This window comes from Apodemus sylvaticus, chromosome 20 (assembly GCF_947179515.1).
Source record: "Apodemus sylvaticus chromosome 20, mApoSyl1.1, whole genome shotgun sequence".
Taxonomy (NCBI): domain Eukaryota; kingdom Metazoa; phylum Chordata; class Mammalia; order Rodentia; family Muridae; genus Apodemus; species Apodemus sylvaticus.
The window spans coordinates 55,658,370-55,730,458 of NC_067491.1; the positions used below are offsets into that span (position 1 = coordinate 55,658,370).

Here is a 72,089-nt window from a genome sequence, read left to right on the forward strand (position 1 = left end):
CCTGTATTTCTTTAAGTGTTTTTCACGTTTCCTCATTATTGGCTTTTGTATTCTCCTAGATTTCTTTTAATGATTTTTGTGTTTCCCTTGCAAGGGCTTCTAACTTTTGATCCATTTTCTCCTGAATTTAAGTATGTCCTTCATGTGTTCCTGTACCAGCATCATGACCAGTGATTTTAAGTCCAAATCTTGTTTTACTGGTGTGATGGGGTATCCAGGACATGCTGGTAAAGGAGAATTGGGTTCAGATGTTGCCATATTGCCTTGATTTCTGTTAGTGACGTTCCTGCGTTTGCCTTTTGTGATCTAGTTCTCACTGGTGTTAGTTGGTCTTGTCCATGCTGGACTCACCAGTGCAAGCTGCCCCTTCCCAGGTGGCCTCTGGTGCACAGCTTAGCTCCTGCACTGCCTGGAGACAGGGTGCTGTTGCCCAGGCTGTTCAGATCCCACTGGGGCCTGCTGGATTCACTGGAGCACACAGACTTCTCCCCGCTGGCCGCCCAGAAGCCTCTCTTGCCTCTTGCAGGACATGGAGATGTGGTGTTGCCGCCCAGGCTGATCTGGATCCGGAAGCGGAGAGATCTGAGGGCTACTGCCAGAGGTCTCAGGGCTGGAACCTAAGCTCTGTGCCACAGGAGCAAGCTGTGCTGTGAGCTCCCAGACTGCCTCTGGGTGCACACCAGGTCTCCCGCACTTCCTGGAGACCGAGTGCTGTGGCCCAGGCTGTTCAGATCCCAAAACAGGCACCTGAAGGCGCCTGCTGGGGCCCGCTGGATTCACCGGAGCACACCGACTTCCGAAACAATTTTGTGCATATGTGTTATGGCATTTTGGTTCATGCCTGTCACATTTATTATTTCTGTGTTTAGTTTTATCTTGGTGAACAAGACAATTAGGGAGGGTGGGATAGTGAAGCCTCACACTATCAGGGTGTGTGTTACTGTGTGATTTAAGCACTAGTAATGTTTCCTTTCAAATATGGGTGTCCTTGAAATTGAGGCATAGAATTTGAAAATGTAAATATAATATTGGTAGATGTTTTACTTTGATTAATATGAAGAATCATTTCCCATTTCATTTGAGTTAACTTCATGTTGAAATCTGTTTTGTTAAATATTAGAGGAGGTATGTTAGCTAACTTCTTGTGATCATTTGTATATTTGTGTGTGTGCGTGTGTGTGTGTGTGTGTGTGAGAGAGAGAGAGAGAGAGAGAGAGAGAGAGTTTCTAAATCTGAGTCATAGTTCCAATGTGTGTTTTATAAAAAAAGAAAAAAATAAATAAAATAAAATAAAAAAGAAAGAAGGGCAGGAATATGATTGATAGAGACATTGTGTGGTGATTTGAAACACTGTGCCTCTGCAGGCCCATGATGAGGGAGGGAACACTTCCCCTTCAGGTACCAACCATACAATGGACATAGTATGGAATGGAGATTATAGGGCATTGTGAGGAAAGTTGAAAGAGTAGAGACAGAGAAATTCAGACACACACACATACACACACACACACACACACACACACACACACACATACACACACACGTTGTGACATTTGATATCGTTTTGGATTTACTGAAACCAACCATTCACTACAGCTAATCTAGCCTTCAATATTGTTTTACATTAGGGGTTATAAAGATGTATAGAGCAGATTTTATGCACTTTTAAGACTTACATATAACCTAGAAAAATAAACCCATGAAGAATGATAAGGGCATAATGAATAACCAAACAGAAATTTCTACTCTTTTTCAGTTATGAATAAGTTTTTTTCACTTATATGAGCATACATATTCTATTTATAATTGAGTGGCAATAATGTGAAAAGTTTGATTAGAGCATTTCAGTAACTATCTGCACCCAGGAGTTGGGGCTGTTCCATGGCCCTCTGTGCACAGGTCCCAACAGGAGAGAGTTGGATTCCCTGGCTTGGAGGTGAGCTTTCATTTTCTCTCCAATAACTGTCCAGAGAAGTATCTTCTAGCAGCACACAGGCCACAGGAACAGTGAAGCAGCTGGAGCAGAATACTTCCGATCACCATCTACACCATGGAGTGCTATACCAAAGCCCTCTGTACACAGGTCGTGACAGAATAGAGCCAGTATCCAAAGAGTGCTGACAGACTTACTGGCCCACAGGAGGTTATGAACTCTAGCCAGAGACAGCAAGACCAACTAAAACCAGAGATAAACAGATGGTAAAAGGAAAGTGCAAGAACCATACCAAAAGAAACCAAGGCTACTTGGCAACATCAGAACCCAGTTCTCCACACAACACATCCTGGATACCCCAACAAACCATAAAAGCAAGATTTGGATTTAAAAATCACATCTCATGATGGTGATAGAGGTCTTAAAGAAGGACATAAATAACTCCCTTAAAGAAATACAGGAGAACACAGATAAACAGATAGAAGCCCTTAAAGAGGAAACACAAAAATCCCTTAAAGAATTATACGAAAATAAAACCAAACAGGTGAAGGAATTGAGCAAAACCATCCAGGATCTAAAAATGGAAGTGGAAACAATTTTTTAAAAAGCACAAAGGGGAACAACTATGGCAATAAAAAAAACTTAGGAAAGAGATCTGTTACATCTGTGCATGGGGTGGGCGTGGGGACTGAGTCTAGCCTGTATATGCTCTTTGTTTGGTGCCTCGGTCTCTAAAGGCCACAAAGAGTCCAAGTTAGTTTACTATTGGTCATCCTATAAAGTTTATATCTTCTTGGGACCCAAAATCCTAACTCTTCAATAAGAGTCTTGAAGCTCCATCCACTGTTTGGATGTAGGTCTCTCCATCCCTCTGAGTCAGATGGTGGGTGAAGCCTCTCAGAGGACAGCCATGCTAACTCCTGTCTGCAAGCCTAATAGACTATCATGAGTAGTATATAGGATTGGTACTTGACCATGGGACGGCCTCAAGTTGGGACATTTATGGATTGACCATTTACTCAGTCTCTCCTCCATCCCACTTCCCTGAATTTCTTATAGACAGTATAAATTTTGGGTCAAAAGTTTGTGGATGGCTTGGTGTCCCTATTTCTCTACTTGGATTCCCACCTGGATATAGGAAGTGGCCTTTTTAAGTTCCATATCTCTACAAATAAGAGTCTCAGCTAGGGTCACCTCCATTGATACTTTGGAGCGTCCTCTGCCCCAGGTCTCTGTCATGTCTTCTAGGTGCCTCCACATTCATATCCATGTCAGTTGTAGGTTTCATTCATTCTCATGGTCATCTGGCTATCTCTCCTGACCCTTCCCACACCTTGTCCTAAACTCCCTCATTACCCTTCTCATACCCTCATTCAGTAGTGAGTGTTTCAGTTTATATTTTAAGCTTTGTGTTATTTCTGTTTCCCTCATTACTATGTGAAGAATAATATGGGATTTTTAACTGCAGTGCTTTTTCTTTTATGAACTCGGGTCCCACTGCTGGTGGGATTGCAAACTTGTACAACCACTCTGCAAATCACTTTGGCAGTTCCTCAGAAAATTTGGTATAATACTACCAGAGGACCCTGCTATACCAACCATAGGCATATACCCAGAAGATTCTCCAGCATGTAATAAGGACACATGTTCCACTATGCTCATGTCAGCCCTATTTATAATAACCATAACTTATTTATTATAACCTATTTATAATAAAGAACCCCAGCAGAGAAATGGATAGAGAAAATGTGGTATATTCACACAATGGAATACTACCCAGCTATTAAAAACAATGAATTCATGAAATTCTTAGACAAATGGGTGGAAACAGAAAATATCATCCTGAGTGAGGTAAACAAATCACAAAAGAACACACATGGTATGCACTCACAGATAAGTGAATACCCAAGGCACAATTAACCCCTGGGTTCTTGTGTCCCAAACATTGTTTCTTAATTCTCTTTAACTGCAGCTGAAACAGTACTACAGTTACTGGTTTGAAGGAGGAGTATCTAGGATACTATGCATCTTTACAATGACTTATAGAGAGCAATTAGGATGAATAGAGTTAGAGAAAAGAAAGAGCTTCTTAAAGAAGGAATACAGACAAATTTGGTGGTATGCAAACCCTGCACTCCAGATTCCCTCCCACACTCAGAGACAGCTTGACTCACAGGGCCTCTGTCACAACTAGGCACACAGGAGGGACAGGATCCAGTCAGAGACAACAAGGGCACTTTATACTTGAGTTAACCAGATGGCATAGGGCAAGTGCAAAAAGATAACCAGCAGAAACTGATGCCACTTTACACAATCAGAACCCATTTCCCACACCACAGAAAATCCTGGATATTCCAACACACCTGAAAATCAAATCTCCAACCTAAAATCCCATAACATGAAGATGATAGAGGACTTAAGGACGACATAAATAACTACATAAATAACTACCTTAAAGAAATACAGGAGAACACAGGTAAACAGGGAGAAGTACGTAAAGAGGAGACACATAAATCCCTTAAAGATATACAAGAAAACACAAACCAAAAGGTGAAGGAATTTAACAAAACCATCCAGCATATAAAATTAGAAAAAGAAACAAAAAGAAATCACAAACAAAGGCAACCATGGAGATGGAAAACTTAGGAAAGAGATCAGAAGATACAGATGCAAGCATCATGAAAAGAATACAAGAAATAGAGAATCTCAGTCATAGAAGATGCCATAGGAGATATTGATACAACAGTCAAAGAAAATACAAAGCATGAATAGCTTCTAACACAAAGCATCCGGGAAATCAAGCAAAAAATAAATAGACCAAGCCTAAAAATAATAGGAATAGATGAGAGCAAAGATTCCCAGCTCTAAGGACAAGAAACATCTTTAACAAAATAATGCGAGAAAACTTTCCCGACCTAAACAAGGAGATGGCCATAAAAGTAGAAGAACTGTACAGAACACCAAACAGATTGAACCAGAAAAGAAAGTCATCCTGTTACATTATAATCAAAACACTAAACGCACAGAACAAAGAAAGAATATTAAAAGTGTAAGAGGGATAGGCCAAGTAGCATATAAAGGCATGCCTATCAGAATTATACCAGACTTCTCAACAGAGACTCTAAAAGCCCCGGGACATATGTCATGAAGACTCAAAGAGAATACAAATTTCAGCTGAGGCTACTATATCCAGCAAAACTATCCATCATCATTGATGGAGAAACTAAGATATTGCATAACAAAACCAAATTTAAGCAATATTTATCTACCAATTCAGCACTACAGAATATGTTACAAGGAAAATTCCAACACAAAGAGGGTATCTATACCCAAGAAAACAGAACAAATTAATCATCTCACAACAAACCCAAAGGAAGAGAAACAGACACACACACACATACACACACACACACACACACACACACACACACACACACATGCAATACCACTTCTAACAACAAAAAGATCAGGAACCAACAATCACTGGTCTTTAACATCCTTCAGGATTAATGGACTCAAGTGCCCCAATAAAAAGACAGGCTAAGAGACTGAATATGTAAGCAGAATCCAGCATTTTGCTGCATATAGGAAGCACACCTCAACAACAAAGACAGACACTACCTCAGAGTAAAAGATTGGAAAAAGTTTTCCAAGCAAATGGTCACAAGAAACAAGCTGGATTGGATTTCCTCATATCCAATAAAATAGACTTTCAACCAAAAGTTATCAATAGAGATGGGAAGGACACTTCTTACTCACCAAAGGGAAAATATACTAGGATAAAGTCTGAGTTCTGAAGGCCTATGCTAAAGGTACAAGAATAACCATATTCATAAAAGAAACTTTACTAAAGCTCAAAACACACACTGAACCTCACATAATAATAGTGGGGGACTTCAACACCCCACTCTCACTAATGGACAGGTCATTAGCAGTAACTACCAGAGACACTGTGAATATAAAAGAAGTTATGAACCAAGTAAATGTATTTAAAGAAACACACAAAAACATTTCACCCTAAAACGAAACAATACATCTTCTTATCAGCACCTCATGGCACTGTCTCTGAAATTGCCTATATAATCAATCAAAATAACTAGCTTCAACAAATATGAGAAGATTGAAATATTCCCATGCATCCTATCAGATCACCATACACTAAAGGTAGTCTTCAATAACAACTAAAACAATAGAAAGACCACATAGTTGTAGAAATTGAACAACTCTCTACTAAATAATAACTTGGTCAGAGAATAAATACAGAAAGAAATTAAAGACTTTCTAGATTTTAATGAAAATGACACAGCATACCCAAATATATAACATACAATGAAAGCAGTGCTAAGAGACAAATTCATAGCATGAAGGCCCCTGTAGATAGTTTCCACACTAGGAAATTATCAGCACACCTGATATCTCTAGAACAAAACAAAGCAAGCATGTTTCCCCTTCCGTAATTACTCCATAATTCTCCACACCTCCCAGTCAAACGAAAACCACATCTTCGCCCCCACCTCTAGAAAATAAGCAGGCATTCAAATACAAAACATTGTATTAGCATACCAAGAACTAAAAAAAGCATAAGACACACATCTTTATATTTAGGTGTACACCTATAGGCATGCACAGAAAATCACTTAAAGGAAAAAGCCAAAAGTCCTGTTATAAGAGGAAAATTACTACTGTGTTTGCTTTGTGTTGACTATCATCTACTGCTTGTCAGAAGACCTGACCTTCTCAGTAGTTTGCATACCTAATAGAAATCAGAAAAACAAGCTGATTTTTATTTTTTGTTTCTTCTCCCTCTCCCTCTCCCTCTCCCTCTCCCTCTCCCTCTCCCTCTCCCTCTCCCTCTCCCTCTCCCTCTCCCTCTCCCTCTCCCTCTCTTCCTCCCTCTCTCCCTCCCTTCCTCCCCCTCCCTCTCTCTGTACCTGTCACTTTATTTTTCATTTGAACATAGCTTCTTGATTAGGATTGAGGTTTTACAATGACTTACATACTTAACATTAGAAAGCCATCAACGTCAAATCTATCCATGCTGACAAACTGTCTATAAATTCATACATGTAATTGTCCTACTATGTTTAGAAGGATGTGTTTCCTTGGTGTTCTCTATCCTCGCTGAAACTTACATCTTCCTAACAATTCTCTGCAGGGTTCCCTGTGCTATGCAGAAAAGGAAATGATGGAATCATGCAATTCATTACTGAGCATTCCAAGGTCTCTCAATATGTGCACATGGAGAGTCACTGTAATTACATTCAGGCATTTACTGCAGAAGGCAATTTCTCTTATTACGTCTGAGCTTGAGAATGATCTATGACTATAGTAGAATGTTGTTAGGAGTTATTTTATGGCTACATTCCATAACAGTATTTAATTGCCCACTATGTATATGGCCAATCTAGTATCAAAACAATATCCACGCCAATTGTATATATAACAGGTCCATCTCTGAGGGTAGACCTTAAATCAAATCCCATGGGATTTGCTCCAGTTTTTCACTAGTGTATCTTGCAGACAGGGCACTATGGAAGATTAAAGGGTTTTTACCTAATTTGGGGTTTATCTTTTTCCTCTGGAAACATGCAAAGTACCATTGAGTACCATGAGGAATACTCAATAAGAGTGAAGTTTTTAGGTAAGCACTTGCTCAGTAAATCCAGGTTTCAGTGTTTAGTGTACCTGTTGTCTTCAGCAAAACAGCAATACACCATTACCATAAGCTTGTGTAAAGTAAAAATGACACTGGGCTCTGTAGTGCAGTTTGAAATCAGGATTGGTAAACTCCAAAATTTCTTTTGATAATCAGGATTGTTTTGGCCATCTTGAATATTTTTTCCACATGAAATTAATCATTTACATTTTGAGGTACTCAAATAAATTGGGGAGGGAATTTTGATGGGGATTTCACTGAATCATGGTTTTGGAAGCTTGGCCACTTTACTATGTTAATTGACAAGGGAAATTTTTACAAATTCTGATACCTTTTTCAACTTCTCCCTTGAAAGACTTGAAGTTTTTGTCAAGCAAAGCTTTCACTTTTTTGGTTAGGAGTAGTTCAAGACATTTTATGCTGTTTGTGGCTATTGTAAATCTTTTTTTTTCTGACTTTGTATGATTTACATGTGAATATGACGGATTTGTTTCTCTCAGAAGTTTTATGGAACCTTTAGATACTCTGAATTCTATTCTTTAGGGAGGAGGCTTCCTTGTAATTTTCATCACAATTCATTCATATCCTATATCTGAAAGGTGTGGTGTCTTAAGGAACATGGGATAATTTCAAATCCTGGGAAGCAACAAATTGAATATTCACATTTATAATTTGAGAGCCTTGAGGATTACCATGGAAAATATATCATGTTTGATACTGAGGCTCTTGTAACATCTCTGTGGATGTTGGAGAATTGTAATGACATACAGATGTCTTTAATGATTGTATATGAATGTGCACCCATTTAGATATACTATATATGTACATATGTCTAATTTAATTTTACTAGATTTTTTGCATATATATTTGATCCTATTTCCCCACCCACTTTCAAATGGCATGCCAATCGTTTCCACCTATCTATGAATCCAATTTTGTGTTAAATCTTTTCCATCTCTTAAAAACACCAACGTTTAAAATGGAAATTGTAACAAACAAACAAAAAAGAATAAGATGAAACAAAACCTAAAGAAACAAACAAAAGTGCCCCACAACATACACAAAAGAAAATCACATGAAATTTGTATTGTGTTTTTCTTTTATTTTTATTTGATATATTCTTTATTTCATTTCAAATGATATCCCCTTTCAAGGATCCCCTCTCCCCGAAAGCCGCACAAGCCCTTTTTCCTCCTCCTGTTCCCCAATCCATCCCTTCCCACTTCCCTGTGCTGGTATTCCCCTACACTGCTGCCCTGAACCTTTCCAGGACCTGGGGCCACTCCTTCCTTCTTCTTGGGCATCATTTGATATGTGAATTGTGTCTTGGGTATTCCAAGCTTCAAGGCTGATATCCACTTACCAGTGAGTGCACACCATGCGTGCTCTTTTGTTATTGGGTTACCTCACTCAGGATAATATTCTCCAGTTCCATCCATTTGTCTAAGAATTTCAAGAATTCATTGTTTTTTAATGGCTGAATAGTACACCATTGTATATATATACCACATTTTCTGTATCCATTCCTCCACTGAGGGACATCTCGGTTCTTTCCAGATTCTGGCTATTATAAATAGGGCTGCTATAAACATAGTGGAGCATGTATCCTTATTACATACTGGGGAATCCTCTGGGTATATGCTCAGGAGTGGTATGGTGGGGTCCTCCAGTAGTATCATGACTAGTTTTCTGAGGAACAGCCAGACTGATTTCCAGACTGGTTGTGCCATCTTGTAACCCCACCAACACTGGAGGAATGTTCCTCCTCCACATCCTCACCAGCATGTATTTTCTCCTGAATTTTTGTTCTTAGTCTTTCTGAATATGTATTATGCTTTTAAACTACAACATAAGACATGACCCTTCTCTGAAATGTGGATGACATGACCTCTACAACTACACTGTAGAAAACTGATTTTCTCTTGTCCACAGATATGAAAAGAAAAATATTTGTTCAGGGATAGGACTTGGAGTCCATGTCCACTTGCACTACTAGGATATTTTATGGCTTGTACCTGTGCATATATTATTCATGCTTCCAAAATCTATGTGTTCGTACAATCATCAGTTCCTTTGCTTCTGGATAACAATGCCTCTGTGAAGTAACCCATTACCTCTGTCTCTTGCAATCAATCATTCCACCTCCTTTTCACATCCATCACTTAGGCTTCACTGGTGTGTTGATCTAGAAATTTTGGTGCTAAAACAATATCCCAGGTCTTAACATTTACTTATGTTACCAAATATGGAAAGTCAGACTGATACTCAAATCATTCTGGTAATAGGAACCTAGAAGTGATCACCCATTAAATGCAACTTCTCACTCTTGAGTGTTTTCACATTGTTCTGTTTAAAAACAATCCAGAAGGCCTTCTGAGCATTCAGCTTCCAATGTGTTAGTGACACAGTTCTCTGACACACTGCAACCAATCCTCCACAGCAAAGCTCTAGCACTATTCTGTTTGCCCAAGAGGAAGCTGTTTTGTTGTCTCAAGTTCTAAGAGCTAACTTGGCAAAGAGACACTATTTCCACTTCGTGTAATGGCCATTGACTTACAGTACAGGGGAGCAAGCTCAGCTGAATCTGCCTCCTATCCAGCTGAGGATCTCCTCATCCAGGAGATTGAATGCTTTCTCTAGAAAGCAAATATCTTGAGGGTCAATGAATTATAGAGCTTGTGGTGAGGATATGTTTTCTGGAAATAGAAGCTATAACATATATTCTCACCCACATGTCTCCAAAATGTGAGCTAAACAAGAAAGACATAAAAGAACATGCTAAACTGGATGAAGAAAATATCAAAAGGCCTCAACCCTACAAAAAGTGCAACAGGCAACTGATTAAATCTGAAAATGGATAAGGTGCTTATTCCCAGGAAAATGAACACAGATATTTTAAGTATAATCTAAAAATGTAATACTATGCAAGTTTTAATAAAGTAATTTATTCCTATAATTTTGAAGACAGTTTGAATCAGGTCTTATCAAAATAACATAACACTTTGGAACAAAAATGCAGACTAAAAGCCCTGCACTGGAAGCCAAAATGGAGAAGACCTCCACAGCCACCATGTCCTTCCCTTTGGTGCTGTGGTAGACAGGAAGGAAGGTGACCCACACACTGCAGAACACCAGCATGCTGAAGGTTAGAAATTTGGCTTCATTGAATCTATCAGGCAGATTCCGGGCTAAGAAAGCCACAGTGAAGCTACCCACAGCCAAGGATCCCAAATATCCCAGAACAAAGTGGAATGCAATGACTGAGCCTTTGTTGCACACAATGGTGATCTGCCCATGTTCAGATTGTGTATCTGTATCAATAAAAGGAGGTGATACTGCTAGCCAAATTCCACAGAGAACAAGTTGGAGCAGGGTACAGAGGGGAATGACAAAGTTAGGTGCCCCTGATATCAACATTGATCTCATTCTTCTTCTTGGAGTAGTAATCTTGAAAGCCAGAACCACAGTAATTGTCTTGGCCAAGACACTAGATAAAGCCACTGTGAAAAAGATACCAAATGTGGTCTGCTGCAGGATGCAGGTACCCATGTTCGGATGCCCAATAAAAAGCAAAGCACAGAGGAAACAGAGTGTGATGGAGATTAGTAGGATGTAACTGAGATTGCGGTTGTTGGCCTTCACAATGGGAGTATCACTGTATTTCACAAAAATACCAAATACAAGACTTGTGAGTACAGAGAAACACAGGGACATGCAAGCAAGAGACATTCCCAATGGGTCTTCATAGGCCAGATAGGAGAGATGTCTTTTCAGGCAGTGTGTGTGTTCTGTGTTGGCATACTCATCAGGTAGACAGCTCACACACTGTTCCAGATCTGCTGGAGAACATTAACAAGAAACCTTAATAAATTTCCTCATTATACACTTGATCATTTAGTATCTGTATTAATCAGAGGATATCACAATAAACATTTTGTTGTTCAGCAACAATTCTTTTCTTTGATGTTGTAGGAAGCGGTAATATCATGCTGCTCTGGAACAGTACATCCCTGGTAGTGTAACATACCACTTTCAAGATAAAGAGAGAAGACACTTACTTATAAGCATTATCTCTGATATTGATAAAAGTTTTTAAAAATCATAATGTAAAAGATTTCAAATCAGTGAATCTCTAGGACATTAAATGTTTAAGTATATAATTTGCTTTCTGATTTTGACTTTAAAAGTTTTGAAACTGATAAATAATAAGTACTTATGAAAATAGAATAACTTTATTTTATTATGAATTTCATCGTTATTATTATGACAAAAACTGTAAGTAACCAAAAGGGGGTTGCATGTGGTTGTTTGGATGAAAATGGCACACATAGTGTCAGATTTGTCTGCTTAGCCACTATTGAGTTCCACATTTTGAAAGGACTAGAAGCTATGGCTGAGTTGAAGAAAGTGGGCCAATAAGGGTAGGCTCCAGAATTTTAAAACTTCTAACAATCCAATGTTTTTTGTTTGTTTGTTTTGTTTTATTTTTTGTAATCCTGCTGCCTGAAGATGCAGTATTATATTCTGTCACTTCTCTAGAAACGTGCCTTCTCTAGAAACATCAGCAGACTCAACTCCCCAATAAAAAGACACAGGCTAACAGGCTGGATACTTAAAGAAATCCATCATTCTATTTCATACAAGAAACATACCTCAAAAACAAAGACTTAAAAAAATGGTGATACTGAGTTCTGTTTTAAAATAAATTTCATTAGTTTAATTTTAAAAAAACTAAAAAGTTAGTGAATTGTAGAGAGATGGCTCAGCAGTTAACACCATCCTTTGACAGCTCTGTGAGAGGACCAGGGTTCAAGTACCTGAACCCATGGGGGAGCTCACAGATGTCTTCAACTCCTATTCCATGGGATCTAATATACTCACACAAAATGCATGCAAGCAAAACAGCAATGAGCATGAAATAAAATAATATATTTTTAACTTGAAAAAATAAAAAATAAAAATAAATAAATAAAGTTTTGAAGAGATCAGAAATTCATGACATGTGTGTAAACATAATAAAAAACAGTATACACTGAGCCAATAGGCAACATCAAATTAAATGGAGAGAATGTTGAAGCAATAACATTAAAATCAGGGGCAAGACAAGGATGCTAATTCTCTCCCTATCTTCTAAATATACTATTTGAAATTATTTCTAGAACAATTAGACAACAAATGGGGATCAATGGGATAAAAATTAGAAAGGAAGAAGTCAAGGTATTACTATTTGAAGAAGTAATCATATACATAAGCGATCCCCAAAATTCTACCAGAGAATTTCTAAAGCTAATAAACAACTTCAGCAAAATGGCGTGATATAAAATTACACTAAAACAAGTCAATAGCCATCCTTTGTAGAAATTCATAATTGCTGAGAAAGAAATTAGAGAAACAAAAACAGTCACAATAGCCACAAATATTATAAGATATCATGGTGTAAATACAACTAAGCAAGTGAGAGATATGTATGTCATGAACTTCAAGTCTCTGACAGAGGGCATAGAAGAACTCAGAAGACAGAAAGATCCCCAGTGTTCACAGAGCAATAGGATTAACAGTGAAAATAACCATGTGACCAAAAGCAATCTGCAGGTTCAATATAATTCCTATCAAATTTGCAACGCAATTCTTCAAGGGCATGTAAAGAGCAATTCTCAACCTCATATGGAAAACAAAAATCACAGGATAATCACAATAATTCTAGAAAATAATAGAACTTCTGTGGTGATAACCATGCCTGACTTGCAACCGTACTACAGAGAAATAGTGATGAAGACCACATGATATTAATACAGAGACAGACAGGTGAATCAATAGCCTGACAGGACAGAAAAGGGTCACTAGGTACTGTATCATCCTGAGCTTTAGATCTCTGGTGGTGCAAACTGCCAGGGGTCTGCCTGCACTCAGGAACTTAGCACATAGGCGGTTCATCTGCAAGCCAGTCCATCGCGGCACCTGTGTCCTATGTGAGAATCAACAGAGGGAGTGACCCCTACCACAACATCTTCACTCCATAATAGAGCAGACAGAGAACACCTGGTTGACCTTGACAAGCTAAGTATAACATTGCTTGAGGCAAGACTGAGAAGGGCTCCAAAGGCACAAAAGAGGAAGGCAGCATATCAGTAATCTGTGCCAGAGGAAATCCAGTCATCCAGTGTTGCAGAGACAACCTTAAAGATCCACAGTAGGTCGAAGCACCAGCCAGTGACAATAAGACCATCTAAAGCCTGGGAGAACTAGATGGCTAAAGGCAAACGTAGGAATGTTACTAACAGAAACCAAGGCACTATGGCAGCATCTGAACCCAATTCTCCAACAATAGCAAGTACTGGATACCCCAACACACCAGAAAAACAAGATTTGGATTTAAAATCACTGGTCATGATGCTGGTACAGGAACACATGAAGGACAAACTTAAAGAAATTCAGGAGAAAATGGATAAAAAATTAGAAGCCCTTACAAGGGAAACACAAAAATCATTGAAAGAAATTCAGGGGAATACAAAAGCTAATAAGGAGGAAATGCAAAAATCACTTAAAGAAATACAGGAGAACTTTGATCAACAGGCAGAAGTCATGAAAGAAGAAACACAAAAATCTCTTAAAGAATTAGAGGAAAACACAAACAAGCAAATGATGGAACTGAGCAAAAACTTCCAGGATCCAAAAACAGAAGTAGAAACAACTAAGAAAGCACAAAGGAAGACAACATTGGAGATAGAAAACCTTGGGAAGAAATCAGGGGACATAGATGCAAATATCAACAACAGAATACAAGAGATAGAAGAAAGAATCTCAGATGCTGAAGATACCATAGAAACCATGGACTCAACAGTTAAAGAAAATGAAAAATGCAAACAGTTTGTAACCCAAAACATCCAGGAAATCCAGGACACAATGAGAAAGCCAAAACTAAGGATTATAGGCATTGATGAGAGTGAAGATTTACAACTTAAAGGGCCAGCAAATATCTTCAACAAAATTATGGAAGAAAACTTCCCTAACCTAAAGAGAGAGATGCCCATGAATATACAAGAAGCCTACAGAACTCCACACAGACTGGACCAGAACAGAAATACCTCCAGTCACATAATAATCAAAACTCCAAATGTACTAAACAAAGAAAGAATACTTAGGGCAGTAAGAGAAAAAGTAACATAAAAAGGAAGACCAATCAAAATTGCACGAGACTTCTCACCAGAGACCATGAAAGCTAGAAGATCCTACGCGGAGCTCCTGCAGACTCTAAGAGAACAGAAATGCCAGCCGAGACTACTATACCCAGCGAAACTCTCAATTACTATAGATGGTGAAACCAAGATATTCCATGACAAAACCAAATTTACACAATATCTTTCTACAAACCCAACCCTACAAAGGATAATAGGGGGAAAACACCATTACAATGAGGGAAACTATACCCTGGAAAAAAGCAGGATATTAAGCTTCTTTCAGAAAACCCAAAGAAAATAACCACACAAGTATAAAATTAAAATAAAAAATGATAGGAAGCAATAACCACTACTCCTTGATATCTCTTAACATCAATGGACTGAATTCCCCAATAAAAAGACATAGACTAACAGACTGGTTATGTAAACATGACCCTACATTTTGCTGCATACAGAAAACACACCTCAGTGTCAAAGACAAAAACTACCTTAGAGTAAAAGGATGGAAGACAATTCTATAAGCAGATGGTCCCAGGAAACAAGCCAGAGTTGCCATTCTAATTTGAGGAAAAAAAATGACTTTCAACCTAATGTCATCAAAAGAGACATGGAAGGTCACTACTTGCTGGTCAAAGGAAAAATCCAACAAGAAGAACTCTCAATCCTGAACATCTATGCCCCAAATACAAGGCTGCCCTCATTCATAAAAGAAACTTTACTAAAGCTCAAAGTACACATTGCACCTAACACAATAATAGTGGGTGACTTCAACACTCCACTATCACCAATGGACTCATCAGGAAACAGAAACTAAACAGGGAGACAGTGAAACTAATTGAAGCGTTGAACCAATTGGAGTTAACAGATGTATATAGAACTTTTCATCCCAAAGCAAAAGAATATACCTTTTTCTCAGCACCTCATGGTACCTTCTCCAAAATAGATCATATAGTTGGTCACAAGACAGATCTCAAAAATATAAGAAGATTGAAATAATCTCCCATGCCTCCTATCAGATCACTATGGAGTAAAGGTGGTCATTAATAACAGTAAAAACAACAGAAAGCCCACATACACCTGGAAACTGAACAATACTCTACTCAATGATACCTTGGTCAAGGAAGAAATGAAGAAAGAAATCAAAGATTTCTTAGAATTTAATGAAAATGAAGTCACAACATACACAAATCTATGGGACACAATGAAAGCAGTGCTAAGAGGAAAACTCATAGCTTTGAGTGCCTCCAAAAAGAAATTCGAGAGAGCTTACACTAGAAGATTAACGGAACAACTGAAAGCCCTGGAACAATAAGAAGCGAATTCACCCAGGAGGAGAAGGAGACAGGAAATCATCAAACTCAGGGCTGAAATCAATCAAGTAGAAACCAAGAGAACCATACAAAGAATCAACAAAACCAAAAGCTGGTTCTTTGAAAAAATCAACAAGATAGATAAACCCTTAGCCAGACTAACCAAAGGGCACAGAGAAAATATCCAAATTAGCAAAATTAGAAGTGAAAACGGAGATATTACAACAGAAACCGAGGAAATTCAAAAAATCATCAGATCCTACTAAAAAAAACCTGTACTCAACACAACTGGAGAATCTGGAGGAAATGGACATTTTCTTAGACAGATACCAATTACCAAAATTAAACCAGGATCAAATAGACCATCTAAACAGACCCATAACCCCTAAAGAAATAGAAGGGGTCATAGATAGGCTTCCGACCAAAAAAAGCACAGGACCAGATGGTTTCAGTGCAGAATTCTATCAGACCTTCAAAGAAGACTTAACACCAATACTCTTCAAACTCTTCCACCAAATAGAAACAGAAGGAACACTACCCAACTCCTTCTTCGAAGCCACTATTACGCTAATACCAAAACCACACAAAGATCCAACTAAGAAAGAGAATTTCAGGCCAATTTCCCTTATGAATATTGATGCAAAAATACTAAATAAAATTCTTGCCTACCGAATCCAAGAACATAAAAATGATCATCCACCATGATCAAGTAGGATTCATCCCAGGGATGCAGGGATGGTTCAATATAAGGAAATCCATAAATGCTATCCACTACATAAACAAACTCAAAGAAAAAAACCACATGATCATTTCATTAGATGCTGAAAAAGCATTTGACAAAATTCAGCATCCTTTCATGCTAAAAGTCTTGGAAAGGACAGGAATCCAAGACCCGTATCTAAACATAGTAAAAGTAATATACAGCAAACCGGTAGCCAACATCAAACTAAATGGAGAGAAACTTGAAGCAATCCCACTAAAATCAGGGACTAAACAAGGCTGCCCCCTCTCTCCATATCTTTTCAATATAGTTCTTGAAGTCCTAGCTAGAGCAATTAGACAACATAAGGAAGTCAAAGGGATACAAACTGGAAAGGAAGAAGTCAAACTATCACTATTTTCTGATGATATGATCGTATACTTAAGTGACCCTAAAAACTCTACTAGAGAACTCCTACAGCTGATAAACAACTTCAGCAAAGTGGCTGGCTACAAAATCAACGCAAGCAAATCAGTAGCCTTTATATATTCAAAGGATAAGCAGACTGAGAAGGAAATTGGGGAAATGACTCCCTTCACAATAGCTATAAACAACATAAAGTATCTTGGGGTGACTCTAACCAAACAAGTTAAAGACCTATATGACAAGAACTTCAGATCTCTGAAGAAGGAAATCGAAGAAGATCTCAGAAAATGGAAAAATCTTCCAAGCTCGTGGATTGGCAGGATTAATATACTTTAAATGGCCATCTTGCCAAAGGCAATTTACAGATTCAATGCTATCCCCATAAAAATCCCAACCCAGTTCTTCATAGAGCTAGAAAGAGCAATTCTCAAATTCATCTGGAATAACAAAAAACCCAGGATAGCTAAAACTATTCTCAACAGTAAAAGAACTTCAGGGGGATTCAGTATCCCAGACTTTAAACTTTACTACAGAGCAATACTGATAAAAACTGCATGGTATTGGTACAATATCAGGCAAGCAGATCAATGGAATAGGATTGAAGACCCAGAAATGAACCCACATGCCTATGGTCACTTGATCTTCGACAATGGAGCTGAAAGCATCCAGTGGAAAAAAGATAGTCTTTTCAATAAATGGTGCTGGTTCAATTGGAGGTCAGCATGCAGAAGAATGCGAATTGATCCATTCTTATCTCCTTGTACCAAGCTCAACTCCAAGTTGATCAAGGACCTCCACATAAAACCTGACATCTGAAACTAATCGAAAAGAAACTGGGGAAGACCCTGGAGGACATGGGCATAGGGGAAAAGTTCCTGAATAGAACACCAATAGCTTATGCTCTAAGATCAAGAATTGACAAATGGGACCTCATAAAACTACAAAGTTTCTGTAAGGCAAAGAACACTGTCAAAAGGACAAAACGTCAACCAACAGATTGGGAAAGGATCTTCACCAACCCTAAATCCGACAGAGGGCTAATATCTAATATATACAAAGAACTCAAGAAAGTAGAACCCAGAGAAAAAAATAACCCCATTAAAAAGTGGGGTACGGAGCTAAACAAAGAATTTTCACATGAAGAACTTTGGAGAGCTGAGAAACACCTTAAGAAATGTTCAATATCATTAATCATTAGATAAATGCAAATCAAAATAACCCTGAGATTTCACTTCACACCAGTCAGAATGGCTAAGGTCAAAAACTCAGGAGACAGCAGGTGTTGGCGAGGATGTGGAGAAAGGAGACCACTCCTCCACTGCTAGTGGGATTGCAAGATGGTGCAACCACTTTGGAAATCAGTCTGACGGTTCCTCAGAAAACTGCGCATGACACTTCCGGGGGACCCTGTTATACCACTCCTGGGCATATATCCAGAGGATTCTTCAGGATGCAATAAGGACACATGCTCCACTATGTTCATAGCAGCCTTATCTGTAGTATCCAGAAGCTGGAAAGAACCTAGGTGTTCTTCAATGGAGGAATGGATACAAAAAATGTGGTATATTTACACAATGGAGTACTATTCAGCCATTAGAAACAATGAATTCATGAAATTCTTAGACAAATGGATGAAGCTGGAGAACATTATACTAAGTGAGGTAACCCAGTCTCAAAAGATCAATCATGGTATGCACTCACTGATAAGTGGATATTAGCCTAGAAACTTTGAATGCCCAAGACATAATCCAAAATTAAATGATGTCCAAAAAGAATGGAGGAGTGGCCCCCTGGTTCTGGAAAGACTCAGTGCAAGAGTATAGGAGAATTCTAGAACAGGGAAGAGGGAAGGGGTAGATGGAGGAACAGGGGGAGGGAAGAGGGCTTATGGGACTTGCGGGGAGTGGGGACCCAGAAAAGGGGAAATCATTTGAAATGTAAATAAAAAATATATCAATAAAAAGTAAAATCCTTAAAAAAAAAAAAAAAAGAAATGTGTAACCCAGGAAATGGCACTATTTCAAGGTAAGGCATTGTGGGAATAGTGTGTCATTGTGGGTATGGGCTTTAAAACCCTCATCCTATCTCCCAGGAAGCCAGCCTTCTCCTGTATGCCATCAGAACAGGATGCAAAACTCTTAGCTCTTCCTACATCATGCCTGACTGGATGCTGCCATGCTTCCCCCTTGATAATAATGGGCTGAACCTCCAAACCTGTAAGTCAACCCCAATTAAATGTTTTTCTAATAAGAGTTGCCTTGGTCATGGTATCTGTTCACAGCATCAAAACAATAATTAAGACAGTAAAAATTGTGTGATAATACACTTCTATTTTCTTGCATTATTTGCCAAATTAGGGTATCTGAGCATTTAATTGCATAAACCTGCAATTAAATTAAAGGCCATAAAATATCGTGGAAGTATTTTCACATTCTAAGTGTAAATGTTTGTATGAAGAGATGAAAATTTGTTTCTTCTTAAATTCAAGTGATCCACACAGATTGCTTAGTAGAAAACTTTTGTGTTTGAAAAGTTTAGAAATCAAAAAGGGGGAAAGAACATTTAGTGAATAAAATTGTGATGGAATAGTGAAGGCTTATTCAATAATATACCATGTATATGCTCATAGTAGGTGGCTAGAGACCCTTAGAGACATAATAAAATTAAAGTTACAGTGAAAGACTAAGATACACAAAAATGTTTCACAAAAAAAATTACATGGTGGCTCCATCTTCCTTCTGATCCATACCTCTACTTGCAATCAGGATTTGGACCATTCTCCCCAGCCCACAGCTCTGCCTGTCTCTCAGGAGGTCTGCTCTCACAGGGAACAGCCAGGTGAGATACACATACACCAATCCTCTGCCTGCTAGGACCCCAGCAAACCGAGATCTCTTATGCCTACTCCATCTTTTCAGAGCTCCATCTTTTTGCTGGCCCATACTTCTACCTGCAATCTTGAACTAATACCTTACTGCCTAGGCTAGAGCTCTGCCTGGGAGTCCTACTCCCACGTAAGAAAGCCAACTCCATCTTCTAGTCTACAGTGCTACCTGCAAACTAAGATCTACACTCACAACCAAGCCAACAGCTCTCCTTGTGTTTGGGTGGCTTGCTTCTACACAAGACTATAAATCCCAGCAGGTAACTACTCCCAGTGGGACTACAGGGCCAGCCAACCCCAGTGACAACCAGATGACTAAAGGTAAGAGCAAGAATGAAATTAACACAAACCAGTGCATCAACAGAACCCAGAACTGCTTCTATAGCCAATCGCTTTTTATCCTAATAAATCAGAATCACAAAAAGATAACCTTAAATAAAATATTAGGAAGATTATAGAGGCCTTTAAAAAGGGAATAAATAAACCCCTTACAAAAATAAAGGGAAATAGAATCCAATCTGTGAAAGAAATGAATAAAACTGCTCAAGACCTAAAAACAGAAATAGAAGCAATAGAGACAACAAGAATGGACACAACCCTGGAGATGCAAAACCTAGAAAAGAGAACAATAATTATAGGCCCCAGAGTCAACAACATAATATAAGACCTGGAAGAGAGAATCGCAGGTATAAACAATTCAATAGAAGAAAATGATGCATACAAACAAAACTCCAAAAGTAAAACATTCCTAACTCAAAATATCCAGGAACTCTGGGACACTATGAAAAGACCAAACCTAAGAATAATAGGAATATAATAGGGTAAAAATTCCCAGTTCAAAGGCATATAAAATATTTTCAAAAATCATAAAAGAAAACACCCCTAAACTGAAAAAAGAAAAGGCTATTAACATACAATAAACTTACAGAACACAGAATAGATTGGACCAAAAAAGGAAACTCTTCAACCACATAATAACTAAAACACAAAATGTTCAGAATAAAGAGGGTATATTAAAAGCAGCAAGGAAAAAGGAAATGTAACATATGAAGGTAAAACTATTAGAATTACACCTGACTTCTCAACTGAGATTCTAAAGGTCCTAAACAGATGTCTTGAAGACCTTAAGAGACCACAGATGTCTCAGACTACTATAGCACGTAAAACTTTCAATCACCATGGATGGAGAAATGAAGATATTATTTGACAAAACCAAATGTAAGCAATTATCTTTCTACTAACTCAACTGAACAGAGGATGATAAAAAGAAAACACCAACACAAGAAAGGTAACGACACCAAAGAAACACAAAAAAAAATCATTTTATGGCAAAAAAAAAGAAAGGAAACACATGCACACAATACCACCATAAACAATAAAATAACAGGAACTAACAATCATTGGTCATTAATATCTCTCAACATCAATGGAAGCAATTCACCAATAAAAAAATAGGGTAAACAGAATAGATGTGTAAACAGTATACACAGTGCTGTATACAAGAAATATACTTTAGGAACAAAGATGGAATATAGAAAGCAGTCATCAATAGTCTCCCAACAAAAAAAAAGTCCATGACTAGTCCATTGAACCTATTTGCACTATGGGTTCAATGCAGAGTTCCACCAGACTTTCAAAGAAGACTTAACACCATTACTCTTCAAATTATTCCACAAAATAGAAACATAAGAAACACTACCCAAATCATTTTATGAAGCCACAATTACACTGATATCTAAAACACACAAAGACCCAACAAAGAAGGAGAAATTTAGACCAATTTCCCTTATGAATATTGATGCAAAAATACTCAATAAAATGCTTGCTAGGCATGTCGAAGAATACATCAAAAGGATCATCCACCATGATCAAGTTGGCTTCATCCCAAGGATTCAGAGATGGTTCAATTTACAGAAAACCATCAATGTAATCCACTATATAAACAAACTCAAAGAAAAAAAATGACATGATAATTTCATTAGATGCTGAGAAAGCATTTGACAAAATCCAACACCTCTTCATGATAAAAGTCTTGGAAAGATCAGGAATCCAAGGCCCATATCTAAACATAGTAAAAGCAATATACAGAAATCCAGTAGCCAACATCAAACTAAATGGAGAAAAACTTGAAGCAATCCCACTGAAATCAGGAACTAGACAAGGCTGTCCACTCTCTCCATTCCTGTTCAATGTAGTACTCGGAAGTCTGAGCCAGAGCAATTAGACAACAAACGGAGGTCAAAGGGTTTCAGATTGGAAAGGGAGAAGTCAAAGTATCACTATTTGCAGGTGATAGGATAGTATACGTAAGTGACCCCAAAATTATACCAGAGAACTCCTAAACCTGATAAACAACTTCAGCAAAGTGACTGGATATAAAATTAACTCAAGCAAATCAGTAGCCTTCCTTTATTCAAAGGATGAACAGGCTGAGAAAGAAATTAGGGAAATGATACCCTTCTCAATAGCCACAAACAATATAAAGTATCTTGGTGTGACTCTAACCAAACAAGTGAAAGATCTGTATTACAGGAACTTCAACTCTTTGAAGAAAAAAATTGAAGAAGACATAAGAAGATGGAAAAATCTTCCATGCTCTTGAATTGGCAGGATTAATATAGTAATGATGAGAAGCGTGTACTAAAAGGAGCATGCCATGCCTGTCTCCTGAGGGGCCCTGCCAGAGCCTTACAAATACAGAGGCTACCTGAATATAACAAGCAACCAACTATTGGACTGAGCTTGGGGTCCCCAACAGAGGATCTGGAGGATGGTCCGGAGGAGCTGAAGGGGTATATAGCCCCATGGGAAGAACAATGACTTTGGACACCCAGACACCCCAAGACTCCCAGGGATTGAACCATCAACCAAGGGGTACACATAGTTCCAGCCAAAAAATGTGGCAGAGGAATGCCTTCTTGGGAATTAGTGAGTGTAGTGGTCTTTCGTCTGGTAAAGGCTTAATAGAGACCCCAATAAAGGGAAACTGACAGGGGGGAGTTGGAGGGAGGTAGGAGTGTGTTGAGTAGAGGGGCATGGAGGCAGGGGGTGGGAGGAGGGGTAGGGAATAGGTGGGGAGGGGGGCTTTTGGGAGGGGGAAATTGGGAAAGATGTTACCATTGGCAATGTAAATGAAGATACTCAATTTAAAAAATGATTAAAAAATGAATTGACAAATGGGACTTCATAAAATTACAAAGTTTCTGTAAGGCAAAGGACACTGTCAAGAGAATCAAACAGCAACCAACAAATTGGGAAAAGATCTTTACTAACCCTACGTCCGATAGAGGGCTAATATACAAGATATACAAAAAACTCAAGTTAGACTCCAGAGAGCCAAATAACCATATTAAAATTGGGGTATAGAGCTAAACAAAGAATTTTCACCTGAGAAATATCGAATGGCTGAGAAGGACCTAAAGAAATGTTCAAAATCCTTAGTGATCAGGGAAATTCAAATCGAAACAACCCTGAGATTTCACCTCACACCTCTCAGAATGGCTAAGATCAAAAACTCAGGAGAAAACAGGTGCTGGCAAGGATTTGGAGAAAGAGGAACACTCCTTCACTGCTGGTAGGGTTGCAAGCTGGTACAACCACTCTGGAAATCAGTCTGGTGGTTCCTCAGAAAAAAAGGGCATGGTAGTACCAGAGTACCCTGCTATACAACTACTGGGAATATACCTAGAAGATTCCCCAGCGTGTAATAAGTACACATGCTTCACTGTGTTTATAGCAGACCTATTTATAATAGCCAGAATCTTGAAAGAACCCAGATATTCCTCAACGGAAGAATGGATACAGAAAATGTGGTATATTTACACTGTGGAATACTACTCAGCTATTAAAGACAATGAATTCATAAAATTCTTAGGCAAGTGGGTGGAACTGGAGAATGTCATCCTGAGTGAGGAGACCCAATCACAAAAAAAAGCACACATGGTATGCACTCACTGATGAGCGGATATTATCTCAGAAGCTCAGAATACCCAAGAAGCAATTCACATATCAAATGATTGCCAAGAAGAAGGAAGGACAGGCCCCTGGTCCTCGAAAGGCTCAGTGCAGCAGTGTAAGGGAATACCAAGATTGGGAACTGGGATGGGGGTGATTGGGAAACAGGGGGAAGGGGGTTCCAAGGAAGGGGATCTTATTTGAAATGTAAATGAAGAATATATCGAATAAAAAAATCTCAGAAGATGGAAAGATCTCCCATGCTCATGGATTGGCAGGCTTAATATAGTAAAAAAGGCAATCTTCAGATTCAATGCAATCCCTCTCAAAATTCCAACTCAATTCTTCATAGAGTTAGAAAAATCAATTTCCAAATTTGTTTGAAATAACAAAAAAAAAAAAAAAAAAAAAAAACCTAGGATAGCGAAAACTATTCTCAACAATAAAAGAACTTCTGGCAGAATCACCGTCCCTGACCTGAAGCTCAACTACAGAGCAATAGTGATAAAAAGCTGTATGGTATTGGTACAGAGACAGGCAGGTAGATCAATGGAATAGAAGTGAAGACCCAGAAATGAACCCACACACCTATGCTCACTTGATCTCTGACAAAGCAGCTACAACCATTGAGTGGAAAAAAGACAGCATTTTCAACAAAAACTGGGAGTCAATATGTAGAACAAGGAAAATTTATCCATTATCTCCGTGGACAAAGCTCAAGTGCAAGTGGATCAAGGACCGCCACATAAAGCCAGATACACTGAAACCAATAGAAGAGAAAGTGGGAAAGAGCCTGGAGCACATGGGCACAGAGGAAAAGTTCCTGATTAGAACACCAATAGCTTCTGCTGTAAGATCAAGAACTGACAAATGGGACCTCATAAAATTGCAAAGCTTCTGTAAGGCAACGGACACTGTCAATAGGACAAAACAACAACCAAGAGATTGGGAAAAGATCTTTACCAATCCTACATGAGATAGAGGGCTAATATCCTGTATATACAAAGAACTCAAGAAGTTAGAACCAAATAACCCTACTAAAAGTTAGACTACAGAGAACCAAATAACCCTACTAAAATGGGGTACAAAACTAAACAAAGAATTCTCAATGTAGGAATACTGGATGGCTGAGAAACACCTAAAGAAATGTTCAACATTCTTAATCATGAGGGAAATGCAAAATTTTCCTCAGAAAATTGGAAATAGGTCTTCCTTAAGACCCAGCTATACCACTCTTGAGAATATACCCAAATAAAATTACCCACCATGCCACAGGGGTATGTGTTCCATGATGTCCACAGCAGCCTTATTTGTGATAGCCAGAAGCTGGAAACAACCTAGAAGTCTCATGACAGAAGAATGGATACAGAAAATGTGGTTCATTTACACAATGAAATACTACTCAGCTATTAGGAACAAGGGCTTCCTGAATTTTGCAGGCAAATGGATGGAACTAGAAAATATCATCCTGAGTGAGGTAACTCAGATACAAAATACATGCATGGTTTGTATTCACTAATAAGTGGATTTTTTTCTTAGTCAAAAAAAAAAGAAGAAGAAAAGTACAGAATATCCAAGATACAGTGTACAGAACTCAAAAAGGTCAAAGAGCTGAAGTCCCACTTGGGAGGGAGAACAAAGCAACCATAAGTGAAGAGGGAGGGAGGGAGGGACATTGCAGTGTAAGTGGACAGGGCAGGGGAGAGGGGGGAAGCGAACCTGATCTGACACTGAGGGAGGGAAAAGGACTGAAGTCCTGGGGGCCAGCAGAAAAATGGAAACAGGCAACCTCAGGAGATAGGAGGATGGGGAGACCTCCAGAATGCACCAGAGACCTGGGACATGAGAGACTCACAGGGCTAAAGGGGAATGACCCAGATGAAATGCTTAACAGTAGGGAGAGGGAACTTACACAGATTACCTCCAGAAGAAAGACAGGGCTTCAAATGAGGGAGAGGGAGGTCTTCTCACAGTCATAACTCTGACCCAGAGTGTGGGGGGCACCCAAGGGGTGCCCACCCTCTCAGAGAAGAAGGGGATGGAGAATGGAACGACAGACTACTGTGAGGTGGGGACCAGGTGGGAGGTCAGAGATTGCCATGCAAAAAAGTAAAATAGGGACAGATATATAATTACAGATAATCTTGCTTAACAAGAACAGCAATAGAGTGTGTACAAGAAAAGAGAAACTCAAATCATATGTAGAATATATTAGTTTACTGTGGTCCGTAGAACCATGTAAGGATAGCTGGGAATGTAAATATAGTTACCCATATCTCCATCAGTGTCAAAATAGTTTAAGGTTATGTGGTTTGATGGCATCTTTTCTAGAGCTACAAACTGATAAGAAAAATAACTCTGTGCATAGGAGTATATTTTTCATTTAAGAGACTTTATTCTTTAAATCGATCCTAGTTTACTGAAAACTTAGCAACTAGTTCAAAAATTTCCTGTCAGTACTGTAGTCAGAGTTCTCTAGAGAAACAGAACTGAATATATTTGTTGTAACATATTAGATTATAATCATATGTACTATATTATTAATTGTATAAGACATAGCTAATTTATTTTTTTCTTAATTTTTTTATTCGATATAATTTATTTACATTTCAAATGATTTCCCCTTTTCTTGCCCCCCCCACTCCCCGAAAGTCCCGTAAGCCCCCTTCTCTTCCCCTGTCCTCCCTCCCACCCCTTCCCAGTTCCCCGTTCTGGTTTTCCCGAATACTGTTTCACTGAGAAAAGAAACTGGGGAAGACCCTTGAGGACATTGGTACAGGGAGAAAGTTTCTGAACAGAACACCAATAGCGTATGCTCTAAGAGCAAGAATTGACAAATGGGACCTCATAAGGTTACAGAGTTTCTGTAAGGCAAAGGACACCATCAAGAGGACAGATCGGCAACCAACAAATTGGGGAAAGATCTTCACCAATCCTACATCAGATAGAGGGCTAATATCCAATATATATAAAGAACTCAAGAAGTTAGACTCCAGAAAACCAAACAACCCTATTAAAAAATGGGGTACAGAGTTAAACAAAGAATTCTCACCTGAAGAACTTTGGATGGCGGAGAAGCATCTTAAAAAATGCTCAACTTCATTAGTCATTAGGGAAATGCAAATCAAAACAACCCTAAAATTTCATCTTACACCAGTCAGAATGGCTAAGATTAAAAATTCAGGAGACAGCAGGTGTTGGAGAGGGTGCGGAGAAAGAGGAACACTCCTCCACTGCTGGTGGGGTTGCAAATTGGTACAACCACTCTGGAAAGCAGTCTGGCGGTTCCTCAGAAAACTGGGCACCTCCCTTCCAGAAGATCCTGCTATACCACTCCTGGGCATATACCCAGAGGATTCCCCACCATGTAATAAGGATACATGCTCTACTATGTTCATAGCAGCCCTATTTATAATTGCCAGATGCTGGAAAGAACACAGGTATCCCTCAACAGAAGAATGGATACAAAAAATGTGGTATATCTACACAATGGAGTACTATTCAGCCATTAGAAACAATGAATTCATGAAATTCTTAGGCAAATGGATGGAGCTAGAGAACATCATACTAAGTGAGGTAACTCAGACTCAAAAGGTGAATCATGGTATGCACTCACTAATAAGTGGATATTAACCTAGAAAACTGGAATACCCAAAACATAATCCACACATCAAATGAGGTACAAGAAGAAAGGAGGAGTGGCCCCTGGTTCTGGAAAGACATAGCTAATTTATATTAGTGTAGTATAAATAATGTATATATTATATATAGTTGCATAGTATATAAATATTTATAGTATATTGTTAAATATATTTATAGTATATAAATATATAATATGCTATGTATTATAATATATTGTTAAATACAATTTTATTCATATATATAAATATATATATATATTTATATATATATATATAAATATATATATATATGTCCAAGGTTCATTTACTCTGCTGCTCCTGTATGATATTGATGCAGCCCATCTATTGCAGTTAGTTACCACGCTGAAACACAACCATTAGTTAAACCCAATGTTCAGAAACCTATGAAAGACATTTGTCCTTTCTTCTTCATCTATTTATTTACACAATACAAACAAAAATGATACAAACATAAATATACTGCTCTCCCATAAATGTGTCAGTAATATTGCTAATAAAGAGGTTTCAAAATTACAAAGCCATAATTTTATCATACTTTAAAAAACATTTTTGGCGATTACTTCATAGTATCAAATAACCAGCCCATGCTCTAGTTTCTCCAATCATCTCCAATGTATTTGCACAGCTGATTTGAGTCAGGGTCAGAGCCAAACCTGTACCTTGTACTTCTAATATCAGTATGGACTCAAGGATACTTATTTTAGTTACAGAAATGCCTCTTATTCTCTCCCTCCAAGTTTTCAAGCTTTGGCTGTTAAACATTTTCTTTTGTTTGTAGTTGGGTACTATTTCTTTTTTACATAACCTCACTGTTATTTTATTAAATGTGTTTTACAGGTTTTACTTTCTGCCACCATACGGCACTCCAGGTTCATCTTAAATATTGTGTGCACTGGTCTTAAAATCAGTTCTTTCCCAAGCCAAGCTGGTTGATTCCAAATACTCCGGGCATGTTCATTGTCTCTGAGGTGCCATTGCTTCAAGGTCCCCATGGCTGACAAAGCAAGGAAGTGTTTGGGACACTAGAGAGATGGTTCAGTACTTAAGAGTACTTACTAGTCTTCCAGAGGACCTGAGTTAAGTTCCTCACATCTACATGGTGGCTCACAACCCTATGTAACTCCAACTCCAGAGAACTTAACACCAGTGATCTCTACAGGAGCAGGTACTCACATATATACACACAGAAAGAAAAAAAAGAAAGAAAGAGACAGACAGACAGACAGACAGACAGACAGACAGACAGAGAAACAAAGAAACAAAGTGAAAGAAACATACATTTAAAAACAGAAATAAAATATATTGGTTTATACTCTGATAATGTAATTACCAATAAATATCAAGAGTTACATTGTTGGAAAAATAAAATAAATAAAATTACACAATATTCTTGATTGATTTATAAAGATATACGCACAGAATCACAAAATTTCACAGTCTATAACTAGTTATAAATTTAAATAGGCTAAACATTTTATTATATTTTAATTTTTTATACATATTTTTGCAGTCTGAGGTAAGTTGGAATTAAGTGTCCATGGAAGCCAGAGGCACTGGATCTCCAATATGTAGACTTACAGCAGTTTGTGAACAATCAAAATCAAACATGGGTGCTTGACTCTGAAACAAGACATGAAGTTGTTCTCTACCTCTAGCCCATGACCCAATTCCAAATTTTTTTTAAATAAACATGCAAAAAAGAATAAAAATTACAGTGTACACACCGGTGTTTCTCCCATGGCCCACTTCAAGTCTTCAGATATGTGCAGTTGTTGACTCTTTGGGAAATGGGGGAAGTAACCTCCTATTTTCACCTTTAGTCCAAAGCCTTGAGGGAAATTCCAAATGTTGAAAATCTCATATTCTGCACACAGGTTTTCTCTGAGATTCATGTTCACCAATTCTCCGACGGGATTAGTAAATACCCTCTTCTTCAGCAATGAAGCAATCTAAATGAGATACATCATTAGATGATTACATATGCCAACCCACTAAGGCAAAATGACATAGTGAATGTCCAATAATTCATAATAAATTACAGAAATGCAACAGTATTGAAGGTGTGCTACCTAGTGAAATACAAGATATCTCATGGGTAAAAACATATTTATACTTCATTTGTATTTCATGACAGAAATTGACAGAACAAATGCTTACCAACTATTGAGTAACATAATGACAGAGATGTGAACATTTATTACTTATATGAAAACAGTCAAATAGAAGCCATCAAAGCGAAAAAGAGGGGGAGTTCTGGACATTGTTGAGAGGAAGACAGGTGCTTTTAAAATCATGTAAATACAGGACACATATAAAAAATTTAATAAAATGAAAGTCTGTATAATTGTTTGTATAATTAATTGACATTTCATGAAATAATTATGCATGACATTGACTAAGGTGAGTTCTATTTTTAAGAAAAAATCTACTTGTCACTGAAAGATTTTATGATAAAAAATCCAGTTATTATTTAAAATATTAAATTAATTCGGCAAAAAAATGAGAAATATTCTAACAAAAAATATTCTTCCTATAAAAATGTTGTCATACATTGAATGTTAATGTTGTCCAGTTTATATAGCCACAAAAAATTATGTTAGGGAGTTTTAAGTTATAGAAATCCCAGTAATGAGAGTAGTCTCTGACAAATTTATAGCATCATATGAGCCATTTAAAAATAACAAAGTATGATAGAAAGTAAGATACTTTACCTTCTGACAATCATAGAATACTCCTATGGGTTCTTCTGTTTCCTGAGACTCTACTTGTTGAAGAATGGCTTCATGGTAAGTGTGGGCCACAGCATACACAGCATTGTATAAATTGTAACCTTCTTCACTCAGGACCATATCAAAATTATGCTGGGATAACCATTCCAATGAAGTGTTGAAAGAATAATGATTCATTGAACTATAGTTGGTATTGGAACCTGAACAATTAAAATAATTCCACTTCTGTCTCATTTGAGAAATATCTACTGGATATTTAGAAGTGTTCATTGTTTCCATAAAGCTTCTAAATTTAGAAATCTCAACATGATGCTGTGCAAAAGTGAGAGTCCCATGGAAGGCATCAAGGGTGAAATCTCTTTTACGTGTGATGACATCCCATTGTGAGGTGGTGACCCAGATTCTCTGTACATCTAAATATACCCATCTTCTGAAGCTGGCTTCTAGGGTAGAGTTCATTTCACCATAAATGATAACAACCTTTGCTGAAGATGTTATGATTCGAGTATCATATATTTCAGCCCTTGTCATGTATGTCTGCATGCTATCAGGGATCATATTCACAAAGGCTAAACAGACTCCATTTCTATGCATCTCTTTTCTTAAATCCAAGAGAAACTGAGTTCCCTGGTCATTATCCAAAATGAGCAACCCTATCCAGTTCCATGTAAAATAAACCATTAAAGAGACCATGGCATGAGGTAAACATGTATCCTTGTGTGCTATCTGGTAGACATGGGGAAATCGGACATTGTCACTCAGGATAGGATGAAACGGTCCAAAGAAAATCTGAAGGATGAAGAACAGAGGAACCAATGTGAGTAATATGATTGGCTGGAAGTCCATTCTCAGCTATGAGTTATGTTACTTACCTTCCAGAACTCCTCCAAAGGACGATAAGTTTACCCTGTAAATGTTCTGTATTATTCCTATTGGATTCTATAATATTTATCTGAATATAATATTTATCTGAATGTTCAATAAAACTTTTGCTTATTTTTCCAGTTCATTCATTCTCATGATATAAACTTTACTGTCCTGTCAATATCTGATTCCTTAGTACTTTAGAATATAAAGACAAGTACATCCAGACCCATGCTGCCCATTCGTTCTCTGTGGGAACCTGGGATTGGCACAGACAAACTGTTAACTCTTCTTTTCCCAGAGAGCCTCACCTTTGGAGAACTGGAAAAGAGTTCCAATTTTAAAGATGTAGTCCATGATGGTCCTGTAAGTCCTATGTCACATCCAGGCAAGTTACACACATAATTTGAAATTTTTTTATTTTTTTGTGGTAAATTTATTTCATCAATTATTTCCAATGTATCAAAACACATGTCAACAGGGAAGGTAAATATCAAAGACATGTTGGGTAAAAGGTAGGGGTTCCTGTTAATCTCATCAGTAGCAAAAAGCAGTATAAGAATAAACTCATATTTCCATGTTGGTATTCTAAAAAAAAAAAAAAGCACAGTAGCATTATGGAAGATGTTGCAGACATGAAATATTCAAATCAATTGAAGTAATATTTACACTATATCCCCTAAATATTTCTTCTTAAATTCTATCAGCCATAATATAAAGGCATAGAAGAAGAGATCTTTAAAGCTGAAATTATTTTCAGAATTCATCAAAATAGATGACTCTTATATGAGATATTTTGAGTTAATGAAAATTCATAAACTGCTTGTTTGATCTCTGAATTCCATCCATGAACTAGAACACAACATAAGACATCCAGTTTGCTATATATTATTCTTTCAATTCTCATTCTAGAGAAAAATAAAAAAATGTGACTTGAATCACAACTGTCTTTTCTTCAGAGATTAGTTTGATCATATATTCAAACAGCATGGATTCAAAACTCCATTCATATGAAAAGACTATTTGTAATTAGTTATGAGAATTTTGTAGTCAACAACATTTATTGGCCATATTAGCTGAAGTTCTGGCTGGGTACATATATATTTCAGAGTGGTTTCAAAAGAGGGTTTATTAGCACTATACATTACTAGTGCATTTGGTCCTTTTAATTTTCTCCTGTCTGCAACTGAGATCTTCAGGGAATCTCCATTTATCAAATCTGATCTTTGTTACTTTGGAAAAATTCCAAAGCCTTTTTCTTCTTTCCTGTTAACAAAAACATAGAGCCTCTCTTCCAAACAGCATATCCTTAATTCAGCAATATGATGTCACAAAAAGTATGGATCGATTAAATCCAACAGCCCCCCCCCCAGGCCATTTTTTAAGTCCTGAGCTATTTTATCGTGTTTAAAAGCGAGTACACCATACTATTATAATCATTTCACTTATGAGTACCTTCATTTTGATAATATAAAACAATTAATATTATTTTTTGAGACAGGGTTCCTTTGCATAGGCCAGACTGACTTGAATTTGTTCTGTAGGTTAGGCAAGCCTCGAACTCTCAAGGAACCTACCTGTCCCTGCCTTTGTCTCCCAAGTATTCAGATCGAAGGCCTGGATTTATTTCCTTATTTATTTATTTATTTATTTATTTATTTATTTATTTATTTATTTATTTATTCATTTATTATCTATGTATGCTTTAAAATATTTATATCAATTTCCATTTCTTTCATCTTTTGGAAATTAAAATCTATGTAAATAAATATCCTACATCCTCTGTTCCCTTTCTATAAATTAATTTAATATTTTTCTCTTTATTTGACTTCATTCAAATTGTCTTTCATTTGTTGAGGGTTTTTGACTTGAACCATGTGCCATTTGCTAGACTGAGCTGTCACTAGTTTCCACATGGGAGTCCACGTTCAAGGAAACCAGCTGCTTAAGGTAGCATTGACACCTTAATTCATGTTATTCTCTATAATTCTTTTGACTGCAGGGTGTATGAAGCCCCACTCTCTGCTCTCTGTGCAGAAGGACTTTGCCTGCTTCACTGCACAGCTAGGGCTTTCCACATTTGCAAGATTAGGCTGCATCTCTACAGCAACACACAGCAGCACCCTAGAAGAGCCCAGGCTGGCTTTTGAGTCTGACAATTTGAAGCTTAAGAGTTCTGACATTTGCCAATCGGTTTGGGGTTGGAGACATAGCTGTATTTTAGTCTACTCTTCAACGCCAGTAATCACTTCCTGGAATCATGTGTACGAAACCAGCATACATAATATTCCCGGACTCTCCCTTACCACCTCACAAGATTTAGGAAAAACCCAACCTTTCAAATGAACTATTTCTCCCCATCTTTCTAGTCTTACAGAGACAGCACACATTTTAATTGGAGTATCTGAAAACAATTTTGTTAAATGTGAGTTCTTAATAGCTTCTCGGCCTTTTGGCTAAGATCAAGTGTAAATGTGAATTCTTGCCCCCACAATGTTTTGGGAATTTGCTGTAGTTCATATTTAATATCAAGCTGGGGGGTGGGTTCTATGCAGCCTTTGAACATTCAGTTCCCAGATGAAAGACACACACCTTTAGTTTTACAATAACTGTTTATACCACTAGAGCTGGGAGGATATCTATGCTCTAAACTGTTAGAATTTACTTTCCCATCAATAATCATGTTCGATCTGGGCATATCTTAGATCCAAATGACTGGCACTCATGGTCAATTTCAGTCCTATGCCATGTAACATTGTCCTCTCAACACCTTCTCGCTATTCTTTTCATGATCTCTCTTTATGCCCCCAAACCCAGGCACTCAAATCTGGCCTATCTCTCTTCTGCTATAAGTATCCTTATTCACCAGTCAGGTCTAAATTAGGAGGCAGGGTTACCTAGAATCCCTTGGGTCTACTTTAGAATTATCTCATTCCTGTAGGACAACCAGGCCTTGGGAGCTAGTATTTAGCATCACAAGACACTATTAGAAGACCAAATCTGAACAGAACTCCATGACAAATCAAGCCTCAGCAGATACCAGAAGATCAAAAAAAAAAAAACCTTGCATCTTATCAGAACACCATGAATTAAAGGTGGACAGAAACAGCAGAAAGCACACAAACTCATGGAAATTAAATAACTTTATACTCATTGAAAAATTTATCAAGGAAAAATTAAATGAAAGAGTTTCAAAAATTCAATGAAAATTAAGGCACAAATACCCAAACTTATGGGAAAAATGAAAGCACTGCTAAGAGAAAAGGTCACTAAATGCCTTCACAAAGAAATTAGACAGCTCTCATACTAGCAATTTAATAGAACACCTGAAATCTCTAGAAAAAAGAAGTGAACACACCATGAAAGAGTAGACAGGGGTTTTCATCAGTCCCTGAGCTGACCCTCTGACACAGGGCCATACCCAAATAGCCCCTGGAGAGAAGGAGTGCAGACAAGCCTGTGAACTGAGGAAAAACTACCACTGCTACTCAGAGGGACCCGCCAAGAACCGTCAGGACACAGGAACCTAGGAGCAGCCTGGGACAGGAGACTTCCAGTTTCTGTTTACACCCAGAGCTGATCCTGTGTCACAGCACTAAACACACAAATACAATCATGGAACACCTGGCCTCCCAGGAGAACTGACACACCAATGAGCACAGGTAAGACCACCACTTCTCTTCAAATTCCTGGCCCAAGAGGCATCCTCCCAGAGCCATCAGTACACAGGTACCAAGAAACAGCTGAGGACAGGATCCTTCTGGTTTCTCTCTGAACCCCAGAGCTGACTCTGTACCACAGCACTTCATACTCAAATTCCTCTCAGAGATATCTGGTCTCCAAGGAGCACTGACACAGAGGCATGCAAGAGGGACAAGCCACAGTCAGAGACAAGAAGAACAGCTAACACCAGAGATAACCAGATGGAGAGAGGGAAGGAGAAGTACCTACAGAATAGAAACCAAGGCTACTCAGCATCATCAGAACCAAGTTCTCACACCACAGTGATCCCTGGATACCCCAACACACCAGAAAAGCAAAACTCTGATTTAAAATCACATCTGATATAGGGGAATACTAGGACAGGGATGCAGAAGTGGGTGGGTTGGTGAGCCTTGGGAGGATGGATTGGATAGAGGTCTTTCAGTGGGGAAACAAGGAAAGGAATTTTTATTTAAAATGTAAATAAATAAAATAGCCAATGAAAAATAAATAAATAAAATCACATCTCATGATGCTGATAGAGGACTTTAAGAAGGACATAAATTATACCCTTAAAGAAATACATGAGAACACGGGTCACAGAAAGAGAAGCTCTTAAAGAGGAATCACAAAAATCCCTTAAAGAATTGAAGGAAAACAAAATGTACCAGGTAAAGGAATTGAACAAAACTATCCACAATCTAAAATTGGAAATAGAAACAATAAAGAAATACAAGCATCACCAACAGAATACAAGAGACAGAAGAGAGAATCTCAGGCACAGAAGATACCATAGAAAACATGGGCAAAGCAGTCAAAGAAAATGCAAAATGCCAAAAGCTCCTAACCCAAAACATCCAGGAGATCCAGGACACAATGAAAAGATCAAACCTAAGGTTAATAGGTATAGAAGAGAATAGCCATTCCCAACTTGAAGGGCCAGTAAATATCTTCAACAAAATTATAGAAGAAAACTTCCCTAACCTAAAGAAAGAGATGCACATGAACATAAAAGAAGCCTATAGAATTCCAAATGGATTGTACTAGGAAAGAACGTCCTCCCATAACATAATATTAAAAGTACCATATGCACAAAAAGCAGAAAGAATATTAAAATCAATAAGGGGAAATATCAAGTAATATATAAAGGCAGTCCTATCAGAATTACACCTGACTTCTGACCAGAGACTATGAAAGCTAGAAGATGCTGGGCAGATTGCATACAGACTTCAGAGAACACAAATGCATACGAAATCTACTATACCTGCAAAACTCTCAATTACCATAGATGATAAAGCCTAGATATTCCATGATAAAATCAAATTTACACAATATCTTTTCCACAAATCCAGCCCTACCAAGGATAATAGATGAAAAACACAAATACAAGGAGAGAAACTACACCCTAGAAAAAGTAAGAAAGTAAGATTCTTTCAACAAACCCAAAAGGAGATAGTAACACAAACTTAAAAATAACATCAAAAATAACAGGAAGCAACAATCACTGTTCCTTATTATCTCTTAACATCAATGGACTCACTTCCCCAATAAAAAGGCATAGACTAACAGACTGGATACTTAAACAGGACCCAGCATTTTGCTGCTTTCAGAAAATGCACCTCAGTGTCAAACACAATCACTAGCTCAGAGTAGAGGGCTAAAAAACAATGTTCCAGGCAAATGGTCCCACGAAACAAGCTGGAGAAGCCATTCTAATATCAGATAAAATTTAATTTCAACCAAAAGTCATCAAAAAAAGATAAGGAAGGACACTTCATATCTATCAAAGGAAAAATCTACCCATTCATCAAGGGAAAATTCTGACCATCTATGCTCCAAATATAAGGGCACCCACATTCATAAAAGAAACTTTACTAAAGTTCAAAGCACACATTTTACCTCAAACAATAATAGTGGGAGATTTCCACACCCTACTTTCATCAAAGGACAGATCATGGAAACAAACACTAAACAGAGACACAGTGAAACTAACAGAAATTATGAACCAATTGGATTTAACAAATATCTATACATTTCATCCTAAATAATAGAATATACCTTCTTTCAGTACCTTTTGGTACCTTCTACAAAATGAACTAAATAATTGGTCACAAAACAGACCTCAACATATATAAGAAGATTGAAATAATCCCATTCAAACTATCAAATCACCACTAACTAAGGCTGGTTGTTAATAGTAACAAAAACAACAGAAAGCCCATATACACATGGAAGCTGAACAATACTCTACTCAATGATAACTTAGTCAAGAGAGAAATAAAAAAGAAATTAAAGGCTTTTTTATAATTTAATCAAAATGAAGGTAAAACATACAAACTTATAGGACAGAATGAAAGCAGTGCTAGGAAGAAAACTCATAGTTCTGAGTGCCTCCAAAAAGAAACTGGAGAGAGCATACACTAGCAACTTTACAGCACATCTGAAAGCCCGAGAAGAAATAGAAGCAAATGCACCCCAGAGGAGATGTCAGGAGATAATCAACCAAGTAGAAACAAAAAACAACTATACAAAGAATCAACAAAACCAGGAGCTGGGTCTGAGAGCAAATCAACAAGATAGATAAACCTCTAGCCAGACTAACCAGAGGGCACAGAGACAATATCCAAATAAATAAAATCAGAAAGCAAAAGAGAGATATAAAAAACAGACACTGAGGAAATCCAAAAAAAAAAAATCATCAGATCCTACTTCAAAAGCCTATACTCAACACAACGGGCAAATCAGGATGAAAGGGGTAATTTTCTAGACAGATACCAAATACCAAAGTTAAATCAGGAACAGAGAAACCATCTAAACAGTCCCATAACCCCTAAATAAACAAAAGTAGTAATTAAAAGTCTCCTAACCAAAAAAGCCCAGCACCAGTTGGGTATAGTTCAGAACTGATCACACACTTGGTACTCACTGATAAGTAGATATTAGCCCCAAAACTCCAAATACCCAGATACAACTTACAGACCACATGAAGCTCAAGTAGAGAGAAGACCAAAGTGTAGGTACTTTGGTCCTTCTTAGAAAGGGGAACAAAATACTCACAGGAGCCAATATGGGGACAAAGTACAGAGCAGATACTGAAGGAAAGGCCATCCAGAGACTGCCCCACCTGGGGTTTCATCCCAGACACAGTCCCAAACACTGACACTATTGTGGATGCTAGAAAGGCTTTCTGAAAGGAGCCTGACACAGATGCCCCTGAGAGGCCCTGCCAGAGCTGTACAAATGCAGACTTGGATGCTCACAACCAACCATTTCCCTGAGGGTGGGGTCCCCAGGGGAGGAGTTAGAGAAAGGACTGTAGGAACCTCATAGGAAGAACAATAGCGTCAACCAACCGGACCCCCCAGAGCTCCCAGGGACTAAGCCACACATGGCTCTGGCTGCATATGTATCAGTGTATGGCCTTGCAGGCATCAATGGGAGGAGAGGTCCTTGGTCCAATGAAGGATCAATAGATGCTCCAGTGTAGGTGAATAGAGGGCAGGGAGGCAGGAGTGGATGGGTGGGTGGGTAGATGAAAACCCTTACAGAAGCAGGGGAAGAGGGAATGGGATAGGGGGTTTCTGGGAGGGGAAACAGGGGTAAGGGGATAACAGTTGAAATGTCAATAAATTTAAAATTAAATTTGATAAAATGGTAGGCAGCAGGAAGTAATCAAAGGACATAAATCAATCAAATAGGAACAAAGAGAACAATACAAAGAATCAACAAAAGGAAGAGTGGGTCCATTGAGAAAATTAAAACAATAGATAAGCCCTTAGCAAAACTAACTCAAAGGCACAGAGACAGTATCCAAATTAAGAAAATTAAAATGAAAAAGGAGAGATAACCACAGAAAGTGTGGAAATTAAAAAACTCATTAGGTCTTACTTCTGAAGCTTGGACTCCACCAAATTGGAAAATCTAAATGAAAGGGGTGATTTGCTACACAGAAACCACTTAACAAAGTTAAATCAAGATCAGGTAAACTATATAAACTGTCCTATAACACCTAAGGAAACAGAATGAGTAATAAAGTCTCCCATCCAAGAAAAGCCCAGGAACAGATAGTTTTAGCCCACAATTCTACCAAACGTTCAAAGAAGTGCTAATGCAAATATTCCTCAAATGATTCCACAAAATAGAAACAGAGATAAAATTTTCAAATTCATTCTATGAGGCCAGGGTCACACTGATACCTTAACAAACAAGCACAAAAAAAGAATCAACAAAGAGAAAATTTCAGACTAATCTCACTTATCAATATTGATGCAAAATTACTCGATAAAATATTTGCAAACAAAATACAAGAACACATACATAACATCATCTACCATGATCAAATAGGCTTCATTTCAGTGATGTGGGGTGGATCAATATATGCAAATCCATCACTGTAACTCACTATAAAACAAATTGAAATAAAATGGACTTCAAAGCAGCAGAAACAGCAGAAAGTTCACATACATATGGGTGATGAACAACGCTGTACTGGATGATCACTTGGTCAAGGAAGAAATAAAGAAACTTAAGACATTTTAGAATTTAAGGAAAATAAAGACACAACATACCCAAACCTAGGGGATACAATGAAATCAGGGATAATAGGAAAACTCATAGTTTTGAATGACCCAAAAAGAAATTGGAGAAAGCATACACTAACAGCTTGGTAGCACAAGAGGCCAATGGACAAAAAAGGAGTAGATGGCAGAAAAAAAAAAAAAAGAAAACTCCAGGCTGAATTCAATCAAATAGAAACAAAAAGAACTATGCAAAGAATCAACTAAACCAGGATCTGGTTCTTTGAGAAAATCAACAAGATAGATAAACCCCTTAGCCAGACTAGACAAGCTGCCATCTTTCCCTATTCATTTAATATAGTATAGAACTTCAAGTTCTATCTAGAGCAATTAGACAACAAAAGGGGGACAAAGGGATAGAAATTTAAAAGTAAGAAGTCAAAATATCACTATTCTCAGATGATATGATAGTCTACTGAAGTGTCCTAAAAAAAAATTGCACGAGAGAACTCTGAAAGCTGATAAATAACTGAACCAAAGTAGCTGAATATAAAATTAACTCAAACAAATCAGAAGTCTTCCTATACTCAAAGGGTAAATGGGCTGAGAAAAAAATTAGAGAAAAAACACCCTTCACAATAGCCACAAACAATACAAAGTATCTTGGTGTGACTCTTACCAAACAAGTGAAAGAAAGGTCTGTACAACAATAACTTCACGTCTCCGAAGAAAGAAATGACAGAAACCTCAGAAGACGGAAAGAAGATGGGTTATTAGGAATAATACAGCAAAAAATGGCTATCTTGTCAAAGTTAATAGAAAGATTCAATGAAATTCCCATCAAAATTCCAACCCAATTCATAGAGTTAGAAAGAGTAATTCTTAAATTCACTTGGAATAACAAAAGAAACCAGGATAGTGAAAACTAAATTCAACAATTAAAAAGCTTCTGGGGGAATCACTATCCCTGATGTCAAGCTGAAATACAGAGAGATAGTGATTAAAAACTGCATAGTATTTATTTTATATAGTTTATTTTGGCTAATATCCAAAATAAACAAAGAACTCAAGAAGTTAGATTCTAGAGAACCATGTAAGCCAATTTTTAAAAATGGGGTACAGAGCTAAACAAATAATTCACAGCTAAAGAATCCCAAATGGCTGAGAAGCACCTAAAGAAATGTCCAACATCTTTAGTCATCTTGGTAATGCAAATCCAAACAACCTTGAGATTGTACAGTGACTACCAGGTAGATCAAGAAAATAGAATTGAAGACCCAGAAATGAACCCACACACCTATGGTCACTTGTTCTTTGACAAAGGTGCTAAAACCATCCAGTGGGGGAAAAAAGACAGCATTTTCAAGAAATGATGTTAGTTCAACTGGCGATCAAAATGTAGAAGAATGCAAACTGATTCATTCTTATCTCCCTGTACAAAGCTCAAGTCCAAGTGGATCAAGGACTTCCACATAAAAACAGATACACCAAATTTAATCAAAAAGAAAGGGAGGAAGAGCCTCCAGCACATGGGACAGGGGAAAAGTTCCTGAACAGAACACCAATCAACAATCTGATCAACAATCAACAAATAGGACCTCATAAATATGTAATGATTCAGTAAGGCAAAGGACACTGTCAATAGGACAAAATGGCAAGCCACAGATTGGAAAAAGATCTCTACCAATCCTACTTCTGATAGAGGGCTAATATCCAAAATAAACAAAGAACTCAAGAAGTTAGATTCCAGAGAACCATGTAACCCAATTTTTAAAAATGGGGTACAAAGCTAAACAGAGAATTCACAGCTAAAGAATCCCAAATGGCTGAGAAGCACCTAAAGAAATGTTCAACATCTTTAGTCATCTGGGTAATGCAAATCCAAACAACCTTGAGATTCCACCCTATACCAGTCAGAATGGCTAAGTTCAAAAACTCAGGTGACAGCAGATGCTGGCAAGGATGTGGAGAAACAGGAATACTCTCCATTGCTAGTGGGACTACAAGCTAGTAAAATCAGTCTGAAAATCAGTCTGGCAGTTCCTGAGAAAATTGGAAATTTTTATTCTGAAGACCCAAATATACATCAATGCAATCCACCATATAAACAAACTAAAAAAACCATAATCAGCTCATGCTAAAAATTATTTTATAAAATTTAACACATTTTCTCATAAATGTTTTAGAGCAATTATGGAAATAAGGGACATATGTAAAAAGTAATAAAGCCAAATTAGACTAAGCCTATAGCCAACATCATGATAAAAGGAATCACAAAGCAATTCCAGTAAAATCAGGAACAAGACAATGCTTCTCACTTCTATCATATTTATGCATCATACTTCTTGAAGTTTTAACTAGAGAAATAAGACAATAAATCAAGGAGAAAAATGATGGAAAGAATGAAGTCAAAGTATCTCTATTTGCAGATGATATGATAGTGCATCTCAGTGACTCAAAAAATACAATTAGGGAATCCTTTCCAGAAACGTGAAGATACTGTGATGCAGCCACTTTATACTAATCTCTTGCTAGTGGTGTGGATTCTGTTTTCATGTCAGATGATCAGACACTGTGCAATGACAACACTCAACATAAGGAGATTCATGAGGAGGCAGGCTCTCTTACCTTATATCTCAGTGAACTGGCGTCTAATATAACAAATACACACTACAATGAAATGCATTTGAAAATATTAAAATAATGATTTTAAAGAGAGAAAATTTTCTGTAGTTTATAATTTCAGAGGAAAGAACATAACAGTTTTCTTATTCATGACATTTAGGCAGGAAGTGGAGAAGGTAATGATTTACCTAAAATCAATGAGAGTGTTATAAAAATCTTCCTCTACAAATTCCCGAGACAGGAAAAGAAAAAAGTAACAGTCAGTTCTCATATCTCCATCATCATCTGCATTGTACTTTATTCTCCAAAAGCAACTGATGTCTGTCAAACCGCACAAGATGTGAGAAATCTTCAGAAGCAATAAGGACACAATGAGAGCACACTGCTCCCTCATGTCTTCCAGTATCTAAGACTGAGCAGAGGTGAAAACAGTTCCTCATGCAGACAAACATAACACACACACACACACCTATGTGCCTCTTTTATGACAGTGAATGACTCGGTGGAGGAGGGCACAATTAAACTCCCTATTTCCCTCATGCAAAGGTTGTGTCATACTCCCTAGATACATCTGAACTATTCTGGCCTCGGGATCTGGATATGAGGTCTGCAGTATTTTTCAAGACTAGTAAGAAAACATGTTATGAAGGCCATGTACTCCAGCCCTGGGTGCCATAATTTCTTCCATGTCCATGACATGAATGCCCCAAGGACAATATTCTCTTGAGCAACATTGGTCCCCAACCTGTGTCAACATCCATTTGCATGAATAACATTTTCAAAGATTCTAGACAAATGGGATCTCGTAAAATTACAAAGATTTTGTAAGGCAAAGGACACTGTCAAAAGGACAAATAGGCAACCAAAAAATTGGGAAAAGATCTTCACCAACCCTACATCTGACAGAGGGCTAATATCCAGTATATACAAAGAACTCAAGAAGTTACACCCCAGAAAACAAAATGACCTTATTAAAAAACGCGGTACCGAGTTAAACAAAGAATTTTCACCTGAAGAATATCAAATGGATTAGGAGCACCTTAATAAATGTTCAACATCATTAGATATTAGGGAAATGCAAATCAAAACAACCCTGAGATTTCACCTCACACCACCCAGAATGGCTAATATTAAAAACTCAGGAGATATCAAGTGTTGGCGAGGATGTGGAGAAAGAGGGACACTCCTCCACTGCTGGTGGGACTGCAAGCTGGAACAACCACTCTGGAAATCAGTCTGGTTCTGGCAGTTCCTCAGAAAACTGGGGATGATGCTTCTAGAGGACCCTGCTTTACCACTCCTGGGCATATACCCAGAGGATTCCACAGCATGTAATAAGGATACAAGCTCCACTATGTTCATAGCAGCCCTATTTAAAATAGCCAGAAGCTGGAAAGAACACATATGTCCCTCAACAGAGGATTGGATACAAAGAATGTGGTATATATACACAATGAAGTACTATTCAGCCATTAAAAAAACAATGAATTCCAAGATTTTAATCATGAAAGGATGTTGAATATTGTCAAATGCTTTTTCTGCATCCAATGAAATGACCATGTGGGTTTTTTCTTTGAGTTTGTTTATGTAGTGGATTGTATTGATGGATTTCCGTATATTGAACCAACCCTGCATTCCCGGGATAAAGCCTACTTGATCATGGTGGATGATCGTTTTGATGTGTTCTTGGATTCGGTTGGCAAGAATTTTATTGAGTATTTTTGCATGGATGTTCATAAGGGCGATTGGTCTGAAGTTTTCTTTCTTTGTTAGATCTTTGTGTGGTTGTGGTATCAGCGTAATTTTGGCTTCGTAGAAGGAATTGAGTAGGGTTCCTTCTGTTTCTATTTTTTGGAATAGTTTGAAGAGTATTGGTGTTAGGTCTTCTTTGAAGGTCTGATAGAATTCTGCACTGAAACCATCTGGTCCTGTGCTTTTTTTTGGTTGGAAGACTTTCTATGACCCCTTCTATTTCTTTAGGGGTTATGGGACTGTTTAGATGATCTATTTGGTCCTGATTTAATTTTAGTATTTGGTATCTGTCAAGGAAATTGTCCATTTCCTCCAGATTCTCCAGTTGTGTTGAGTATAGGCTTTTGTAGTAGGATCTGATGATTTTTTGGATTTCCTCAGTTTCTGTTGTAATATCTCCCTTTTCATTTCTAAGTTTGTTAATTTGGATACTGTGCCCTTTGGTCAGTCTGGCTAAGGGTTTATCTATCTTGTTGATTTTCTCAAAGAACCAGCTCCTGGAATCGTTGATTCTTTGTATGGTTCTCTTTGTTTCCACTTGATTGATTTCAACCCTGAGTTTGATGATTTCCTGTCTTTAACTCCTCCTGGGTGAAATAGCTTCTTTTTGTTCCAGGGCTTTCAGGTGTGTCATTCAGCTGCTAGTATATGCTCTCTCCATTTTCTTTTTGGAGGCACTCAGGGCTATGAGTTTTCCTCTTAGCACTGCTTTCATTGTGTCCCAAAGATTTGGGTATGTTGTGCCTTCATTTCCATTAAATTCTAAAAAGTCTCTGATTTCTTTCTTTATTTCTTCTTTGGCCAAGGTGTCATTGAGTAGAGTATTGTTCATCCTCCATGTGTATGTGGGCTTTCTGTTGTTTTTGTTGCTATTGAAAACCACTCTTATTCCATAGTGATCTGATAGGAGGCATGGGATTAGTTCGATCTTTTGGATTTGTTGAAGTCTGTCTTGTGACCAATTATATGGTCGATTTTGGAGAAGGTACCATGAGGTCCTGAGGAAAAAGTATATTCTTTTGCTTTAGGGTGAAATGTTCTATAAATATCAGTCAAATCCAATTGGTCCAAAGCTTCAATTAGTTTTACTGTGTCCCTGTTTAGTTTCTGTTTTCCTGATTGGTCCATTGAGGAGAGTGGAGTGTTGAAGTCCCCCACAATTATTGTGTTAGGTGCAATGTGTGCTTTGAGCTTTAGTAAAGTTTCTTTTATGAATGAGAGTACCCTTGCATTTGGCGCATAGATGTTCAGAATTGAAAGTTCTTCTTAGTGGATTTTTCCTTGGACCAGCAAGAAGTGTCCCTCAGTGTCTCTTTTGATGACTTTAGGTTGAAAGTCAATTTTATCTGATATTAGAATGGCTACTCTCGCTCGTTTCCTGAGACCATTGGCTTGTAAAATTGTCTTCCAGCCTTTTACTCTAAGATAGTTTTTCTCTTTGACATTTAGGTGTGTTTCCTGTATGCAGCAAAATGTAGGGTCCTGTTTCTTTATCCAGTCTGTTAGTCTATGTCTTTTTATTGGGGAATTCAGTCCATTGATGTTAAGAGATATTAAGGAATAGAGATTATTACTTCCTGTCATTTTTTATGTTATTTTTATATTTGAGTGATTATCTTCTTTTGGGTTTGATGAAGGAAGGTTACTATCTTACTTTTTCCAGGGTGTAGTTTCCCAATATATATATATAAAGAACTCAAGAAGTTAGACCCCAGAAAACCAAACAACCCTATTAAAAAATTGGGTACAGAGTTAAACAAAGAATTCTCACCTGAAGATTTTTGGATGGCGGAGAAACATCTTTAAAAATGCTCAACTTCATTAGTCATTAGGGAAATGCAAATCAAAACAACCCTGAGATTTCACCTTACACCAGTCAGAATGGCTAAGATTAAAAATTCAGGAGACAGCAGGTGTTGGCAAGGATGTGGAGAAAGAGGAACACTCCTCCACTGCTGGTGGGGTTGCAAATTGGTACAACCACTCTGGAAATCAGTCTGGCGGTTCCTCCGAAAACTGGGCACCTCACTTCCAGAAGATCCTGCTATACCACTCCTGGACATATACCCAAAAGATTCCCCAGCATGTAATAAGAATACATGTTCTACTACGTTCATAGCAGCCCTATTTATAATTGCCAGAAGTTGGAAAGAACCCAGGTATCGCTCAACAGAAGAGTGGATGCAGAAAATGTGGTATATATACACAATGGAGTACTATTCAGCCATTAGAACGAATGAATTCATGAAATTCTTAGGCAAATGGATGGAGCTAGAGAACATCATACTAAGTGAGGTAACCCAGACACAAAAGATGAATCATGGTATGCACTCACTAATAAGTGGATATTAACCTAGAAAACTGGAATACCCAAAACATAATCCACACACCAAATGAGGTACAAGAAGTACGGAGGAGTGGCCCCTTGTTCTGGAAAGACTCAGTGAAGCAGTATAGAACAAAATCAGAAGAGGGAAGTGGGAAGGGTTAGGTGGCAAAACAGGGGGAGGGAAGGGGACTGATGGGACTTTCGGGGAGTGGGGGTCCTGAAAAGGGGAAATCATTTGAAATGTAAATAAATATATCAATAAATTTAAAAAAAACAATTAATTCAGGAAATTCTTGGACAGATGGATGGAGCTGGAGAACATCATTCTAGTACATTTCATTAGAGTTTCCACAATAAAATGAGAGGTGAGAAGGTCACCATGAAATTTCCAGAAAATTTATGACTTATAGTGACTCAACAGGCACCTAGTCCAATACCCACACTGATACAGATGTTCACAAACAAACTGAATTCAGAAAACCTGATCACTTTGTAATTCAATTCTTATCTTTATTGTCTTCTAATGAAATATTTCTTTATCCAGAATGGGGATTTCCTCCAGACTTGTTTCTATTACTGGGTAATAGCTAGGTTTCATATCTAGTTTCAATATTCACTCTTTTTTTAAAAAAACCTTTGCCTACAAAAAGAACCTTTCTTTGGTTAGCATGTAGAAAATCATTGCCTAATACAGAGTCTCTGAATTAATGTGAATTGGCTTCTTTCATGAATCATTATGAATGTCAGAGAAAACATATTCAAACATTACATTAAATGACTGAATCTCACAGTTGCTTTGGCAGAATATTTATCTCCTATTAGTCATTTATCCATCTAATGATGACACTTCTGTGATTTTTATATCTTGACTATACTGGATTATAGGGTCATAAATGTGGGTGAAACTGTAGGATGGTGAGTTACACAGGTTGGTTACAGGCCCTAGAGTAATAATGAGGGACCACATAGTTTGAATTGTAACTTTTTGGTGGAATCTTATACTAATTTCCATAATGGCCACAGTAGGTAGATTCGAATTCCTCTTGAAGAGGATTCTGTTGCTATAAATGCTGAGCTACTTTGTTGCAATTATTTTCTGCATGTTTTCTGTCCTTAGTTTGTTGGTATGGAATCCCATGTGGATACAAGTTGTGCTTTTTCTGTCAGTAGAAGTTGGAACCTTTTAAATAAAAGACTTTGAATTCTATGTTTGTTATTTTTCATATCTTCTCAGTACTTTTGCAAGCTTAATGAATGGGTGAATACAGCACTGTTCAAACTTTGCCTAAGGGAACTAGGGGGTATAAATGTGCTCTCTTCCAACACCCAGTCATTCACAGCCATAAAAGAGGCACATAGGTGTGTGTTATGTTTGTCTGTGTGAGGAACTGTTTCCACCTCTGCTCGTCTTAGATACTGGAAGACATGAGGAAGTAGTGTGCTCTTGTTATGCCCCATCTTTATGTATTCTGGATTCTAATCACTTGTAAAAGGAAGAGCAGACAGACTCGTTTTGCATTTTTGAGGCTGTCTTACCACTGGGTTCTTGTTGTGAATACACTTTCTAACTGCAGTGTTTCATGTGGCAGCTCGTGAAGGTTCTTCAAAGCTTTTGACAGACAGCAGGCATGCCACTGACTTCACATATGCTCGGAAGAAGAATCATACAATATATTAAGTCTATTTCAAACCTACAGGTCATATATTCACCTTTAATGTATTTTTCCCCATAGAGTAAGAGACAAAGTTCCATATTGTTTTGGAACACAAGGATTTAACTTATACTTAATTTGTTTTCTGCCTTGATACCTAATTACTGGACTCATATAGTAATGGGAGAGACAAGTAGGTAGAACAGACATTTCTTGAAGTGAGAAATGAAAGCATAGCAATGAAGGGTTTGATCAGAAATAATGACTTGTTAAACATGGCTGGGACCATTGCCTGAGAATGTTATTTGTCATTGACACAGCCCTGAAAAGAAAGATTTAAGTAATAAGAGATTAAATGGCTAGGACATATGGTCCTAAAGACTCGTGAATATTCTGCTTATTATGCCATATGAGCTTACTTTGAAGTACAGCATTTTATATATTGTCTTTAAAGGTGACATAGGTGAACAATTACAAAAATTACACAATGGAACTAAGTCAGCAGTAGTTAATTAAACCATGTTGTACCATAAAAACACAGGATTTCTCAAGACATTTACAGACCAAACACACAGGGGCTTTAGGACTAACAACCATACCTGGCCACCATCTTCACTCCTGTTACTGAGCAGGCTGCTATAGCCAGGAATGCAGAGACACCCAAGTGGAAGATTACTTGGGACTTGGTTTGCCAGGGCCCCACCTACACCCAGGAGTTGGGCAGCCCCACTGCAAACTGTTCCATGGGGAAAACAGTCACACAGGGGTGCTAAGATAGATTTTCAGGCACACAGGAGGGACAAGCACCAGCCAGTGACAGCAGGACCAACTAATACCAAAGATAATCAGATGGCAAAAGGCAAATGTAGGAACATGGCTAACAGAAATCAAGGCAATATGGTACAATCTGAACCCAATTCTCTCACAACAGCAAGTCCTGGATACCTCAACACACCAGAAAAGCAAGATTTGGATTTAAAATCACAGCTCATGATGCTAATAGAGGGCTACAAGAAGGACATAAATAACTCCCTTAAAGAAATACAGGAGAACACAAGTAAACAGGGAGAAGCCCTTAAAGAACTAAAGGAAAGCACAACAAAACATGTGAAGGAAATGAACAAAACCATTCAGGATCTAAAAATGGAGGTAGAAACAATAAAGAAATCACAAAGGGAAACAACTCTGGACATAAAAAAGCAAGGAAAGAAGTCAGGAGTCATGGATCCAAGCATCAACAACAGAATACAAAGAAAGAAGAGAGAATCTCAGATGCAGAAGATACCATAGAAAGCATTGATACAACAATCAAAGAAAATGAAAATTGCAAAAAGCTTCTGACCCAAACATCCAGGAAATCCAAGACAAAAATGAGAAGACCAAACCTAAGGATTATAGGTATAGAAGAGAGTGAAGATTTCCAACTTAAAGAGCCAGTAAATGTCTTCAACAAAATTATAGAAGAGTTTCCCTAACCTAAAGAAAGAGATGCCCATGAACATACAAGAAGCCTACAGAACTCCAAACAGACTGGACCCAATCAGATATTTCTACCAGCACATAATAACCAAAACACCAAATGTATTAAACAAAGAAAGAATATTAAAATCAGTGTGGGAAAAACATCAAGTAATATATAAAGGTACACCTACCAGAATTACACAGGACTTCACACCAGAGACTATGAAAGCCAGAAGAGCTGGGCAGATGTCATAGAGACCTTAAAGGAACACAAATGCTAACCCAAGGTGCTATACCCAGCAAATCTCTCAATTACCATAGATGGAGAAACCAAGGTATTCCGTGACAAAAACAAATTTACACAGTATCTTTCCACAAATCCAAACCTTCAAAGGATAATGAATGGAAAACACCAACATGATCCTAAGCTACATAACAAAGCAGACTGAGTAAGGCAGTATAGGCAGGTCAAACAAAATCTTCCCCCCACGGATTCAACTTCAGTTGCTGCCTCCATATCCTACCTTGAGTTCCTGTCTGATTTCATCAGTGATATATTTACATGCTGTAATGTGAACACCCTTCCTCCATAATTTGCTTTTGCTCATGGCGTTTTAGGAAAGGAGCATAAACCTTATGAGTATTCACCTTAGAATACTCATTTATTTATACCTAAATTAACAAGTGAACATGGTTGTAATAACAATGCAATGAATTGAAACTGTAAAATGTATCAGGGAAAAGGAAATTTTGGCCATCCCTTCATGACAAATTTCTATTACCTACGGATATGGATCAGTGTGTGAAGTGTCCAGAAACTTATTATGAAAATGTAGAAAAGAGACACTGCCTCAAGAAAACAGTAACTATTTCTGTCCTATAGCGATCTCTTGTGGATGGGACTCACAATCATGTCTATGAGATTCTCTGCACTCACAGCTCTTGTTATTTGGATATTTGTCAACCACAAAGGCACTCTAATTGTGAAGGCCAATAATAGATCTCTCAGATACACCCTGCTCACTACTCTAACACTCTGTTTCCTCTGTCCTTTGCTCTTCATTGGCCTTCCAAACACTGCCTCATGTATCCTTCAGCAGAACTTATTTAGACTCCTGTTCACAGGGGCTCTATCTAGCGTGTTGGACAAAACCCTCACTGTTGTTATGGCCTTTGAGATTTCTGCTTCTGGGATAAAGGCAAGATGGTTGCTTATATCACCGGTAGTGAATTTCATCATTCCAGTTGGTACCCTGAACTTTTTTCTGGTGTATGGCTGGTTATAGCACCTCCGTTTGTTGACATGAATGTACCCTCTGAACAAGGACACATCATCATTTTGCGCAACAAGATCTCAAATCTTGCCTTCCATGGCACTCTGGCCTATTTGGGTGTCTTGGCCTTTAGTAGCTACTTCATGGCTTTTTTTGTCCAGGAATCTGCCTGACATATTTAATGAGGTCAAGTTCCTGGCTTTCAGCATCTTGGTGTTTTGTAGTGTCTGGATCACATTCCTTCCTGTCTACCACAGCAACATAGGGAAGGCCATGGTGGTTATGGTAACTGTCTTTATCTTGGCTTCCAGTGCAAGCATTTTCAGCCTAATCTTTGCTCCAAAGTGCTATGTTATTTTGTTCAAATCAGAGGAAAACATACTTCATCAAATCAGGAATAAAAGACATCAAAGGAGCAAAAATTTGCTTAAAAGATAGTTCACATGATTCTTCAAGTAAACTGAATATTACTAGTTATCTACCACACTAATAGTCATATATAAGGTTATAAGATTGTGTCCCAAAAATAGTTTTGAGGGATTCTTCTTACCAAATCTTATATTCTGAGCTTGATTCTTTTGAAGCACATGATAAACTAAGGAACAACCAATTTTCTGTGGTTGAACTAGTGTTTGTCTAGAATCCAAAATCAGTCTGTTCCTTTTTTAACTTTTAACGAATTATCTTATCTATTCACAACCCATATGTTGTTGCCCCCTCCGAGTTGCCTACTCCAAGAATTCTTCACCCCAACACTGTTCTTTTATATGCATAGCCCATCTCTGCATCATCAAGTCTGTACTACACTTTGTACATCAACTCCTTCTGAGGCCATACAAGGCATTCAGACCTCTGATATATACATTCCAGGGACCTCAGACCAGCCAGTGTATCATTGGTTTGTGGATTTATCTCTGTGAGCACCCAAGGGTCAGGGTACTTGGAACTTTTGGTCTTCCTATGGGATTGCCATCCCCTTCAGTTCTTTCAATCCTTCCCCTAACTCTTCATTAGAGGGTCCCTGAAATCAGTCTAATGTTTGACTGTAAGTACATGCATCTATCTTTGTCAGCTACTGGTAAAGCCTCTCAGAGGATAGCCAATCTAGGCTCCTGTCTGCAGGAACACCGTAGCCTCATTAATATGGTAAGGGTTGGGTGCATGCCCATGGGATCAATCTCTGTTTGGGTCTGTCACTGGCCAGCCATTCCTTCAGTCACTGGCCCATTTTTTGCTTGTGTCTCTTTTAGATAGGAACAATTCTGGGCAAAACGATTGGACCAGAACAGAAATTCCTCCCATCACATAATAATCAAAACAGCAAATAAACTAAACAAAAAAAGAATATTAAAAGCAGTAATGGAAAAATTTCAAGTAACTTATAAAGGCAGGACTATCAGAATTACACCAGACTTCTCGCCTGAGAAGATGAAAGCTAGAAGATCCTAGGCAGATCTCAGACAGACCCTGAGAGAACAAAAATGCCAGCCCAGACTACTATACCCAACAAAACCCTTAATCATGATAGATGGAGAAACCAAGATATTCTGCGATAAAATCAAATTTACACAATATCTTTCCACAAACCCAGCCCCACAAAGGAAAATATATGGAAAACGCCAACACAAGGAGGGAAACTACACCATTGAAAAAGCAAGAAACTGGCGGCGGCGGCGGCGGCAGCAGTGCAGCAGTGGCTGGTCCAGCTGAAGGGCCATCAGCAGTGGAACCAAGGCGACACAGGGTCCAGTTAGGCCCTGCGCTCACGACCACTGACCTTCGCTGACCAGCCGGGCTGCAAGCAGCTGCAGTTTTGCGGCGCCTTTCATTGCACGGAAGCCACTTCAGAATGCGGCCTCCCGCCAGTCAGGAGAGGCTCACCTCCATCTTGGTTTCAGACTCCAGAGAGATCAGACAGACTGAGGTACACAAACATAATCCGAGGCCAACACCGCAGGGGTCTGAGCCCAACGGGCGTTGGCCTGCACCCAGGCCCTGGGCTGTTCGGGGGGGCCATCTGGCTGCCAACCCAGCCAGGAGGTTTTTTGCCCTGGCATGCGCACGCGCTGCCATTTTGCCTACAGGATGCCAGAGAGCTCTGGCAGGCAGAGCCTTAACAGGCATAGCCTGAGGCTAACAAAGCAGGGGTCTAGGCCCCAAAAGGCGCAGGCCTGACCCCAAGAACTGGGCGGCTTGGTGGGCCATCTGTCTGTCAACCTGCCCAGGAGGTTGTTAGCACAGCAGACTCTCCAGGCGCTTTCGGGGAGTGCGAGCACGCACGCCCGCCATCCTGGTCACCTGACAGATCCAATTTACAGTCATAGCCCTAGGGGAACTTTGCTCGGACCTTGGCCTCCCAGGCTTTTGCCTGGACTGAGGGCCTGGGTGGCCAGGCTAACCTTGTGTGCGCCAGCCCGGTTGGGGGATCGGCTCCCCATCAGAGTGATCAGAACACAGGGGAGGTCCTGGCAGCATACAACATCTGCGCTCCCTGGGGGTGCACATGGGCTCCATCTGGTTCACAGACACAATCTGGGGCAAGGCCTCAGGCGGGAGCCCTCAGCTCAACTCTCTCCGCTTCTGGATCCAGATCAGCCTGGGCGGCGGCACTACATCTCCAGGTCCTGCAAGAGGCTAGAGGGGCTTCCGGGCGGCCAGCTGGGAGAAGTTGGTGTGCTCCGGTGAATCCAACGGGCCCCAGCAGGAGCCTTCGTGTGCCTGATTTGGGATCTGAACAGCCTGGGCAGCAGTACCCTGTCTACAGGCAGTGCAGGAGGTAAGCTGTGCACCAGAGGCCAAATGGGAAGGGGCAGCTTGCACTGGTGAGTCCAGCACTGACAAGACCAGCTAACACCAGTGAGAACTAGATGGAAAAAGGCAAACGCAGGAACGTCACTAACAGAAATCAAGGCAATATGGCAACATCTGAACCCAATTCTCCTCTACCAACATGTCCTGGGTACCCCATCACACCAGTAAAACAAGATTTGGATTTAAAATCACTGGTCATGATGCTGGTACAGGAACACATGAAGGACATACTTAAAGAAATTCAGGAGAAAATGGATCAGAAGTTAGAAGGCCTTGAAAGGGAAACACAAAAATCATTGAAAGAAATCCAGGAGAATACAAAAGCCAACAATGAGGAAACGCAAAAAAACACTTAAAGAAATACAGGAGAACTTTGGTCAACAGGCTGAGGTCATGAAAGAGGAAACACAAAAATCTCTTAAAGAATTACAGGAAAGCACAAACAAGCAAGTGAAGGAGCTAAGCAAAACCATCCAGGATCTAAAATCAGAAGTAGAAACAACTAAGAAAACTCAAAGGGAGACAACTTTGGAGATAGAAAGCCTTGGGAAGAAATCAGGGGACAGAGATGCAAATATCAACAACAGAATACAAGAGATAGAAGAAAGAATCTCAGATGCTGAAGATTCCATAGAAACCATGGACTCAACAGTTAAAGAAAATGCAAAATGTAAAAAGCTTGTAACCCAAAATATCCAGGAAATCCAGGACACAATGAGAAGACCAAACCTAAGGCTTATAGGCATAGATGAGAGTGAAGATTTACAACTTAAAGGGCCAGCAAATATCTTCAATAAAATTATGGAAGAAAACTTCCCTAACCTAAAGAGAGAGATGCCCATGAATATACAAGAAGCCTACAGAACTCCAAACAGACTGGACCAGAACAGAAATACTTCCCGTCACATAATAATCAAAACACCAAATGTTCTAAACAAAGAAAGAATATTAAAGGCAGTAAGAGAAAAAGGCCAAGTAACATATAAAGGAAGACCTATCAGAATCACAGCAGACTTTTCACCTGAGACTATGAAGGCTAGAAGGTCCTGGGCAGATCTCATGCAGACTCTAAGAGAACACAACTGCCAACCAAAACTACTATATCCAGCAAAACTCTCAATCACCATAGATGGAGAAACTAAGATATTTCATGGCAAAACCAAGTTTACCCAATATCTATCCACAAACCCAGCACTACAAAGGATAATAGGAGGAAAACACCAATACAAGGAGGGAAACTTCACCCTGGAAAAAGCAAGATAGTAACCTTTCATCAAACCCAAAAGAAGTTAAGCAATCAAATTGAAAAAGTAACGTCAAAAATGATAGGAAGTAACAATCACTATTCCTTAATATACCTTAACATCAATGGACTTAATGCCCCAATAAAAAGACACAGACTAACTGAATGGATACGTAAACAGGACCCTACATTTTGCTGCTTACAGGAAACACACCTCAGGGTCAAAGACAAACACTACCTTAGAGTAAAAGGCTGGAAGACAATTTTACAAGCAAATGGTCTCAGGAAACAAGCTGGAGTAGCCATTCTAATATCAGACGAAATTGACTTTCAACCCAAAGTCATCAAAAGAGACTCTGAGGGACACTTCTTGCTGGTCAAAGGAAAAATACAACAAGAAGAACTCTCAATCCTGAACATCTATGCTCCAAAGGCAAGGGCACCCTCTTTCATAAAAGAAACTTTATTAAATCTCAAAGCACACATTGCACCTAACACAATAATTGTGGGTGACTTCAATACTGCACTTTCCTCAATGGACCGATCAGGAAAACAGAAACTAAACAGGGACACAATGAAACTAATTGAAGCTTTGGACCAATTATATTTAACAGATATATATAAAACATTCTATCCTTTTTTTTTCTTTTCTTTTCTTTTTTTTTTTTACTTTTTTTAATTCGATATAATTTTTTATTTACATTTCAAATGATTACCCCTTTTCTAGCCTCCCACTCCCCCAAAGTCCCATAAGCCCCTTTCTCTTCCCCTGTCCTCCCACCCACCCCTTCCCACTTCCCCGTTCTGGTTTTGCGGAATACTGCTTCACTGACTCTTTCCAGAGCAAGGGGCCACTCCTCCTTTCTTCTTTTTTTTTTTTCTTTTTTTTTATTCAATATAATTTATTTACATTTCAAATGATTTCCCCTTTTCTAGCCCCCCCACTCCCCGATAGTCCCATAAGCCCCCTTCTCTTCCCCTGTCCTCCCTCCCACCCCTTCCCACTTCCCCGTTCTGGTTTTGCCGAATACTGTTTCACTGAGTCTTTCCAGAACCAGGGGTCCTCCTTTCTTCTTGTACCTCATTTGATGTGTGGGTTATGTTTTGGGTATTCCCGTTTTCTAGGTTAATATCCACTTATTAGTGAGTGCATACCATGATTCACCTTTTGAGTCTGGGTTACCTCACTTAGTATGATGTTCTCTAGCTCCATCCATTTGCCTAAGAATTTCATGAATTCATTGTTTCTAATGGCTGAATAGTACTCCATTGTGTACATATACCACATTTTTTGCACCTTTCACCTTACACCTGTCAGAATGGCTAAGATTAAATATTCAGGAGACAGCAGGTGTTGGTGAGGATGTGGAGAAAGAGGAACACTCCTTCACTGCTGATAGGGTTGCAAATTGGTGCAAGCACTCTGGAAATCAGTCTGGTGGTTCCTCACAAAACTGGGCTTGTCACTTCCGCAGGATCCTTCTATACCACTCCTGGACATATACCCAGAGGATTTCCCAGCATGTAATAAGGATATGTGCTCCACTATGTTCATAGCAGCCCTATTTATAATAGCCAGAAGCTGGAAAGAACCCAGGTATCCCTCAACGGAAGAATGGATGCAAAAAAATGTGGTATATATACACAATGGAGTACTATTCAGCCATTAGAAACAATCAATTCATGAAATTCTTAGACGGATGGAGCTGGAGAACATCATATTAAGTGAGGTAACCCAATCTCAAAAGATCAATCATGGTATGCACTCACTAATAAGTGGATATTAGCCTAGAATATTGGAATACCCAAAACCTAATCCACACATCAAATGAGGTACAAGAAGAATGGAGGAGTGGCCCCTGGTTCTGGAAAGACTCAGTGTAGCAATATAGGGAAAAACCAGAACAGGGAAGTGGGAAGAGGTCGATGGGAGAACAGTGGGAGGGAAGGGGGCTTATGTGACTTTCAGGGAGCGGGGGCCTAGAAAAGGGGAAATCATTTGAAGTGTAAATAAAAAATATGTTGAATAAAAATAAATAAATAAATAAATAAATAAATAAATAAATAAATAAATCTTTTTAAAAAAATAGTTACCCATATCTCCACCAGTGTGAAAATAGTTTCGGGTTATGTGGTTTGATGGCATCTTTTCTAGAGCTACATACTGATAAGAAAAATAACTCTGTGCCTAAGAGTATACTTTTCATTTAAGAGACTTTATTCCTTAAACCAATTCCAGTTTATTTAAAACTTAGGAGCTACTTCAAAGATTTCCTATACATACTGTAGTCAGAGTTCTCTAGAGAAACAGAATTGAATATATATGTTGTAATATTTTATATTATATTAATATGTATTATATAAATATATAATATGATTTATATTATATTTTAAAATATAATTTAATTCAATATATATATATATATATATATATATATCCAAGGTTCATTTACTCTTTTGCTACATCATGGTATTAATCCAGCCCATCTAATTACAGTTTGTTACCATGCTGAAACAGAACCATTAGGTAAAACTAATGTCCAGAAACCTATGATAGACCTTTGTCCTTTCTTCTTCATCTATTTATTTATACAATCCAAACAAAAACAATCCAACCATAAATATACTGTTCTCCAATAAATGGGTCAGTAATATTGCTAATAACGACAGTTCAAAATACAGAGCCATAAATTTCTACTTTTAACGACCTTAGAGTCAAGTACTTCATAGTATCACATAATCAGCCCATGTTCTAGTTTCTCCTATCATCTCAAATGTATTTGTACAGTTGAATTGAGTCAAGGTCAGACCCATACCTGTACCTTGTACTTCTAAAATCAGTATGGTCTCAAGGATACTTATTTTATACTGGGAGTTACAGAAATGCCTCTTTATTCACTCCCTCCAAGTGTTCAAGCTTTGGTTGCTAATGGATTTCTTTTGTTTATAGTTGGGTACTGTTTCTTTTTTACATACCCTCACTGTAATTTTGTTAAATGTGTTTTAAAGGTTTTACTTTCTGCCACCATAATGCACTCCAGATTCATCTTAAAAATTGTGTGTACCGGTCCTAAAATCAGTTCTTTTCCAAGCCAATCTGGTTGATTCAAAATACTCTAGACATGCTCATTGCCTCTGAGGTGCCATTTCTTCAAGGTGCCCATGGCTGACAAAGCAAGGAAATGTTTGGGACACTAGAGAGATGGTTCAGAAGTTAAGAGTACTTACTAGTCTTCCAGAGGACCTGAGTTAGTTCATTATATCTATATGGTGGCTTACAGCCCTGTGTAACTCCAGCTCCAGAGAATATAACCCCAGCTTTCTCTGCAGGCACTGGTACTCACATGCACACACATACACACACACACACACACACACACACACATACACACACACATACACACACAAGTAAATGAATAAGAAATAAATAAATAAACATTTAAAAGCAGAAATAAAATATATTGGTGTATACTCTGATAATGTAATTACCAATAAATATAAAGAGTTACATTGTGGAAAAAATAAGATAAAATTAGGGAGTATTCCTGATCCATTTATAAAGATGCATACACAGAATCACAAAATTTCACAGTTTATAACTATTTACAAAATTTAATGGACTAAACATTTTTATGATAATTTTTTATGCATGTTTTTGCAGTCTGAGGTAAGTTGGAATTAAGTGTCCATGGAAGCCAGAGGTGCTGGATCTCCAATATCAGGACTTACATCAATTTGTGAACAATCAAACGTGGGTACTTGACTCTGTCACAAGACATGAAGTTGTTCTCTAACCCACTAACCCATGACCCAATGCCACAAAATTTTATAAAATAAACATGCAGAAAAGAATAAAATTTATAGTGTACACACTGGTGTTTCTCCCATGGCCCACTTCAAGTCTTCAGATATGTGCAGTTGTTGAGTCTGTGGGAAATAAGGATTTTAACCTTTAGTCCAAAGCCTTGTGGGAAATTCCAGATGTTGAAAATCTCATATTCTACGCACAGGTTTTCTCTTAGATTCATGTTCACAAGTTCTCCAACAGGATTAGTAAATACCCTCTTCTTCAGCAATGAAGTAATCTAAATGATATGCATCATTAGATGATTATATATGTCAACTCACTAAGGCAAAATGACACTGTGAATATCCAATAATTTATAGTATATTACAGGAACACAACTGTATTGAAGGTGTTCTAGTGAAACACAGATATCTCACGGGTAAAAACATATTTATTTCATACATATTTCATATGTATTTCATGACAGAAAGTGACAGAACAAATGCTTACCAACTATTGAGTAACATAATGGCAGAGATGTGCACATTTATTAATTATATGAAAACAGTCAGATAGAAGCCATGAGATCGAGAAAGAGTGGGAGATCTGGAAGTTGTTAAAAGGAAGACAGGGGCTTTTAAAATCATGTGAACACAGCACACATAAAAAAATAAATTTAATAAAAACAAATTCCATATAATTGTGTATATAATTAATTGACATTTCATAAAATAATTATGCATGACATTGACCAATGTGAATTCTATTTAAGAAAAAAATTCTACTTGTGACCTGAAGATTTTATAATAAAAAATCTAGTTATTATTTCAAATATTAAACAAATTTGGCAAAAAAATGAGAAATATTCTAACAAAAGTAACTAACCTTCATATAAAAATGTTGTCATACATTGAATGTTAATGTTGTCCAATCTATTTATCCATAAAAAATTACATTACGGAGTTTTAAATTATAGAAATCCCGGTAGTGAGAGAAGTCTCTGACAAATTTATAGCAGCATTTCTGGAACCATTTAAAAATAACAAAGTATGATAGAAAGTAAGATACTTTACCTTCTGACAATCATAGAATACTCCTATGGGCTCTTCTGTTTCCTGAGACTCTACTTGTTGAAGAATGGCTTCATGGTAAGTGTGGGCCACAGCATACACAACATTGTATAAATTGTAACCTTCTTCACTCAGGACCATATCAAAATTATGCTGGGATAACCATTCCAATGAAGTGTTGAAAGAATAATGATTCATTGAGCTATAGTTGGTATTGGAACCTGAACAATTAAAAGAATTTCACTTCTGTCTCATTTGAGAAATATCTACTGGGTATTTAGAAGTGTTCATTGTTTCCATAAAGTTTCTAAATTTAGAAATCCCAACATGATGCTGTGCAAAAATGAGAGTCCCATGGAAGGCATCAAGGCTGAAATCTCTTTTACTTGTGATGACATCCCATTGTGAGGTGGTGACCCAGATTCTCTGTACACCTAAATATACCCATCTTCTGAAGCTGGCTTCTAGGGTAGACCCCATTTCACCATAAATGATAACAACCTTTGCTGACTATGTTATGATTCGAGTATCATATATTCCAGCCCTGGTCATGTATGTCTGTACGCTATCAGGGATCACAATCACAAAAGCTAAACAGACTCCATGACTATGCATCTCTTCTCTTAAATCTGAGAGAAACTGATTTCCCTGGTCATTATCCAAAATGAGCAACCCTATCCAGTTCCATGTAAAATAAACCATTAAAGAAACCATGGCATGAGGTAAACATGTATCCTTGTGTGCTATCTGGTAGATATTGGGAAACTGGACATTGTCATTCAGGATAGGATGAAATGGTGCAAAGAAAATCTGAAGGATGAAGAACAGAGGAACCAATGTGAGTAATATGATTGGCTGGAAGTCCATTCTCAGCTATGAGTTGGGTTACTTACCTTCCAGAACTCCTACAAAGGACGATAAGTTTACCCTGTAAATGTTCTGTATTATTCCTATTGGATTCTATAATATTTATGACAATCTGAATGTTCAACAAAATTTTTGCTTATTTTTCCAGCGCATCCATTCTTGTGATATAATGAAAAGTTACTGCCTGACAATATCTGATTCCTTAATACTTTAGAATATAAAGATCAGCACATCCAAACCCTTGCTTCCCATTCGTTCTCCATGGGAACCTGAGATTGGCACAGATCAACTGTTAAGTCTTCTTTTCCCAGAGAGCCTCACATTTGGATAACTGGTAATGAATTCCAGTTTTGAAGACCTAGTCCATAATGGTCCTGTAAGTCCTATGTCACATGCAGACAATCTACACACATAATTTGGAAATTTTTGATTATTGTTTTGTGGTAAAATTAGTTCATCAATTATTTTCAATATATCAAAACACATGCCAACTGGGAAGGTAAATATCAAAGACATGTTAGGTAAAAGGTAGGGGTTCCTGTTAATCTCACCAGTAGCAAAAAGCAGTATAAGAATAAACTCATATTTCCTTGATGGTATTCTAAAAGAAAGCACAGTAGCATTATGCAGAATGTTGCAGACATGAAATATTCAAATCAATTGAAGTATTATTTATAATATGTATCCTATATATTTCTGTTTAAAATCTATCTATCTCAATATAAAGGTATAGAAGAAGAGATCTTTAAAACTGAAATTATTTTCAGAATTCATCAAAATAGATCACTCTTATATGAGATATTTAGACTTAGTTAAAATTCATAAAGTACTTTTTTGATCTCTGTATTCCAGCCATGAAATAGAACACCACACAAAACATCCAGTTTGCTATATATTTGTCTTTCAATTCTCATTTTAGAGAAACATAAAAAACCTGGTAACTTGAACCACAGCTGTCTTTTCTTCAGAGATTAGTTTGATCATATATTCAACAAACTGCAATATAAATCTCCATTTATATGAAAAGATGATATGTAAGTTGTCTTGAGAATTTTGTAGCCGACAAGATTTATTGGTTTTGTAAGCTGAAATTTTGATTGGGTACATATATATTTCAGAGTTGTTTCAAAAGAGGGTTTAGAACTATATATTACTGGTGCATTTGATCCTTTTAGTATTCTCCTGTCTGCAACTGAGATCTTCACGGAATCTCCATCTATGAAATCTGATCTTTATTACTTTGGAAAAATTCCAAAGACTTTTTCTTCTTTCCTGTTAAGAAAAACATAGAGCCTCTCTTCCAAACACCATATCCTTAATTCAGCAATATGATGTCACAAAAAGTATGGATCGATTAAATCCAACAGCCCCCCCCCAGGCCATTTTTTAAGTCCCTAGCTATTTTATCGTGTTTAAAAGCGAGTACACCATACTATTATAATCATTTTACTTATGAGTACCTTCATTTTGATAATATAAAACAATTAATATTATTTTTTGAGACAGGGTTCCTTTGCATAGGCCAGACTGACTTGAATTTGTTCTGTAGGTTAGGCAAGCCTAGAACTCTCAAGGAACCTACCTGTCCCTGCCTTTGTCTCCCAAGTATTGAGATCGAAGGCCTGGATTTATTTCCTTATTTATTTATTTATTTATTTATTTATTTATTTATTTATTTATTTATTCATTTATTATCTATGTATGCTTTAAAATATTTATATCAATTTCCATTTCTTTAATCTTCTGGAAATTAAAATCTATGTAAATAAATATCCTACATCCTCTGTTCCCTTTGTATAAATTAATTAAACATTTTTCTCTTTATTTGACTTCATTCAAATTGTCTTTCATTCGCTGAGGGTTTTTGACTTGAACCATGTGCCATTTGCTAGACTGAGCTGTCACCCGTTTCCACATGTGAGCCCACGTTCAAGGAAACCAGCTGCTTAAGGTAGCATTGACACCTTAATTCAGGTTATTCTCTATCATTCTTTTGACTGCAGGATGTATGAAGCCCCACTCTCTGCTCTCTGCACAGCAGGGCTTTGCCTGCCTCACTGCACAGCTAGGGCTTTCCACATTTGCAGGACTACAGCAACACACAGCAGCACCATGGAAGAGCCCAGGCTGGCTTTTGAGTCTGCCAGTTTGTAGCTTATGAGTTCTGACATTTGCCAATCAGTTTTGGGTAGGAGACATAGTTGTATTTTAGTCTACTCTTTAACCCCAGGAATCACCTCCTGGAATCATGTGTGCCAAAGCAGCATACATAATAATTCCAGACTCTCCCTTACCATCTCACAAGGTTGAGGAAACAAAACAACCTTTCAAAGGAACCATTTTTCCCTGCCTTCCTAGTCTTAAAGGAACAGCACACACTTTTAATTCTGGTACCTGAAATCAATTGTGTTAAATGTGAGTTCTTGCCCCTTTGGTTTGTCAATTTGTTGTAGTTCATATTGAATATCAAGCTGGGGGGTTCTATGCAGCCTCTGATCATTCAGTTCCAAGATGAAAGACACACAACCTTTAGTTTTATAATAACCCTTTATACCACTATAGCTGGGAGGATATATACCCTCTAACCTGTTAGAATTTACTTTCCCATCAATAACTCTGAGTTATAATTTGTCATGTTCCATCTGGGCATATCTTAGATCCAAATGACCGGCACTCATGGTTAATTTCAGTCTTACTCCATGTCATGTTGTCCTCTCAACACCTTCTCTCTATTCTTCTCATGATCTCTCTTCATACCCCCAAACCCAGGAACCCAAATACCTGGCCTATCTCTCTTCTGCTTAAGCATCCTTATTCACCAATATGGGATAACTTAGGGGGCAAAGGTACATAGAATCTCTTGGGTCTACATTAGGATTCTCTCATTCCTGTGGGTAACCAGGCCTTGGTGGCTACTATTTAGCATCACAATACATTATCAGAAGATCCAGTCTCAACAGAACTTCACAACAAATCAAGCCTCAGCAGGTACAAGAAGATCTAAACAACCCCTTGCATCTTATCAAAACACATGGATTAAAGCTGGATAGTAACAACAGAAAGCACACAAACTCAGGGAAATTAAATAACTTTATACTTATTGACAAATTTATCAAAGAAGAAATAAATGAAAAAGTTTCTAAAATTCAATGAAAATGAAGGCAGAACATACCCTAACTTGTGGGAAAAAAATGAGATCACTGCTAAGAGAAATGTTCACACCACTAAATGCCTTCACAAAGAAATTAGTGAGTTCTAATACTAGCAATTTAAAAGCACACCAGAAATCTCTAGAAAAAAAGAAGTGAACACACCAAGAAATAGTAGACAGGGGTTTCCATGTGGCCCTGTGCTGATTCTCTGACACAGGGCTCCATATCTAAATAGGCCCTGGAGAGAAGGATTGCAGACAAGCCTGTGAACTGAGGAAAAACTACCACTGTTGCTCAGAGGAACCTGCCAAGAACCCTTAGGACACAGGAACCTAGGAGCAGCCTGGGACAGGAGATTTCCAGTTTCTGTCTGGACCAAGAGCTGACCTTGTGTCACAGCACTACATATGCAAATACAAGCAATGGATTCCTGGCCTCCCAGGAGAGCTGACACACCTATGAGCACAGGTAAGACCAGCACTTCTGTTTAAATTCCTGGCCCAAGAGGGATCCTCCCAGAGCTATCAGGGCACAGGTACCAAAGAACAGCTGAGGACAGGATCCATCTGGTTTAGCTCTGAACCCCAGAGCTGACCCTTTACCACAGCAGTTCATACCCAAATTGCTCCCAGAGATAGCTTGTCTGACACAGAGGCTTGAAGGTCAGAAAAGCCACAGTCAGAGACAACAGAAACAGCTAACTCTAGAGATAAACAGGTGGCAAAAGGCAAGGACAAGAACAAAAGCAACAGAAACCAAGGCTACTCGGCACCATCAGAACCCACCTCTCCCAGCACAGCTAGCCCAGGATACCACAACACAACAAAAAAGGAAAACTATGATTTAAAATCACATCTGGTATAGTAGAATACCAGGACAGGGAAGGAGAAGGGGGTAGGTTGGTAAGAAGGGGATAGAGAGATGGGAAAGAGGGCTTTCAGCAGGGAAACCAGGAAAGGATTTTTTTTTACTTGAAATGTAAATAAAGAAAATAGCCAATAAAAAGTAAAATGACTTCTCATGATGCTGATAGAGGACTTTAAGAAGGACATAAATAACTCCCTTAAGGAAATACATGAGATCACAGGTATACAGCTAGAAGCCCATAAAGAGGAATCACAAAAACCCCTTAAAGAATTACAGGATATCAAAACCTACCAGGTAAAGGTATTGAACAAAATTATCCACAATCTAAAAATGGAAATAGAAACAATAAAGAAGTGCAAGCATCACCAACAGAATACAAGAGATAGAAGAGAGAATCTCAGGCACAGAAGATACCATAGAAAACATTGACACAGCAGTCAAAGAAAATACATAATTCCAAAAGCTTCTAACTCAAAACATCCAGGAGATCCAGGACACAATGAGAAGACCAAACCTAAGGATAATAGGTATAGAAGAGAATAGCCATTCCCAACTTGAAGGGCCAGTAAATATCTTCAACAAAATTATAGAAGAAAACTTCCCTAACCTAAAGAAAGAGATGCACATGAACATAAAAGAAGCCTAGAGAACTCCAAATAGATTGGACCAGAAAATAACTTCCTCCCATAACATAATATTAAAAGCACCAAATGCACAAAATAAGGAAAGAATATTAAAAAGCAGTAAGGGGTAAAGGTCAAATAACATATAAAGGCTGACATACCAGAATTATACCTGACTTCTGACCAGAGAATCTGAAAGCTAGAAGTTGCTGGGAAGATCTCATACAGACCCTCAGAGAACACAAATACAAGCCCAATCTATTATACCCAAGAAAACTCTCAATTACCATAAATGATGAAATGAAAATATTCTATGACAAAATCAAATTTACACAATATCTTTCCAAAAATCCAGTCCTACAAAGGATAATAGATGGAAAACACCAACACAAGGAGAGAAACTACACCTAGAAAAAGCAAGAGAGTTAGATTCTTTCAACAAATTCAAAAGAACATAGCCACACAAATTTAAAAATAACATCAAAAATAACAGGAAGCAACAATAACTGTTCCTTAATATCTCTTAACATCAATGGACTTAATTTCCCAATAAAAAGGCAGAGACTAACAGACTGGATACGTAAACAGGACCCAGCATTTTGCTGCATTCAGGAAATGCACCTCAGTGTCAAAGACAAACACTAGCTCAGAGTAGAGAACTGAAAAAAAAATGTTCCAAGCAAATGGTCCCAAGAAACAAGCTGGAGTAGCCATTCTAATATTAGATAAAATTGAATTTCAACCAAAAGTCATCAAAAAAGATAAGGAAGGACACTTCATATTCATCAAAGAAAAAAATCTACACAGAATAACTTTCAATTTTGACCATCGATGCTCCAAATATAAGGGCACCCACATTCATAAAAGAAATTTGGCTAAAGTTCAAAGTGCACATTGTATCTCACACAATAATAGCAGGAGACTTCAACACCCCACTTTTATCAAAGGACAGATCATGGAAACAAAAACTAGACAGAGACACAGTGAAACTAATAGAAATTATGGACCAAGTGGATTTAACAAATATCAATACATTTCATCCTAAATAAAAGAATATACCTTCTTCTCAGCACCTCATGGTACCTTCTCCATAATGGACTATATAATTGGTCACAAAACAGATGTCAACTTATATAAGGAGATTGAAATAATCCCGTGCATCCTATCAGATCACCACTGACTAAGGCTGGTCGTCAATAGTAACAAAAAAAACCAGAAAGCCCACATACACATGGAAGCTGAACAACACTCTACTCAGTCATAACTTGGTCAAAGGAGAAATAAAGAAAGAAACTAAAGACTTTTTTTAGAATTTATTGAAAATGAAGGTACAACATAAGAACTTAGGGTCAAAATGAAAGCAGTGATAAGAGGAAAGCTCATAGCTCTGAGTGCCTCCAAAAAGAAACTGGAGAGAGCATACACTAGCAGCTTCACAGCTCATCTGAAAGCCCGAGAACAAAAGGAAACAAATGCACCCCAGAGGAGTAGATGTCAGGAGATAATCAACCAAGTAGAAACAAAAACTACTATACAAAGAATCAACAAAACCAGGAGATGGGACCATGAGAAAATCAACAAGATAGATAAACCTCTAGCCAGACAAACCAGAGGTCATAGAGACAGTATCTAAATTAACAAAATCAGAAAGTAAAAGAGAGATATAAAAACAGAAACTGAGGAAATCCAAAAAATTATCAGATCCTACTACAAAAGACTATACTCAACACAACCGGCAAATCAGGATGAAAGGGATGATTTTTCTAGACAGATACCAAATATCAAAGTTAAATCAGGAGCAGAGAAACCATCTAAACAGTCCCATAACCCCTAAATAAAGAAAAGTAGTAATTAAAAGTCTCCTAACCAAAAAAGCCCAGGACCAGATGGGTATAGTGCAGAACTGATCACACACTTGGTACTCACTGATAAGTAGATATTAGCCCCAAAACTCCAAATACCCAGACACAACTTACAGACCACATGAAGCTCAAGTAGAGAGAAGACCAAAGTGTAGGTACTTTGGTCCTTCTTAGAAAGGGGAACAAAATACTCACAGGAGCAAATATGGGGACAAAGCAAAGAGCAGATACTGAAGGAAAGGCCATCCAGAGACTGCCCCACCTGGGGTTTCATCCCAGACACAGTCCCAAACACTGACACTATTGTGGATCCTAGAAAGGCTTTCTGAAAGGAGCCTGACACAGATGCCCTTGAGAGGCCCTGCCAGAGCTTTACAAATGCAGACTTGGATGCTCACAACCAACCATTTCCCTGAGGGTGGGGTCCCCAGGGGAGGAGTTAGAGAAAGGACTGAAGGAACCTCATAGGAAGAACAATAGTGTCAATCAACCGGACACCCCAGAGCTCCCAGAGACTAAGCCACACATGGCTCTGGCTGCATATGTATCAGTGTATGGCCTTGCAGGCATCAATGGGAGGAGAGGTCCTTGGTCCTATGAAGGATCAATAGATGCTCCAGTGTAGGTGAATAGAGGGCAGGGAGGCAGGAGTGGATGGGTGGGTGGGTAGATGAAAACCCTTAGAGAAGCAGGGGAAGAGGGAATGGGATAGGGGGTTTCTGGGAGGGGAAACAGGGGTAAGGGGATAACAGTTGAAATGTCAATAAATTTAAAATTAAATTTGATAAAATGGTAGGCAGCAGGAAGTAATCAAAGGACATAAATCAATCAAATAGGAACAAAGAGAACAATACAAAGAATCAACAAAAGGAAGAGTGGGTTCATTGAGAAAATGAAAACAATAGATAAGCCCTTAGCAAAACTAACTCAAAGGCACAGAGACAGTATCCAAATAATCAAAATTAGAAATGAAAATGGAGAGATAACAACAGAAACTGTGGAAATTAAAAAACTCATTAAGTCTTACTTCTGAAGCCTGTACTCCACCAAATTAGAAAATCTAAATGAAATGGGTGATTTGCTACACAGAAACCAGTTACCAAAGTTAAATCATGATCAGGTAAACCATATAAACTGTCCTATAACACCTAAGGAAACAGAATCAATAATTAAAACACTCCCAACCGAGAAAAGCCCAGGAACACATGGTTTTAGCACAGAATTCTACCAAAATTTCAAAGAAGTGCTAATACCAATATTCCTCAAAATATTGCACAAAATAGAAACAGAAATAACATCGTCAAATTCATCCTATGAGGTCAGTGTCACACTGATACATAAACCAAAAAAAGAATCAAGAAAGAAAGAATTTCAGAGTAATCTCACTTATCAATATTGATGCAACATCATCCACCATGATCAAATAGGCTTCATTACAGTGATGTACGGGTGGATCAACATATGAAAATCCATCAATGTAATTCACTTTAAAACAAATTGAAAAAAATGGACTTCAAAGTGACAAAAGAACAGAAAACCCACAAACATATGGACGATGAATAACTCTCTACTCAATGATAACTTGGTCAAGGAAGAAATAAAGAAGGAAAGTAAAGATGTTTTAGAATTTAAGGAAAATAAAGACACAACATTGCCAAACCTTTGGGACACAATGAAAGCAGGGCTAAGAGGAAAATTAATAGTTTTGAGTGTCCCAAAAAGAAGCTGGAGAAAGCATACACTAGCAGCTTGACAGCACAACTGAAAGCTCTAAAACAAAAAGAAGCAAGTGCACCAAAATGGAGTATACGGCAAGAAAAAATAAAACTCCGGGCTGAAATCAATCAAATAGAAACCAAAAGAACTATACAAATAATAAACTAAACCAGGAACTGGTTCTTTCAGAAAATCAATAAGATAGATAAACCTTTAGCCAGACTAGAGAGGGCTGTCAACTCTCCCTATCTTTAAGATAGTATAGTACTTAAAGTTCTAGCCAGAGCAATTAGACAACAAAAGGGGATCAAAGGGATACACATTAAAAAGGAAGAAGTCAAAATATCACTATTTGCAGATGATATGATAGTATACTGAAGTGACCCCCAAAAAATGCATAGGAGAACTCTGAAAGCTGATAAATAACTGAAGCAAGGTAGCTGGATATAAAATTAACTCAAACAAATCAGAAGCCTTCCTATACTCAAAGGATAAATGGGCTGAGAAAGAAATTAGGGAAACAACACCCTTCACAATAGCCACAAACAATATAAAGTATCTTGGTGTGATTCTAACCAAACAAGTAAAAAAGGTCTGTACAGCAATAACTTCATGTCTCTGAAGAAAGAAATTAAAGAAACTTCAGAAGATGGAAAGAAGATGGATTATTAGGATTAATATAGCAAAAATGGCTATCTTGCCCAAGTCAATAGATTCAATGCAATTCCCATCAAAACTGCAGCTCAAATCTTCATAAAGTTAGAAAGAATAATTCTCGAATTCACTTGGAATAGCAAAAGAAACCAGAATAGGAAAAACTATACTCAACAATAAAAGAACTTCTCGGGGGGAATAACCATCCCTGACCTAAAGCTGTACTACAGAGAGATAATGATAAAAACTGCATGGTATTGCTACAGTGACTGTCAGGTTAATCAATAAAATAGAATTGAAGACCCAGAAAAGAACCCACACACCTGTGGTCACTTGATATTTCACAAAGGAGCTAAAACCATCCAGTGGGGAAAAAAGACAGCATTTTCAACAAATGATGTTGGTTCAACTGGTGATCAAAATGTAGAAGAATGCAAACTGATCCACTCTTTTTTTTTCCTTGTACTTTTTCCATATATCATGGGTACTCTCAAGTGGTCTGCCTCAGCAAAACATTCTCTCATAAGACAACTTCCAGGAAACCTCACATAACTCAAATGAGTTTCCAAAGAAACCAGAAATTTCCACTTCAGATTCGTGTGTGTGTGTGTGTGTGTGTGTGTGTGTGTGTGTGTGTGTGTGTGTGTCTGTGTGTGTGTGTCTCTGTGTGTGTGTGTATGTACATATATATACAATAACAAAGAAAAGAAAAGAGAATATGCTTTAGAGAGGGGACAGGGGTGGTACATGGGAGAGAGGTGGTATGTGAGGGAGGAAAAAGAAGCTGAAGTGATGTAATTATATATATTTTTTAATTTTCTATATTCTTTGTTTACATTCCAAATGATTTCCCCTTTCCTGGTGCCCCCTCCCCATATGCCCCATAAGCCCTCTTCTCTCCAAGTGGATCAATGGAATAGGATTGAAGAGAAAAAAATGAACCCACAGACCTATGGTCACTTGATCTTTGACAAAGGAGTGGAAAACATCGAGTGGAAAAAGATAGCCTTTTCAACAAATGGTGCTGGTTCAGTTGGAGGTCAACATGCAGAAGAATGCAAATTGATCCATTCTCATTTCCTCATACTAAGCCCAAACTGATCCATTCTTATCTCCCTGTACAAACTTCAAGTCCAAGTGGATCAAGGAAATCCACATAAAACCAGACACACCAAATTTAATCGAAGAGAAAGTGAGGAAGAGCCTCAAGTACGTGGGATGGGGGAAAGTTCCTGAACAGAACACCAATCAACAATCAACAAATGGGACCTCCTAAAATTGCAATGCTTCTATAAGACAAAAGACACTGTCAATAGAACCAAATGGCAACCCAGAGATTGGTAAAAGATCTTTACCAATCCTACATCTCATGGGGGTGGGGGGCTACTATACAAAATATACAAAGAACTTAAGAAGTTAGATTCCAGAGAACCAAATAACCATATTAAAAAAAATGGGGTACAGAGCTAAACAGAGAATTCACAGCTGAAGTATCCCAAATGGCTGAGAAGCACCTAAAGAAATGCTCAACATCTTTAGTCATCAGGAAAATACAAATCCAAACAAACCTGAGATTCCACCTTACACCAGTCATAATGGCTAAGATAAAAAACTCAGTTGACAGCAGATGCTGGAAAGGATGTGGAGAAACAGGAACACTTCTCCATCGCTGGTGGGACTGCAAGCTAACAAAATCAGTCTGAAAATAAGTCTGGCAGTTCCTAATAAAATTGGAAATTTTTATTCTGCAGGCCCATATATATATATATATATATATATATATATATATATATATATATATATATATATATATATATATATATATACAATCCAACATATAAACAAACTAAAAAACATCATCAGCTCATGCTAAAAATTATTTTTACAAAATTTAACACCTTTTTCTCATAAATGTTTTAGAGCAATTATGGAAATGAGTGACATACGTAAAAAGTAATAAAACCAAATTAGACTAAGCCTATAGCCAACATCATGTTAAGTGGAGAGAATCACAAAGCAATTCCAGTAAAATCAGAAACAAGACAAAGCTCACTTTCATCATATTTATGCAATATAGTACTTGAAATTTTAGCTAGAAAAATAAGACAATTAATAAATCCAGGAGATACATATTTGAAATAAATAAGTCAATGTATCTCTATTTGCAGATGATATGATACTGCATCTAAGTGACTCAAAAAAATTCAATTAGGGAATCATTTCCAGAAACGTGAAGATACTGTGATGCAGGCTCTTTATACTAATCTCTTGATAGTGGTGTGGATTCTGTTTTCATGTCAGATCATCAGACACTGTGCAATGACAGCACTCAGCGTAAGGAGATTCGTGATGAGGCAGGCTCTCTTACCTTATATCTCAGTGAACTGGCATCTGTCATAACAAATACACACTACAATGAAATGCATTTGAAAATATTAAAATAATGATTTTAAAGAGAGAAAATTTTCTGTAGTTTATAATTTCAGAGGAAAGAACATAACAGTTTTCTTATTCATGACATTTAGGCAGGAAGTGGAGAAGGTAATGATTTACCTAAAATCAATGAGAGTGTTATAAAAATCTTCCTCTACAAATTCCGGAGACAGGAAAAGAAAAAAGTAACAGTCAGTTCTCATATCTCCATCATCATCTTCATTGTACTTTATTCTCCAAAAGCAGCTAATGTCTGTCATACCTCACAAGATGAGAGAAAGCTTCAGAAGCAATAAGGACACAATGAGAGCACACTGCTCCCTCATGTCTTCCAGTATCTAAGACTGAGCAGAGGTGAAAACAGTTCCTCATGCAGACAAACATTACACACACACC

The 72,089-nt window shown here is 37.9% G+C and overlaps 1 pseudogene; it reads right to left on the bottom strand.

Annotated features, from left to right (window-relative positions):
• Positions 1–10,520: 10,520 nt before the first annotated feature.
• Positions 10,521–42,534, bottom strand: LOC127670578 (vomeronasal type-2 receptor 116-like; annotated as a pseudogene).
• Positions 42,535–72,089: the final 29,555 nt, after the last annotated feature.